This window comes from Spinacia oleracea, chromosome 5, assembly GCF_020520425.1.
Source record: "Spinacia oleracea cultivar Varoflay chromosome 5, BTI_SOV_V1, whole genome shotgun sequence".
Lineage (NCBI taxonomy): Eukaryota > Viridiplantae > Streptophyta > Magnoliopsida > Caryophyllales > Amaranthaceae > Spinacia > Spinacia oleracea.
In genome coordinates, this window is record NC_079491.1 from 111,306,357 (window position 1) to 111,378,445 (window position 72,089).

At 35.7% G+C, this 72,089-nt stretch overlaps 3 protein-coding genes and 1 long non-coding RNA gene across 15 annotated transcripts; 2 read left to right on the forward strand and 2 right to left on the reverse strand.

The window, feature by feature from the left end:
- Positions 1–14,681: 14,681 nt before the first annotated feature.
- On the forward strand, positions 14,682–17,126 carry LOC130462049 (vacuolar protein sorting-associated protein 35B-like). Of its 6 annotated transcripts, none has more exons than XR_008922164.1 (7): positions 14,682–14,796; positions 14,894–15,116; positions 15,762–15,851; positions 16,047–16,106; positions 16,216–16,296; positions 16,405–16,606; positions 16,704–17,126. XR_008922164.1 is itself a non-coding variant. In XM_056830388.1 (6 exons), the coding sequence occupies exons 3-6, from the start codon at positions 15,798–15,800 to the stop codon at positions 16,718–16,720; spliced, it is 333 nt and encodes a 110-aa protein (XP_056686366.1). In that variant the 5' UTR covers positions 14,682–14,796; positions 14,894–15,116; positions 15,762–15,797; the 3' UTR covers positions 16,721–17,126. The 6 variants fall into 6 exon arrangements, 2 of the variants coding, with proteins under 2 accessions (XP_056686366.1, XP_056686367.1); XR_008922165.1 differs by having other exon boundaries at positions 16,427–16,606; XR_008922166.1 differs by having other exon boundaries at positions 16,485–16,606.
- A 2,800-nt stretch (positions 17,127–19,926) lies between these two features.
- LOC110785191 (vacuolar protein sorting-associated protein 35B-like) lies at positions 19,927–22,422 on the forward strand. 6 transcript variants are annotated; one of them, XR_008921925.1, is made up of 7 exons: positions 19,927–20,091; positions 20,189–20,411; positions 21,057–21,146; positions 21,343–21,402; positions 21,512–21,592; positions 21,701–21,902; positions 22,000–22,422. XR_008921925.1 is itself a non-coding variant. In XM_056830211.1 (6 exons), exons 3-6 carry the CDS (start codon positions 21,093–21,095, stop codon positions 22,014–22,016), a joined length of 333 nt encoding a protein of 110 aa, XP_056686189.1. In that variant the 5' UTR covers positions 19,927–20,091; positions 20,189–20,411; positions 21,057–21,092; the 3' UTR covers positions 22,017–22,422. The 6 variants fall into 6 exon arrangements, 2 of the variants coding, with proteins under 2 accessions (XP_056686189.1, XP_056686190.1); XR_008921926.1 differs by having other exon boundaries at positions 21,723–21,902; XR_008921927.1 differs by having other exon boundaries at positions 21,781–21,902.
- LOC110785192 (uncharacterized) lies at positions 21,926–29,594 on the reverse strand. The gene is made up of 3 exons (XR_002532525.2): positions 29,189–29,594; positions 23,009–23,093; positions 21,926–22,281 (listed from the first exon to the last, which is right to left on the reverse strand). It is a non-coding gene; the product is annotated as an uncharacterized lncRNA (long non-coding RNA).
- A 1,129-nt stretch (positions 29,595–30,723) lies between these two features.
- Positions 30,724–37,454, reverse strand: LOC110785190 (1,4-alpha-glucan-branching enzyme 1, chloroplastic/amyloplastic). 2 transcript variants are annotated; one of them, XM_021989630.2, is made up of 15 exons: positions 37,247–37,454; positions 36,890–37,020; positions 35,248–35,364; positions 34,768–34,978; positions 34,570–34,639; positions 34,201–34,470; positions 33,206–34,112; positions 32,781–32,897; positions 32,586–32,648; positions 32,248–32,355; positions 31,929–32,030; positions 31,745–31,812; positions 31,520–31,601; positions 31,242–31,358; positions 30,724–31,150 (listed from the first exon to the last, which is right to left on the reverse strand). In XM_021989630.2, the coding sequence occupies exons 2-15, from the start codon at positions 36,953–36,955 to the stop codon at positions 30,842–30,844; spliced, it is 2,607 nt and encodes an 868-aa protein (XP_021845322.1). In that variant the 5' UTR covers positions 36,956–37,020; positions 37,247–37,454; the 3' UTR covers positions 30,724–30,841. The 2 variants fall into 2 exon arrangements, with proteins under 2 accessions (XP_021845322.1, XP_021845321.1); XM_021989629.2 differs by having other exon boundaries at positions 37,118–37,402.
- Between the last annotated feature and the right edge of the window lie 34,635 nt (positions 37,455–72,089).

Sequence of the window (72,089 nt, forward strand, 5' to 3'; positions counted from 1 at the left end):
AAACAAGGAACAAATGAAAGGAATTTACGATTCCGTTTCTACCTATAAGTTTATGTTTAAAGAGAAGTGACCTAGCAATCAAACTTCCTTGGTATCATATACCGCTTGAGGTTTTTACTTCGATAAATAACTCAAAAAAAGGAAGCTAGGCTACACTATTGACCTACAAGTGGGAAATGAAGCATGGCAATGCTACATTAGTTGTAGGGTCATCTAGTTTGTTTTAAGTCCTTTCAAAGGCTGGAACTTAATGGCTATTTTGTTCCACAATCAGCATACCTAAATTTTTGTTTTCAAACACAGAAAGACTCACATTCAGCAGAACAAAAACAATGTTTGTTTGTTTATTTGAATGAAATTGTCATTTACGGGTTGAGTCAATATGCTTGATTAAAACAAACAACTCTTTAACAATAAAAACTTTACTAGGTTCAAATCAAACCCTTGATTTGAGTTCCACTAATCTTTGGCATTGTTGCTTAGACCATATCAACAAGTTAACATTCATAAGCTCTATTTTGATGGACTTTTGAAAGTTGATTGATTTCTAGATCAATTCAAGACAAGCTAGTCTTACTTGTTGAAAGTAACAAAAGATATGAACTATTGTTAGAACACCTAGACAATAGAGTTCAAAGCTAAAGAAAGATTTTATGACTTTATTATTTCACATGGATTTGAGTGAATATAGGTTTATTAAATCAATGTGATATAAATTTGAATCTGTTTGGCTAGTTCAAAGATTCAGAAGTATAAAATCCACTTGGCAAGAAATCATAAAGATCTAGGTTAGATCATGTTGTTGATTACTTATACCAAGAATGATCATCAATGATTGTGTGTTGTAATTTCACGATCTAGCTCCATAAGATATGGCATATCTACGTTGGAATGATCGAAGTCAATTAGTACTTGATTCGATCAATGATGAATCATAAAGACGTTTCCTAAAATTTCAAAACAAAATGCTCAACTACCACAAAACTTAACCAAATTCGTCAAAGCTATTGAAAAGTAATTTCAGAATATCTTTTCATAATATATATATCTAAAGAATTCCTAAACTCAGTGGGAGCTTAGTGTTTGTTATTCAAAAAACTAAGGCCCAAGTATAGATATATGTTTCATTGTGATTCATTCAAATAAAACACAAGGGTATTCTTTCTACCACGAATTTTTTTGAGAACATAATGTTTGTTTGCTCGAAATAATGTCCTTTTGGAGATTCGTTTCCAAAATGACAAGTGGGAGAAAATAGACCTCGAAAGTATTCGAGGCGAACAACAAACATAAAACGGAGTTTCCGGAGGCTTTTCAAAGTTCTTCAGAAAATCCGAACACTTATTCTTTAAGGACTTTAGAAGTGGCTTCAAAGAATAGACATCTCTTAGAAGACCTTACAAGTACTTCAAGGAGAACAGAATATTCAAAGGACTTTCAAGTGGTTGTTGTTATTCTATTGTTTGATCGATGTTCTATACCCGAGTAGGCATAGAGTTCAAGTCACTGAAACTATGAGATTCTTCCATTAGATAGTGAAGAAACATGGAGTTCAGATCACTGAAACTATGCGATTCTTCTATTAGATAGCGAAGAAACCTACAACTTGCAGTCAAACTATTATCATGTAGATTAATGAGTTTGTACTTGTAAGAAAGCTATGACGAAACCCAGATTCCCTAAAATGGTTAGAGGCCATATATAGACTCAATGTTTTAGACGGTTAAAGGCCATAAAACATACCTAAAGTTTTGATGACAAAATTGAAATTTTGTTGATTTGCAAGAATAGATTAAACACCTATTGGTTGCAAATTGGTTTTAAGGATAAAAACCATCAAACATGGAATTGTGTTCACACACAAATCTAGATTAGTTGCTAAAGGTTACAAGCAAATTCACGGCGTGGATTGTGTTGAAACCTCATCCATAATCATAATGCTCAAGTCTATAATTAAAGCAATGATTGCATATTGATACATATGGAAATTGGATGACAAAGCATATTCCTCAATCAAATGTTGGAAGAAACTATGTACATGACATGTCATAGGATTTGTGGATCCAAATAAATACTTGAAAAGGAAAAGCTAGCTTATGAAATCTAAGTACAGATTTAAGCAAGCAATTGGGAATTGGAAATGTATTTTAGTGAAGCTAATAAGTATTTTAGTTTCATAAAATGTACATAAATCTTATAGATATATAAGAAGTTTAGTGGGAGTACATAAAACTTAATGGTCCTATGTGTATCACACATATCTCTCTATTATGAAATAACATTCAAATGCTAATGACTTATATTTGAAATTATTCATCAATAATGGACCATGGCGAAACTTAGTACATACTGGGTATTAAGATCTATTCACAAAGATCTTATAATATTGTTTTGGATTAAGTAATGGCATTTACTAAATCAAACACGAAAGACTCCATTGGAGACATTCAACCCATATGAATAAATCTAAGTAAAGAATGTTTGAACTATGTATAAGAATTTACTAAGTTAAACATCAAAGGATCTAAGTAAGATTCTTAACCTATATTATATGTCAAAGAATATAGCTGGATTTAGTATCTACTGAAACTAGATGAGCTAAAGCTACATGAATAGAATTCAATTGGGAATTATTCTGCAAAAAAATTTATCATGTATGATATAATATGAGGATCGCTAAAAACGTATCGTATGACTCTAGGCATGACGAACATATACCAATCTCTATTGATCTAAGTAAAGATCAACTAGATTGAGATCAAGAAAAACTTATGGTACTTGAAAAGGTACATACGAGTAGTTCTTGATTCAAGGAAATAAAGATATGCTAAATATTGATGCTACACGCATAAACACTGGCAAAGGATCAAGCAAGATTCCTTTGGAGTTAACCATTGACAAAGACGAGCTAAAGAGCATCGTGTTTTGAAATGGCAACATGGATTGGAGACCATGAGTTGCTGCGTTGGAAATTAAAATAATAATTTCTATGTTCTAAGATATAGTTGGAAAGTCTTCCACATATCTATGAACTGCTTGGATAGGTAAATCCAAACAAAGCATCACTAGCAACCTATACAGTTGAAGTAAAAGTACTTATTGCCTAAGAAGCAATAAAACAGGGTTGTTTATGTTAAAGAGTTCTTCATTTCTGTTGACTTAATAGTTCTTCATTGCAAAATGCGTAGAACCACTATTTAAGTAAGAAAGACTAGATCACATAATAAACAAACTCAAAAGATCTTATCATCCTATCTCGAAAAACATTCGATGAAGGGGATATTAAGATTGGCAAAGCATGATAACTAAACCTATGCAACAAGTGAGAAACAAGACTCACATTGTGGAACTGGAAATCAAGCATAGTTTTGAATTCCACTAATTGTTTTAAAGATGGGTTCGAGGCCCATGGTTGTAAAACATTGGGGTTGAACATTTATCATATATGAAATGTATTTTCATATTCCATTTAATCTTGGTATAGTATTAAATGATGAGTCCCTTCAATTTGATGATATATTCAAGATAGACTGTCAGGACCAGTCCTCTGACTAAGAAATGTCTATCAACTGAACTTGAATGTCAAAACTTAAAAATGGTTCCTGGTCGGAGTTTTCTATAAAGATGGACGCATAGAAAACGCTAGACGACTAGAATGCAAGATGACTAGTAGTTATGTTTCTTGAACTATGTGGACATGGCAATGTCATAATCATTTGCATAGATACTTACTTTGGGAAGACTAGTATCGGACAGACCTATGAAACTTTACTGTAAGAGATGAAAATCTGTCATAAGTAAATTTCATTAAAATTATTAGACACTAATCCTCAATACCTGAGTGATTTGAGATTACTTGTTTGAGAACTGCTTACTTTGACGTTGACCAACCGTCGCACCGTGAAAGGAGGCTATAAAGGCAACGCTCAGGTAATCACCTATCAAACGAAGTCTAATCTCAAGATCGCAAGATTGGGATTGTCCTCCCATAAATCGGAATGAGATGCTGAAAGTTGTACAAGGCCACTCGGAGAGCTAGAAACTGTAAAATGCATGGCCGTGCTCAGATGAATCATAGGCTATGATTATCTGTTTATTTGATAAGTTGAACTCTGAAACCGAGAAACACCCCTGGAAATAATAAGGATGACAAATCTTACCTTATGTTCAAGAGCAAGCATCAAGCGACAAAGGAATTAGGAAATGCACACTTGTCCTTAGGGACAAGTGGGAGACTGAGGAAAATAATGCCCTTGGTCCAAGTATGCATTTAATGTTAAGTCTAATAAATGCGGTTCAGTATTAATTAACAAGTTAAGAATTCAGTGAGATCAAGTGAGCTGAATGCCTAGCTAGAGGCCGCTTCAGTTCAAGTGGAATTAATGATATTAATCCACAACTTACTCTTGACTGAACCCGTAGGGTCACACAAATAGTACGTAAACAGATCAAGTATTTAATGGCATTAAATACTCCATCTATGAATATTCGGAATCGACGGATCTTGGTTTCAGTGGGAGCTGAGATCGTCAAAAGCAAGAAATGAATACTCCGGAAACGATGATATTGCCGGAAACGGAAATATGGATCGTATCGGAAATATAAATATTATCCAAGTCGTAGATGTTGCCGGAAACGGAAACATGGTACGTATCGGAAAATATTATCGGAAATGGAAATATTACCGTAATCGGAAATATTCCCGGAAACGGAAATATTGTTAGAATCGGAAATATTATCGAAATCGGAAAATAATTCCGGAAACGTAAATATTAAATATTTGTTCGAAACGGAAATTAATTCCGGAATCGGAAATATTAAATATTGTTCGTATCGGAAATGAATTCCAGAATCGGGAATTTAATCGGAAATCGTATCGTACGAATTAGCATCGGACGAGGCTTGCTAGACGAAGGCCCAGCACGAAGCCAGGCCGTCGCCCAGCAAGCCAACGCATCCAATAACACGCCAAGCCTCGACCAGGCCCAGCGCAAGGCCAGGCCCAGCCAAGCCTTGGCGCGCGCGAGCTCAGCGATGGGATGCAAGCAAGTGGGCCTCAGCGCTGTGCGTTGGCCGCAAGGCTTGCGCATGGGCGTGCTGTGCTTGTGCGCTGCGCGTGTTACACGAATCCTAAAGCTATCGGGATTCGTCATATGATTAAATCCTAATCCTAATAGATAAAGTTTATTTAATAGAGTCCTAGTAAGATTCTAATTAAACTAAATTAGTATTCTAATAGGATTATAAGTTCTTTTCCATAACTCTATAAATAGGTGCCTAGGGTCACAAATTTATAAAAACATTGAAGCATTCAAAGGTAAGATTTTGAAGCAAAAATCAGCCAAACACTTGCAACCATTTTAGCCGAAAATCCTAGGAACCTTAAGGGCGATTCTAGTTAGTCAAGCTTAAGGCGGATCCGGACGTGCTGTGGACTGTCTACGGAGGGACGACACTTGGAGTCCTAAAGACTTGTTCTTGTTCGGTTCGAGCGCAGCTCGGGAGGGCACGCTACAAAGTGTATGCATCTAAATTATGTTATATGATTATGTGCAAATAATATGTTTCCTGGCATTAAGGTTTTCCGCATGATTTATGTTTTGTCATATGTATCATAACCTAACAGGTCACTCCGGCAGCCCTCAATCGTTGGATTGATGCCAACAAGGATGTAAACTGTCTAATTCTTGCAACCATGAGTTCAGATCTACATAAAACGTTCATCAACTCAGATGCTTTCACGATCATTAGTGAGTTGAAGAACATGTTCCAAGATCTAGCTCGAGTCGAAAGATTCGAGACTCATAGGAAATTCTTGACACCAAGCTCAAGAAGGGCGAGCCCGTAAGTTCACATGTTCTCAAGATGATTGGATTAATTGAGAAGAATATGAGTCGGCTGGATCAGCAGTTCTCTCAAGAAATGGCTGTAGACACCATCCTCCACTCTCTTCATAGCGGGTATGATCAGTTCAAGCTGAACTACAGCATGAATAGTCTGGACAAAACGCTCACTGAGATTCACGGTTTGCTAAAGACCGCTGAAAAGACGCTCAAAAGTTATAATCAAGATGTGCTTATGGTGCGTGGGGACAAGTTCAAGAAATCTGGCAAGAAGAGGAATGCTAAGAAAGGTGGCAAGAAAGCCAGCCCAACTAAGCAAGCTGGCGGCACCAAGTCTGAAATGAAGAAGGTGAGCTAACCCACTTCTGAGTCTGAATGCTTCTACTGTAAAAAGAAGGGGCATTGGAAGAGAGATTGCTTGAAGCTAAAGGAAGATCAAAAGAACGGAACTGTCGTTCCATCTTTGTGTATTTTCGTTATAGACTGTATATTTGCAAATTTAACTTCTTGGGTATTAGATACAGGTTGTGGCTCACACTTATGTTCCAATTCACGGGGACTGAGAAGAAGTAGAAGGTTAAGCAAGGGTGTAGTCGACCTACGAGTGGGAAATGGAGCAAGGATTGCTGCATTAGCTGTAGGAACTTATCATTTGTCGTTGCCCTCTGGGCTAGTTTTGGAACTGGAAGAGTGTTTTCATGTTCCAAGTCTTACAAAAAACATCATTTCTGTTTCTTGCTTAGATGCTAAGGGATTTAGCTTTTTAATAAAAGACAATAGTTGCTCATTTTATTTTAAAGAGATGTTTTATGGATCTGCTAAATTAGTCAATGGACTTTATGTGCTAGATCACGACAAAGAAGTTTATAACATATATACCAAAAAGGCCAAAAAGAATGATTCAGATCTCACCTATCTGTGGCATTGTCGATTAGGCCATATTAACATGAAACGCATAAAAAAAACTTCGAAAGAAAGGAATTTTAGAACCATTTGACTTAGAGGATTATGGTAAATGTGAATCATGCTTACATGGCAAAATGACAAAGCAACTTTTCTCTAAAGTTGGAGAAAGAGCAACCGATCTATTGGGTTTAATCCATACAGATGTATGTGGACCAATGAGTTCAAATACTAGATGTGGTTTCAGCTACTTTATCACTTTCACTGATGACTTCAGTAGATATGGTTATGTCTACCTAATGAAGCATAAGTCTGAGTCCTTTGACAAATTCAAGGAATTTCAGAGTGAAGTAGAGAATAAACTAGGCAAGAAGATTAAGGCACTGCGGTCTGATAGAGGCGGTGAATATCTGAGCTATGAATTTGATGACCATCTGAAAGATTGTGGAATCTTGTCAAAATTGACTCCTCCCGGAACACCTCAATGGAACGGTGTGTCAGAACGGAGAAACAGGACCTTGCTAGACATGGTTCGATCAATGATGGGTCAGGCCGAACTTCCAATAGAATTTTGGGGACATGCACTAAACACAGCTGCACTCACACTAAATAGAGCTCCGTCTAAAGCTGTTGAAAAGACTCCATATGAGTTATGGTTTGGAAAGCCTCCAAATATGTCTTTTCTTAAGATTTGGGGTTGTGAAGTATACGTCAAACGATTAATTTCAGATAAACTTCAACCAAAATCTGACAAATATATCCTTGTGGGCTACCCAAAGGAAACAAAGGGGCATTACTTCTACAATACATCTGAGAACAAGGTGTTTGTTGATCGAGATGGTATCTTTTTGGAAAGAGATCACATTTCCAAAATGACAAGTGGGAGAAAAGTAGACCTTGAAGAAATTCGAGTCGAACAACAAACTCTAGAGAATGCTCAAGTTGACATTCAGGTTGAAACTCATATATCTTTAGAAGTATCTGGTGAGAATCAAGAACCAACTAGAAATGTAACCTCGCGTAGATCCAACTCATGTCGCAGATATACATGTCTCAACCAGAAAGATAAATAGGTATTTTGATGAATGAGAGCCATGAAATTCTATTCCTGGAAAGCGATGAACCTGCGACTTACAAACAAGCTATGACGAGCCCTAGCTCCAAGCAGTGGCAAGAAGCCATGCAATCTGAATTAGACTCCATGTCTGAAAACCAAGTTTGGGATTTGGTCGATTTTCCAGATGGCTACCAAGCCATAGGAAGCAAATCGGTTTTCAAACTGAAAAAGGACAAGGATGGGAAACTAGAAGTTTTCAAAGCTAGATTGGTTGCAAAAGGATACAGGCAAGTCCACGGTGTGGATTATGATGAAACCTTTTCACCAGTTGCAATGCTAAAGTCTATTTGGATAATGTTAGCAATCGCTGCATATTACGATTACAAAATATGGCAGATGGATGTCAAAACCGCTTTCTTAAACGGCGTTTTAACAGAAACTGTGTTTATGACACAACTTGAGGGTTTTGAGGATCCAAAGAATGCTAAAAAGGTATGCAAGCTTAAGAAATCCATTTATGGATTAAAGCAAGCATCAAGGAGATGGAATATACGTTTTGATGAAGCAGTCAGTGACTTTGGCTTCGTCAAGAACGCAGACGAATCTTGTGTATACAAGAAAGTCAGTGGGAGCAAAATTGCTTTCCTAGTATTGTATGTCGATGAAATATTACTTATTGGAAATGACATTCCTATGTTGAACTCTGTCAAGATTTGGCTTGGGAAATGTTTTTCGATGAAGGATCTAGGAGAAGCACAGTACATACTGGGCATCAAGATCTACAGAGATAGATCTAAAAGGATGATTGGACTTAGTCAAAGCACTTATCTCAATAAGTTGCTTGAAAGGTTCAATATGGCTGACTCCAAGCGAGGCTACCTACCTATGTCTCATGGAATGACTTTAAGCAAGACTCGGTGCCCAAAAACACTGGATGAGCGGAGACGAATGAGTAGGATTCCAGATGCATCATTGATTGGTTCAATAATGTATGCTATGATATGTACACGCCCGGATGTTGTTTACGCACTTAGTGCTACTAGCAGATACCAGTCAGACCCTAGGAGAGGCACATTGGACTGCTGCCAAGAATATTCAGAAGTACTTGAAAAGGCACAAAGATGATTTCCTGGTCTATGGTGGAGATGATGAATTAGTTGTTAAAGGCTATACGGACGCAAGTTTCCAAACCAACGAAGATGATTTCAGATCACAGTCTGGGTTTGTCTTCTGCCTCAACGGAGGTGCAGTAAGCTGGAAAAGTGCTAAACAGAGCACCATTGCGGATTCTACAACTGAAGAGGAGTACATAGGTGAACTTGGTGTAGTCCCCTCCGTTATAGAACCAATAGCTCTATATTGTGACAATAACGGAGCTATTGCACAAGCAAAGGAGCCTAGACACCACCAGAGAGTCAAGCATGTAATTCGTAGATTTCACCTTCTATGAGAGTTCGTGGAAAGAAAAGAAGTCGAGATAAGCAAGATTGGAACTGACGACAACATCTCAGATCCATTGACTAAACCTCTGCCGCAAGCGAAGCACAACTCGCACACTGCAGCTATGGGAATCAAGCATGTTGTAGAATGGCTTTGATGTCCTTAATAAATGTTTTAAAGTTTTAGAGTTTAAATACTTTGTAAAACGTTTTGGTTAACCATTCATATAAATGAATAGAAATTCAATTTTCCATTTAATTTTGTGGTTTATTAAATGATGAGTCCTTTCAATTTGAAAATATATTCAAGATAGACTGTCAGGACCAGTCCTGTGACTAAGAAATGTCTATCAAGTGAACTTGAATGTCAAAAGTTGAAAATGGTCCCTGGTCGGAAGTTTTCTATAAAGGTGGACGCATAGAAAACGCTAGACGACTAGAGTGCAAGATGACTAGTAGTTCTGTTTCTTGAACTATGTGGACATGGTAATGTCGCAATCATTTGCATAGATACTTACTTGAGAAGACTAGTATCGGACATACCTATGAAAATTTACTGTAACAGATGAAAATTTGTCATAAGTAAATTTCATTACGTTATTAGACACTAATCCTCGATACCTGAGTGATTTGAGATTACTTGTTTGAGAACTGGTTACTTTGACATTGTCAAGCGTCGCACTGTAAAAGGAGATTATAACGGCAACACTCAGGTAATCACCTATCAAATGAAGTCTAACCTCAAGATTACAAGATTTGGATTGTCCTCCCTTAAATCGGGATGAGATGCCGAAAGTTGTACAAGGCCACTCGGAGAGCTAGAAACTGAAAAATGCATGGCCATGCTCAGATGAATCGTAATCTATGATTATCTTTTTATTTGATCAGTTGAACTCTGAAACCGAGAAATAGCTTTGGACATAATAAGGATGACTACTCTTACCTTATGTTCATGAGCAGGCATCAAGCGACAAAGAAATTAGGAAATGCACACTTGTCCCTAAGGACAAGTGGGAGACTAAAGGAAATAATGCCCTTGGTCCAAGTATGCATTTAATGCTAAATCTAATAAATGCGGTTCAGTATTAATTAACAAGTTAATAATTCAGTGAGATCAAGTGAACTGAATGCCTAGCTAGAGGCCGCTTCAGTTCAAGTGGAATTAATAATATTAATCCACAACTTACTCTTGACTGAACCCGTAGGGTCACACAAATAGTACGTGAACGGATCAAGTATTTAAGTGAATATGTTATTCATTAAGTAATCCATTTATGATCATTCGGAAATGACGGATCTCGGTTCCAGTGGGAGCTGAAATCGTCAAAAGGCAAAGTAAAGAATATTCCGAAAATGAAGAAATTCCCGGAAACGGAAATATGGTTCATAACGAAAATATAAATATTATCCAAGTCGTAGATGTTGCCGAAAACGGAAACATGGTTCGTATCGGAAAATATTATCGAAAATAGAAATATTGTCGGAATCGGAAATATTGACGGAAACGAAATTATTACAAAATCGGAAATATTGCCGGAAAAGGAAATTATTTCCGGAATCGGAAATATTAACAGAAACGTAAATATTTGTTCGAAACGGAAATGGATTCCGGAATCGGAAAACGAATCGGAAGTTCGACGAGCGACAAGTCGGCAAGCGAGCCGACCCATCGCTCGATAAGCAAAGGCCGAGCGCATACCGCTGAGCATGAAGCCCAGCGCCAATGCCCAGCCAATGGGTCAGGAAGCACAGTGGGTCGCGCCAAGCAAGCAAGGCAGCAGCAGCATTGCAGCCCGCCAAGCAAGCAAGGCAGCGGCAACGATGCAGCCCGCCAAGCAAGAAAGCCCGCCAAGGCAAAGCTGCAGCTCGCTGGGCCTTTGGCCAGCTGCGGCTGCGGCTGGGCCTAGGCAGGCACGTGCACCAGTGTGGCCCATTGTGGCTGCGTTGGTTGCTTCGTCTTGGGCTCCAAGAAAATTCCAATTACTTAGTTTTCAAGTAACATTGGGATTAAGTATTCCTAGTCCTACTAGAATTGGTTTGATTAAGAGTTTAATTAATATTAGAATTCTAATTGGATAAGAATTTCAATCCTAGTAGGGTTGGTAATTCTTTTCCTAGTAAGACTCAAGCTTCTTATTTCCTACCCTATAAATATGAGGCTAGGCCCTCATAATTATACACATCAAAGATTGAAAATCATATTCTTTACTTACTTTGATTTCAAGGGAGAAAATAAAATAGCCTAGCCCGTATACATAAAATCTTAAGTAAAATCCCACTTGGTTGAACCTAAGGCGGATCCGAACGTGCTGTGGACTTTCTATGGAGAGGCAACGTTTGGGGCTCTAAAGACTTGTTCTTGTTCGGTTCGGGAGCAGCTAGGGAAGGAACGCATCACATTGTATGTAACCTCAATTATGTTAATGGACTATGTGGCAATTAATTTGGATTATGACTTTATGGTTTTTCTGCATGAATTTTATTATTGTATTATTCATAACCTAACATAATGTAGTCCTTTCCTATTTTGGAGTCTGGAGTTAGATTTTAGGAGAACTGATTTGGAGGACTTATTCACCTTCGAAATTGGCCTTGGTAAAAGGTTTTGGGGTAGTTTGGCAAGGAAAGGAGAAGTTAGTGATAGGAAGGTTTGGTGTTCTTGGGTTTTCATTGTTAGTTGGTGTTTGGGATTAACTTTTGTTAATTTCCAATTTAGGTTAGCCTTTGGTTTTGATCTCAACGCTTCAAAATCATTTACATGAGTGTTGGTCCTCGTTATGTGGGGATACATTGCATGCTACTCGAGTCACACTTGGTGACTCATGATGCTTGTGATTGTCTCACAAGATCATTCCAACTAGCTCGAGACGTTATTACACTTCCACTTCTTTCTTTGTCTTCCAAAGTTCACAAGTTAACAAAAGAGTTTCGCAATGATTACAATCATGACTCATGATTTATCTCCTATGAGGAAATCACAGCCAATAACTATCTCGACAAACAAGGGTTGACACAAAGGAATGCTACTATATGTTCGGGTTACACCAACTTGTATTTTGGTTATTATATGTGTTATTTAATGGTCTGTAAAAACCATAGTAGTGTAGTTACTTAGGTTGTAACATGTGAACTTTGTTTTCTTAATGCAAATTTAGTCTATCTCGAAAAAAAAAACCTTTTGTATCTTTGGAACTTTTTGCGGCTTTTGTGATGCTCTCAACATCAAAATACAATGCTATTTGCACAGAACTATCAAGCACCTGCATCAAATTTCAATGCTATCAGCAAGGCATGTGAACACACAAACAAAAAAAGATTACTCCATGCATTTCTAAATAAGTGTCCACTTTGAGAAAATTCACGGTAATTAAGAAAACTGAAAAGTGTGTAAGAAAAAACAATGGAACTATTTTTCTAGGGAAGGGATAAAGTAGATAATTATTTATTTATAAAGTATAAATAAAAGGAAATTTGGAGAAATACTACCTTTAAGTTTGGTGGTTTTGTGGAATCAGGATCCGGTGAGAACCACCCCTTAAGATGAGAACTGAGAACTAATCTCAGCCATCGATCAAACCAATCCAACGGCCAAAGATCTACCCGACCAACCGAAATTAGTAAGGGTAGTTTAGTAATTTTTCCGCCTTGAATGACCTCTCCCACTCCCCCCAATTTTCAGAATATCTTTCTCTCTCTTCCTTCCCTCCTTTCCTGCGAATTGAACGTTCTCTCTCTCTCAACATCCTCCGCCATTTTCAATCGTTCTCCTCTGTTCTTTATGTCTTATCTGCCAAAATTTGTAGATCCAATTCCTTCATCGTTCTTAAAAATCAGTAATTTGGTAAGTTAATTTTAATTGGTTAATATTGTATATTTTCTTCGATTAATCTTTTGATTGAATATGCATTTGATTCAACCTTTCGAGTTCATTTTTCTCGAATTTTTTATTTTCTTTTGATTTTGTGGAATTAGGTTGATTCATTCGCATTCATTTGATTTCTTTGAATTATTAGTTTTGTTGAATTGAGTTCCTTTGATTCATTCATTCGAATTAGGGTTTTTTTTGGGAATTAGCTAGGTGTTTGCTGATTATGGAAATTTGATGATGTTGGAATCGTTGTCACTTTCCCTAGACTCATTGTTGATGTAGGCGTGGAATATTAATTGCTTCTAGACTGAGGTATGAGAAAGTAGTGAAATAGATGCCTTTGGTTTCTGGAATTAGCTAGGTGGTTTAGTCGAATTGAGTTGATGCTAGTGGAAGAGATTTTTATTGGTTAAGTTGCTTGACAATGTTATTAGGGTGGTGTTATAGCTTGGTTGGTGAGTTCTTTGGGTGGGAGTGCTTAATTACAGCCCTTTTTCTGGATCTAATTGACAAGGTTAGGTCTTGGGTTTCTTTTGGTAAAATCAGTTCTTTATCCTGCTCCTCTGAATTGTACATGTTTGAGAGCTTTTGATGTCAGTGTGAACTCAAGTTTTCAGAGTCGTGCCACAAGTATAGCTGCCTAGGCTGTAGAAGATTGTTGTGAGCCTCTTGTGTTCGTGGAAGTGGTGCTCGTATTATTGTTGCTACATTTAGTGGTAACAGAACTAATGATCACTTGGAGAAAGTTATTAAGGCCTGCAAATTTTTCTTTAAACCCTTTAAGAGGCTTACTGAGGAAATTTATCCCTCTGAATCTCCACGGGCAAGCCCGGAGCCACTATCACCAGGTTGACTGGCTAGCCAGGTTCGACCCTGGGTCTGTGATCTTTTGTTGTCTTGGTAGTCACCCTGTCTTAGACGCAGCCCAACTGCAGGAGATGGTTGTGATCTTTTGCTGTCTTGGTAGTCACCCTGTCTTAGACGCAGCCCAACTGCAGGAGATGGCCCTGGGCCATGAAATCACATGACAACCCTTCTTGATGGCCTTAAAGCCTCATGTGGGTTGTGCCACCTTGGAGGAGCTGCTGCCAGAAGGGTATAATCATCTGGTTGGCGGGAGAAGAGTGGCTCACGGTGGGTGGGTGCAGCATCAGAAGATACTGGCACACCCATCGTTAGGATCACTAGTGGAAAAACAATCATTTGCATCACCACATTTGCCTCGCACATTTAAACATGTGACGCAATTGACAGTTTTAAGCATTAAAATTAGTCATTTGCGTCGCAGAATTACTAATCTGCGACGCAGATGACTCTAAGATGATCTTAGAGTCATTTGCGTCGCAGATTAGTAATAATGCGACGCAAAATATTACCTCATTTGCGTCGCAGATTTACTAATCTGCGACGCAGATGACTCTAAGAGTCATCTGCGTCGCAGATTAGTAATTCTGCGACGCAAATGAGGTAAAAAAAATTCTGACGTGTCAATGGGTTTCTACCTCTCTCCTCAAACACACTCTCTCCTAATTCTACCTCTCTCCTCAAATACTCTCTCTCTCCTAAACTCTCTGCTTCTTCCTCTCTCCTCAAACCCGATCCAGTTTCTGCCTCTCTCTCCTCAACCTCACCGCTCAAATTTTCCTCCGGCAAGGTTCTTGCAAAAAAATTCGGTTTGTAAATGAGGTAAGTCTTCCATCTCTTTCCTCCTTTCTTCAATTCTTTTAGGTTTTAGAACTTTCACTTTTGTTTAAGTTTTTGATTCTTCAATTCTTTATGATAGGTTTCGACAACGGAAGAGGGAGAATCGGGGTCGTAGAAGAGGTGGAGGAGGGTGTCGGAGGTGGAAGCGTCATTGAAACCGCCGGCGTCGCACCCTTGCTACTGTCGCAATCGAAGCATCTATTTCGAAATCCTTGGAAAGGGAAGCTTGACGGCGGAGGTTTCTGGAGAAACTAAATTGACGGCGGCGAGGTGGAGGAAGGAGGCGGGACTGTTAGTCGGAGGTGAGAATTTTGTAATGCTTCCATCTGTCTCCTTCATTCTTCATTTAGTTAGGGTTTTGAACTTCAGTTTATGTAATTTTGGATTTTCGATTGAATTCTATTGAGTTTGCTCATTTTACTTTTTGATTAATGTTCTTGATTCTGTTTTATTGTGATTGAACTTGACTTTGAGTGGAAATTGAACTGGATTTATGATGAATGGTTGACGATTGTGTCTCCATTTTCGTTCTTAAGACTAAATAGCTTGATTTATGTAAACATGGTGGAAGTTTGATTGGTGTTCCTGTTTCTGTGGAAAAATTGATTTTTCTAGGGGTTATTTTGAGCTGAGGTCCAACCTTATGAGATATGAGATACCAGACATCCAATTTATGTTATTTCTTTAATAATCGTCTGCCATGGCATGTATATCCTGATGATTGTAGTTTCTTAGTTGGAATGATTTGCTTGCTTTATATGGAAATTTCCATACAAGCACTTTGTCTTGCTGAATTGCAGTTTGTCTTGCTGCTTTATACTTCAGCACCCATGTAACTTGATGATCATTAGATTTTGACTTGCGTTTATGTAAAATTCCCAACAACATATATCAGATGATTGATTGTTTTTCCATTTAACTTGTGATTGTATTGATGGAGGTGGCAGTTCTCCTTGTTTGGATCATTGGCTAATGTGGGAGCAATGGTTGGTGCAATTGCTAGTGGTCAGATTTCTAAATACATTGGGCGCAAAGGGGTATGAAATTTTATCCCTTTCCTGCAATTTATTGATGGTTTTTAACATATAGAATTTGTGTCATTGTCACCCATTGTTGTCTCTTAAAAAGGGTCCTACTTGATATGAACATTAACAGATGTTCATAAGTCATAACAATGTCTGTTGTACTGTATTTTTTTTTAATTATGATTTCCTGTTTTTAATTAATTGCAGTCACTGATGATTGCTTCAATCCCAAATATCATTGGATGGTTGGTCGTATCATTTTCGAGAGTAAGTGAGCTATATAAACGAGCATTGTGCTATTTGTTTATCTTCAATCCCAAATATTATTGATTGGTTGGCTGGTCGTATCATTTCTGTATTGTTGAACCATCTATAGGATACCTCATTTCTGTACATGGGGCGATTGGTTGGTTGGTTTTGGTGGTTTAGTTATGCTGTTCATTGAAATCATCAATAAGTAAGCTCTCTACTTGCTAGAAAAGTTTGTTTTCTGACCGTGTTGGATGTTTGAATTTCCATGATAATTCACAGCATATTTAAGTTTGGAGTTTGCCATCATATTTAGGTATCTCTATTTTTTTGAGAAGGGAAACAACCAAATCACCGTCAATACAATCCAGGATCTAATGGAATTAATTACTACAGAGATGCAAAGTGATAATGCGGCAACAGATTCTGCTGCTGAAGCTTTCTTTGCAAGCACATTGCGGTACATCCAATTCCAGAAACAAAAAGGTGGCGCAGTTAGTGAGAAATATGAACCTAATGTTAGTTTTTTTGTTGATCTGGGTAGGTTTGAATCATTTCTTGAGACTGAAAACAAGCTGTTCAGATAATTAATGAATTTCTAAATTTTTATTGTAGGAGAACTGAAAAGTTAAAACTTGAGAAAGGGAAACAAACTCGGTAACAATTGCTCTTCAATCCGCTAAACTTGTGAGAATTGTCGCCTTTGATCTTGCTCTTGGGACTCTTGAATGGTTCCCTCATTTGTCTTTGAATACGCTGACGCTGACGCTGCGTGCTACGTGTGTCATGGGAAGTTGCTTATCCAAGCATGATCTCAACTCTCAAATTGATTTGGTAATTGAAATTTTGAAGCGTCCAGGAGAAGTCCTCCCTGTTTGTCTTAGTGTCGCACGAACGCTGTAAATTCATAATTTAGTGTGCTTCAATTTTAATTTCTCGGCTTTTTTTTTCTCGGTTCAAATTTTTATTTTTATTTCATATTGTAATTTGTTTGATTTTGGTCTGACAATGGAGTTTTTTTCATCTGCTTGAATGATATCTTGGGCCTCATTCGTTTATGGTTCACTTAAACTTTTATGTTAAAAGTGTAGTTAGGTTATCAACATGTTGGGTGATCTATGGTGAATTTGCCTTTTATTGGGTTGTAACTAAAATATTAAAAAACGAATTTTTTTTTAAAAAAAAAAGTCATTTGCAACGCACATTTAGCTAATGTGCGTGGCAAATGACTTTTTTTTTTCGCCTAAAAGTCATTTGCGTCGCACATTTAGCTAATGTGCGTTGCAAATGACTTTTTAGGCATGGTGCTGAAAAGTCATTTGCGTCGCACATTTAGCTAATGTGCGTTGCAAATAACTTTTCAGGCATGGTGCTGAAAAGTCATTTGCAACGCACATTTGCTAAATGTGCGACGCAAATAAGGTTCATTTGCGTCGCACAAATGTGCGACGCAAATGACTTTTAGTCATTTGCGTCGAGAGCTTTTGCCACGCACGATGTGCGACGCAAATGTGCTTAAAAGTGCGATGCAAATGACCCTTTTTCCACTAGTGTAGTTACTTAGGTTGTAACATGTGAACTTTGTTTTCTTAATGCAAATTTAGTCTATCTCGAAAAAAAAAACCTTTTGTATCTTTGGAACTTTTTGCGGCTTTTGTGATGCTCTCAACATCAAAATACAATGCTATTTGCACAGAACTATCAAGCACCTGCATCAAATTTCAATGCTATCAGCAAGGCATGTGAACACACAAACAAAAAAAGATTACTCCATGCATTTCTAAATAAGTGTCCACTTTGAGAAAATTCACGGTAATTAAGAAAACTGAAAAGTGTGTAAGAAAAAACAATGGAACTATTTTTCTAGGGAAGGGATAAAGTAGATAATTATTTATTTATAAAGTATAAATAAAAGGAAATTTGGAGAAATACTACCTTTAAGTTTGGTGGTTTTGTGGAATCAGGATCCGGTGAGAACCACCCCTTAAGATGAGAACTGAGAACTAATCTCAGCCATCGATCAAACCAATCCAACGGCCAAAGATCTACCCGACCAACCGAAATTAGTAAGGGTAGTTTAGTAATTTTTCCGCCTTGAATGACCTCTCCCACTCCCCCCAATTTTCAGAATATCTTTCTCTCTCTTCCTTCCCTCCTTTCCTGCGAATTGAACGTTCTCTCTCTCTCAACATCCTCCGCCATTTTCAATCGTTCTCCTCTGTTCTTTATGTCTTATCTGCCAAAATTTGTAGATCCAATTCCTTCATCGTTCTTAAAAATCAGTAATTTGGTAAGTTAATTTTAATTGGTTAATATTGTATATTTTCTTCGATTAATCTTTTGATTGAATATGCATTTGATTCAACCTTTCGAGTTCATTTTTCTCGAATTTTTTATTTTCTTTTGATTTTGTGGAATTAGGTTGATTCATTCGCATTCATTTGATTTCTTTGAATTATTAGTTTTGTTGAATTGAGTTCCTTTGATTCATTCATTCGAATTAGGGTTTTTTTTGGGAATTAGCTAGGTGTTTGCTGATTATGGAAATTTGATGATGTTGGAATCGTTGTCACTTTCCCTAGACTCATTGTTGATGTAGGCGTGGAATATTAATTGCTTCTAGACTGAGGTATGAGAAAGTAGTGAAATAGATGCCTTTGGTTTCTGGAATTAGCTAGGTGGTTTAGTCGAATTGAGTTGATGCTAGTGGAAGAGATTTTTATTGGTTAAGTTGCTTGACAATGTTATTAGGGTGGTGTTATAGCTTGGTTGGTGAGTTCTTTGGGTGGGAGTGCTTAATTACAGCCCTTTTTCTGGATCTAATTGACAAGGTTAGGTCTTGGGTTTCTTTTGGTAAAATCAGTTCTTTATCCTGCTCCTCTGAATTGTACATGTTTGAGAGCTTTTGATGTCAGTGTGAACTCAAGTTTTCAGAGTCGTGCCACAAGTATAGCTGCCTAGGCTGTAGAAGATTGTTGTGAGCCTCTTGTGTTCGTGGAAGTGGTGCTCGTATTATTGTTGCTACATTTAGTGGTAACAGAACTAATGATCACTTGGAGAAAGTTATTAAGGCCTGCAAATTTTTCTTTAAACCCTTTAAGAGGCTTACTGAGGAAATTTATCCCTCTGAATCTCCACGGGCAAGCCCGGAGCCACTATCACCAGGTTGACTGGCTAGCCAGGTTCGACCCTGGGTCTGTGATCTTTTGTTGTCTTGGTAGTCACCCTGTCTTAGACGCAGCCCAACTGCAGGAGATGGTTGTGATCTTTTGCTGTCTTGGTAGTCACCCTGTCTTAGACGCAGCCCAACTGCAGGAGATGGCCCTGGGCCATGAAATCACATGACAACCCTTCTTGATGGCCTTAAAGCCTCATGTGGGTTGTGCCACCTTGGAGGAGCTGCTGCCAGAAGGGTATAATCATCTGGTTGGCGGGAGAAGAGTGGCTCACGGTGGGTGGGTGCAGCATCAGAAGATACTGGCACACCCATCGTTAGGATCACTAGTGGAAAAACAATCATTTGCATCACCACATTTGCCTCGCACATTTAAACATGTGACGCAATTGACAGTTTTAAGCATTAAAATTAGTCATTTGCGTCGCAGAATTACTAATCTGCGACGCAGATGACTCTAAGATGATCTTAGAGTCATTTGCGTCGCAGATTAGTAATAATGCGACGCAAAATATTACCTCATTTGCGTCGCAGATTTACTAATCTGCGACGCAGATGACTCTAAGAGTCATCTGCGTCGCAGATTAGTAATTCTGCGACGCAAATGAGGTAAAAAAAATTCTGACGTGTCAATGGGTTTCTACCTCTCTCCTCAAACACACTCTCTCCTAATTCTACCTCTCTCCTCAAATACTCTCTCTCTCCTAAACTCCCTGCTTCTTCCTCTCTCCTCAAACCCGATCCAGTTTCTGCCTCTCTCTCCTCAACCTCACCGCTCAAATTTTCCTCCGGCAAGGTTCTTGCAAAAAAATTCGGTTTGTAAATGAGGTAAGTCTTCCATCTCTTTCCTCCTTTCTTCAATTCTTTTAGGTTTTAGAACTTTCACTTTTGTTTAAGTTTTTGATTCTTCAATTCTTTATGATAGGTTTCGACAACGGAAGAGGGAGAATCGGGGTCGTAGAAGAGGTGGAGGAGGGTGTCGGAGGTGGAAGCGTCATTGAAACCGCCGGCGTCGCACCCTTGCTACTGTCGCAATCGAAGCATCTATTTCGAAATCCTTGGAAAGGGAAGCTTGACGGCGGAGGTTTCTGGAGAAACTAAATTGACGGCGGCGAGGTGGAGGAAGGAGGCGGGACTGTTAGTCGGAGGTGAGAATTTTGTAATGCTTCCATCTGTCTCCTTCATTCTTCATTTAGTTAGGGTTTTGAACTTCAGTTTATGTAATTTTGGATTTTCGATTGAATTCTATTGAGTTTGCTCATTTTACTTTTTGATTAATGTTCTTGATTCTGTTTTATTGTGATTGAACTTGACTTTGAGTGGAAATTGAACTGGATTTATGATGAATGGTTGACGATTGTGTCTCCATTTTCGTTCTTAAGACTAAATAGCTTGATTTATGTAAACATGGTGGAAGTTTGATTGGTGTTCCTGTTTCTGTGGAAAAATTGATTTTTCTAGGGGTTATTTTGAGCTGAGGTCCAACCTTATGAGATATGAGATACCAGACATCCAATTTATGTTATTTCTTTAATAATCGTCTGCCATGGCATGTATATCCTGATGATTGTAGTTTCTTAGTTGGAATGATTTGCTTGCTTTATATGGAAATTTCCATACAAGCACTTTGTCTTGCTGAATTGCAGTTTGTCTTGCTGCTTTATACTTCAGCACCCATGTAACTTGATGATCATTAGATTTTGACTTGCGTTTATGTAAAATTCCCAACAACATATATCAGATGATTGATTGTTTTTCCATTTAACTTGTGATTGTATTGATGGAGGTGGCAGTTCTCCTTGTTTGGATCATTGGCTAATGTGGGAGCAATGGTTGGTGCAATTGCTAGTGGTCAGATTTCTAAATACATTGGGCGCAAAGGGGTATGAAATTTTATCCCTTTCCTGCAATTTATTGATGGTTTTTAACATATAGAATTTGTGTCATTGTCACCCATTGTTGTCTCTTAAAAAGGGTCCTACTTGATATGAACATTAACAGATGTTCATAAGTCATAACAATGTCTGTTGTACTGTATTTTTTTTTTAATTATGATTTCCTGTTTTTAATTAATTGCAGTCACTGATGATTGCTTCAATCCCAAATATCATTGGATGGTTGGTCGTATCATTTTCGAGAGTAAGTGAGCTATATAAACGAGCATTGTGCTATTTGTTTATCTTCAATCCCAAATATTATTGATTGGTTGGCTGGTCGTATCATTTCTGTATTGTTGAACCATCTATAGGATACCTCATTTCTGTACATGGGGCGATTGGTTGGTTGGTTTTGGTGGTTTAGTTATGCTGTTCATTGAAATCATCAATAAGTAAGCTCTCTACTTGCTAGAAAAGTTTGTTTTCTGACCGTGTTGGATGTTTGAATTTCCATGATAATTCACAGCATATTTAAGTTTGGAGTTTGCCATCATATTTAGGTATCTCTATTTTTTTGAGAAGGGAAACAACCAAATCACCGTCAATACAATCCAGGATCTAATGGAATTAATTACTACAGAGATGCAAAGTGATAATGCGGCAACAGATTCTGCTGCTGAAGCTTTCTTTGCAAGCACATTGCGGTACATCCAATTCCAGAAACAAAAAGGTGGCGCAGTTAGTGAGAAATATGAACCTAATGTTAGTTTTTTTGTTGATCTGGGTAGGTTTGAATCATTTCTTGAGACTGAAAACAAGCTGTTCAGATAATTAATGAATTTCTAAATTTTTATTGTAGGAGAACTGAAAAGTTAAAACTTGAGAAAGGGAAACAAACTCGGTAACAATTGCTCTTCAATCCGCTAAACTTGTGAGAATTGTCGCCTTTGATCTTGCTCTTGGGACTCTTGAATGGTTCCCTCATTTGTCTTTGAATACGCTGACGCTGACGCTGCGTGCTACGTGTGTCATGGGAAGTTGCTTATCCAAGCATGATCTCAACTCTCAAATTGATTTGGTAATTGAAATTTTGAAGCGTCCAGGAGAAGTCCTCCCTGTTTGTCTTAGTGTCGCACGAACGCTGTAAATTCATAATTTAGTGTGCTTCAATTTTAATTTCTCGGCTTTTTTTTTCTCGGTTCAAATTTTTATTTTTATTTCATATTGTAATTTGTTTGATTTTGGTCTGACAATGGAGTTTTTTTCATCTGCTTGAATGATATCTTGGGCCTCATTCGTTTATGGTTCACTTCAACTTTTATGTTAAAAGTGTAGTTAGGTTATCAACATGTTGGGTGATCTATGGTGAATTTGCCTTTTATTGGGTTGTAACTAAAATATTAAAAAACGAATTTTTTTTTAAAAAAAAAAGTCATTTGCAACGCACATTTAGCTAATGTGCGTGGCAAATGACTTTTTTTTTTCGCCTAAAAGTCATTTGCGTCGCACATTTAGCTAATGTGCGTTGCAAATGACTTTTTAGGCATGGTGCTGAAAAGTCATTTGCGTCGCACATTTAGCTAATGTGCGTTGCAAATAACTTTTCAGGCATGGTGCTGAAAAGTCATTTGCAACGCACATTTGCTAAATGTGCGACGCAAATAAGGTTCATTTGCGTCGCACAAATGTGCGACGCAAATGACTTTTAGTCATTTGCGTCGAGAGCTTTTGCCACGCACGATGTGCGACGCAAATGTGCTTAAAAGTGCGATGCAAATGACCCTTTTTCCACTAGTGTAGTTACTTAGGTTGTAACATGTGAACTTTGTTTTCTTAATGCAAATTTAGTCTATCTCGAAAAAAAAAACCTTTTGTATCTTTGGAACTTTTTGCGGCTTTTGTGATGCTCTCAACATCAAAATACAATGCTATTTGCACAGAACTATCAAGCACCTGCATCAAATTTCAATGCTATCAGCAAGGCATGTGAACACACAAACAAAAAAAGATTACTCCATGCATTTCTAAATAAGTGTCCACTTTGAGAAAATTCACGGTAATTAAGAAAACTGAAAAGTGTGTAAGAAAAAACAATGGAACTATTTTTCTAGGGAAGGGATAAAGTAGATAATTATTTATTTATAAAGTATAAATAAAAGGAAATTTGGAGAAATACTACCTTTAAGTTTGGTGGTTTTGTGGAATCAGGATCCGGTGAGAACCACCCCTTAAGATGAGAACTGAGAACTAATCTCAGCCATCGATCAAACCAATCCAACGGCCAAAGATCTACCCGACCAACCGAAATTAGTAAGGGTAGTTTAGTAATTTTTCCGCCTTGAATGACCTCTCCCACTCCCCCCAATTTTCAGAATATCTTTCTCTCTCTTCCTTCCCTCCTTTCCTGCGAATTGAACGTTCTCTCTCTCTCAACATCCTCCGCCATTTTCAATCGTTCTCCTCTGTTCTTTATGTCTTATCTGCCAAAATTTGTAGATCCAATTCCTTCATCGTTCTTAAAAATCAGTAATTTGGTAAGTTAATTTTAATTGGTTAATATTGTATATTTTCTTCGATTAATCTTTTGATTGAATATGCATTTGATTCAACCTTTCGAGTTCATTTTTCTCGAATTTTTTATTTTCTTTTGATTTTGTGGAATTAGGTTGATTCATTCGCATTCATTTGATTTCTTTGAATTATTAGTTTTGTTGAATTGAGTTCCTTTGATTCATTCATTCGAATTAGGGTTTTTTTTGGGAATTAGCTAGGTGTTTGCTGATTATGGAAATTTGATGATGTTGGAATCGTTGTCACTTTCCCTAGACTCATTGTTGATGTAGGCGTGGAATATTAATTGCTTCTAGACTGAGGTATGAGAAAGTAGTGGAATAGATGCCTTTGGTTTCTGGAATTAGCTAGGTGGTTTAGTCGAATTGAGTTGATGCTAGTGGAAGAGATTTTTATTGGTTAAGTTGCTTGACAATGTTATTAGGGTGGTGTTATAGCTTGGTTGGTGAGTTCTTTGGGTGGGAGTGCTTAATTACAGCCCTTTTTCTGGATCTAATTGACAAGGTTAGGTCTTGGGTTTCTTTTGGTAAAATCAGTTCTTTATCCTGCTCCTCTGAATTGTACATGTTTGAGAGCTTTTGATGTCAGTGTGAACTCAAGTTTTCAGAGTCGTGCCACAAGTATAGCTGCCTAGGCTGTAGAAGATTGTTGTGAGCCTCTTGTGTTCGTGGAAGTGGTGCTCGTATTATTGTTGCTACATTTAGTGGTAACAGAACTAATGATCACTTGGAGAAAGTTATTAAGGCCTGCAAATTTTTCTTTAAACCCTTTAAGAGGCTTACTGAGGAAATTTATCCCTCTGAATCTCCACGGGCAAGCCCGGAGCCACTATCACCAGGTTGACTGGCTAGCCAGGTTCGACCCTGGGTCTGTGATCTTTTGTTGTCTTGGTAGTCACCCTGTCTTAGACGCAGCCCAACTGCAGGAGATGGTTGTGATCTTTTGCTGTCTTGGTAGTCACCCTGTCTTAGACGCAGCCCAACTGCAGGAGATGGCCCTGGGCCATGAAATCACATGACAACCCTTCTTGATGGCCTTAAAGCCTCATGTGGGTTGTGCCACCTTGGAGGAGCTGCTGCCAGAAGGGTATAATCATCTGGTTGGCGGGAGAAGAGTGGCTCACGGTGGGTGGGTGCAGCATCAGAAGATACTGGCACACCCATCGTTAGGATGCTTTGCGGCCCATTGTGGGTCTTCGTCAATGTGGTAGGGGTTAGTGAGTGAAATTCAGCTGGTACTACATTCTCTCCTTTGTTGAGCTTGACGAGCCAACAAAAAATTGATTCATCCCAACTTCTAACTCGGTTTTGCAGATTTGTAGCAACTTCTTGTCGACGGAATCTGGTGCTTGTTCACACATTTACAATCGAAGCCTCTACTTTTGAACTGTTTTTATTTACTTTTTTTGGTATTTTCTTTACTTTTATTTATTCTATTTAAAAACATTAGCCTACTAGCTCAATTGGTAGAGCATTGTGCATTTAAAAGATGTGGGTTCGAATCCCACGTAGGTTCGTCTTTACTTTTTGTATTATTTTATTTACTTTTAATTGGAAAACCTTTACTTTGACCTTATATACTATCCTTGAAAACCTCAATACCGTGAACAAACTTCAAACTAAGGCGTCATGTTATGTCCCCAAATGATGTTATTCTTATGATAATATAGATAGGATATAACGTCTCATGTTTATAGAGTTAGTAATATTTTACTTTTGAGTTTTTCAAATTTACCTTTTAGTTTACTTTATTTACTTTTGAGTTTATAGCGTTTACTTTTTTTGTTTTGTTTTGCCTGTTGGTGCAGATCAGCAGCACCAATAGAAAAACAACATTGTGCATATCAACGTTGAACATAACAGACATCCGCACCAACTGACTGTCATATTATTTACTTCTGAATTTTTTTATGTTCTTCTCTATGTTGTAGCAGTCTTGTTTGCAAACGCGATTTTAGTTCTAGTAGAGGCAGCGTTTGTTCTGACCAGCTAGGCACCCACGTTCAGTTCTGCTGGTTGTGCAGGTCTGTTGGCAGTAGCTAGTTGTTGCAGACCTGATGCATGATGTTCGAAGCTGAAGTCAACTTTTCAAGTTTGAATTTTGTAGCAGGTCGGTACATGTTTGTATTTTCTGCTTACTGTTGTCTGCTTTTGAGCAGTTCATGGTCAATTTGAGCTATTAGTTTTTAAGAAAATATTTAAGAAAAAAATTATAATAGTTTCATTATTATTTTGTTTACATTAGAGGGATTTAGTCTACTTTTGGAGATATTTAGTTTACTTTCGCTCAATTCAGTTACTTTATCTGTTTGTGTCAAATCACCACATAATTTCCTTATTGTAGCCTATTAGCTAAATTGGTAGAGCTTTGTGCATTGCACAATGATGTAGGTTCGAATCCTACATAGGCAATATTTAGTACTCCGCATATGATGTGAGCTCTCCTATTTGATAATTATTTTACTTTTGAATCAGTTATAACTACTTCTACGAGTAGTTTATTTACTCCTATACTGAACAAAAGTAACCGTCAAAAAAAAATTGAACAAAAGTAATAATTATACGTGTACTTTATATATATATTTTGATTTAGTTTTTAGTTATTATGATTTACTTTTGAGGTATTTCAATTTACTTTTTAGTTTCTTGTATTTACTTTTAATCTTTTTTATTTTTTTATTTTAAAGTTTACTCTAAGAAACAACCTATGTAGGAATCGAACCTACATCCCCTATGCATATGCATAGTGCTCTACCAGTTGAGTTAATAGGTTTAAGCACATTTACTAACCAAATACTCAACTCCAAATGACATCACGCCATACATGCTCCAAACCCTAGCATGTCAATATTCATTAGGGATCAAGAGCTTATACCTGATAGATACAGGGGTAAATCTTGCACCAAAGTCAGTGAGTCAACTTTGGTCTACTAAGACAACAAAAAAAGACAACTTCAGCCAGAACCTGCCTTTTCTATCATCTAATCATATTATCAATAACCTGAGCACAGAAGTGCAACGAACCTTATAACGAAAGCCCAATGCCAAGATTCTACGTAGAATGCATTTGATCTGAAGTATACCATGTTCATACTAAGGATCTATACCAAGAACTAGGTGCTCATCTGAGCCACACCAATCCCCAACTTACAACAGCCTATATCAACATAATTATATAAAAAAAAAAGTATACAATGAACTCTAAAAAGTAAATGGAACTAATTTTAAAGTAAATGGAACTGATTTAAAGTAATTCACATAAACAAAATCTCAAGTTGCATCACATTTTTAAAGTAGATAAATAATTAAAAAAGTAAATCCCATAGGCTACACCTGAACTGCTTTTTTTGGTGTCTTAGTAGATAAGGGGGAAAGCCGGAAAGATACAAAAATAGGGTAATCGATCTACACAGCACAGTTGCACCGACACTTTGATATGCACTTCTTGCAGTCAGATAGCTTTGTATCTGATCTGACAGAAGTAAGTTGGAGTAACATTGCAATAAGTGAAGCACAAAATATAGGAGAGGGGACAAGTGTTTAGGTGGGTGCTTCAATTGGATAGAGACCATGACAAGAAACAGGAACATCATACTGATTTATCATAATTTGTTTGAACATACTGGTGTGGGGAGTATTTTGTTTACTTTGGATCATTTCTATTTACCTTTTTCAGTTTTTGCTTTACTTTTGAGTTAAATGAATCTTCCATTAGCTTAGTCAAAATTCACGAGACACCTGCCAAACTTGCTTCAACTCTTGTCCAACTCACTGCAACAACTGCCAAACCTGTTTCAATGTCTACTGAACTCGATTTAGCACCAGCAAGGCTGATGACAGCCACACCTATATTCCTCCCACCAAAATGCCCTTTTATGACCCCAGAACATGATTGTAGTAACGATATACCAAATAGATCAGCTAGAATATTTACTTTTCGAATACTTACAGACTCTTATATCCTTTAGAATATTTACTTTTAGGCTAGTTTAATTAATCTACTTTTACAAATTAATTATTTACTTTTCAGGCTAAGTAATTTACTTTTTGAAATAAAATTTGGTAAGGCCTAATATTGTTAGAATCTTGTAAGAATCTTCTAATGTTAGAAACTGTAGATACAAATAATACAACTTCAACAAAATATGTGTACAGAGAAACCACTATTAAAAGGCCTAAAAATCTAGAGATTTAGTTTACTTTTGCAACATTTTTGTTTACTTTAACACATGTAATGTAGCTAACTGATTCACTTCTATAAAACTCAAAACCGATCATAAATTCAATCAGATAATCGTATGAGAACTATACATTGTATTCAAGCAATATGTAAAGCTCAAAGACAAAAGGTACAGAAATTAAAAATCTGGAAATTTACCTATATCGTTGACTGAAATCACGAAATAATTACGGATTTAGTTTTCTTTTAAAGAGAGTAGATATTCAGTTTACTTTTTTACAATTTTCATTTACTTCAAATCTATAATATAGCAACCCCTAACTGACTAACAACCAGCAACAACAACAACCCAAACGCAACACACTAAGACGGACTGCAAGTTTAGAACCCGGAAACCAGGCTCACGAGTTTACTTATGAGCATAATTGATTTACTATTACCAAGTTTCGTTCTAATTTTTAAAATAAGAGAAAAGAATACTCATGAGATATTTTTTGTTTACTTTTAGAGGGGATTGAGTTTACTATTAGAGAGGTTAAGTTTACTTTAAGTCAATTTGGTTACTTTCATTTTGTAACCAACACCAGCATCACCCTCAATTAAGAGCGCAATCAGGTCAACTTCTGTTCAAGCAAGTGCCTCTCCAGCACACCCAGCAGTATTAGATTACATAGTGAAAGGCTGACAATTGCATTTGGGCTCCTAAGAAAAACTGAACTAACCAGTAACAAGTAACGCGGTCTCGCAAAACTAGTTTACTGATAAGTCTAGAGAAACAAAACTACTGAATTGGTGCTACTGTATTTAATAGGTGCTGTCAAGTTGGAAAATCTGTAGGCTGCAACTTAAAAACCCTTGAGTTCTTTTAAGTATTATGTTAACATGGTCCAGAGTTATATTTTGTTTACTTTGGATATCATTTCTAGTTACTTTTTTCAGTTTCAATGTGAAGAGCTCAAGGGCTAAAAATAGAAAACCTAAAATCTAGGATCAATTATTCTCAGCAAAATCATCAATTAAGGTCTAAAAACAAAAATATTCTACCCTAAAAATTAGATCATCTCAGTTTTCAAAAGTAAACAAAGCATTATTTCAAAGGTAAACTTAATATCTTCAAAAGTAAACAAAAATTAGGTTACATTTGATCATTTTTCCTGTTAAAATAAATAAACAGATAAAATTAAACAAAGCAAATTTACACAGCAAATTTTCACAACAAAAAATTACGCAAAAAATTTCAAAAAATTAAGAACAAAACATGAAAAGTTCTGGAAAAAAAGGGAGGAGAGAGAAATAACCTCAGTATTTCAGTCGCCGGAAACATCAAAGCTCTGGCACCAGAAAGTTCAAGCTGCAAATTCTTCAAAACATTAGGATTAAAATGATGTGGTGTAATTTGCAAAAACTCGAGCAAAAACCGCAGAAGTTAAGCAAAAATCGCATAAACTCGAGCAAAAATCAGAGAATTTCGAGCAAATATCGCAAAACATCGAGCAAATTCGACATTATCAAAGGAACAAAATTGAAATAATTAGATAAAAGTATCTCAAAATCTTTGGACCTTCGTGAAATTAGGATATAATTGGCGGTTTTTGAAGAGAGAGACGATTGCATTTGAATTTGTGTGAGGAGAGAGAAACGAACGTGAGTGAGTGAGTGGAATGAGGGTTGTAGAGAGAGAAAATGTCAGCTTGCTCAATCAGGAGATTGAAAAGAACGCGCATTTAATTTGCGACATACGATCTCAACCGTTCGTTTCACCTAAATCTAACGGTTCACAAAGGTTCTCATTATAAGAAGGTTCTCATCTTAAGGGAGGTTCTCACCAGAACCTGGTAATTGTTACCTTTTAAAAAGAAAATTATATTTTACTACCTTATAAGTTTGGTTTGTTTGACTAACACTCCCTCCTATACCCTTGCCTAGTCATCAAATATTATCTTTAAGTTATCATCGATCATTATTGCTCATAAATTTTTTTTGAGTTGCTAGTAAATTATATGTTCTTACGAATTTCTGAATATGTTCTCGTAATCATATCTTGTTTTATTAGAGTCCTATTTTTTTCAAGCTTAGGCCTATGCTCTTTTGGGGGTCGATATATAATGTTGGACCCTTGTTTTGTTTCTTTTTAATATCGTTGTGAACCAAGTGCATGAGAGCATTCCACATACACCTATATGATCCAATTTGCACATCATTATAATTTATTATTCAATTCAGATTACTGGCTGCCCCTGGCCCAGCTAGATGTTACTGGGTTAAGCCAATTTTACTCTAATAAGGGTCGGCCGGTCAAACTTTAAATGGCTCCTAAGAGCACTCCCATCAATGGGGAGAAAATTTGCTCACGAGCAAAAAAGGATGAGGAAAAAAAATAATAACAGACCACATCAATGGGGAAGACAATTATTGCCCACGAGGAAACGAAAAAAAGAATGCGAGGCATGCATTTTTGGCCGAAAATCTCGCCAGAAATTGGGCCCCACCACTGACCAATTTCTCTTGAAATTTGAAGCATTCACGTGATTACCAACATGATGTTACCGTTTACTTAGTTTTCCAACAGCTACATTCCAAAATAAATAAACCACTACATTTCATCACCCATTCCCTGCATGACACGTGTCCCATTATTTGATTAGCCAATCAGAGTTTTATTCCTTTTTCAAAACGGTCATCCCGAACTAGTGAGAGTGGTCTAACAACCATAATAAACCTCAATCTTTTGAGATGCACCATCCCGAACTGCACTTTTCAAACCTCAGGAAGCACCTCGTAGTGTGATCATTTTCATCACCCTTCCAATTCAAGCTTGTAAGCGCCTTGACTCTTGGTCATAATAACCTTGTAATACATTTACATATTGGTAACAAAATTCTTTGATTTGATTTATTCATACATTATCGAACTGCAACTTACGTAGACTTGTAAGCAGCCTAGCTACTTATTTACGCTAACAGATATCCGCGAACAAAAGCGAAGGGCAAGGATGACAGAAAAGGTACATTGACTTTAAAGTCAGTAGCTGTGAAGGGATTTAATTCTGTGTTACTGGGTTGTATACCGACCACGACCTTGTCTGTTGATGGGATAACCTCTATGCTTGGACTACCATTCCCTTCAGCAGGGGCTGGTTCTTTGAGCGTGGGGCTAACACCTTCACCTTCATCCCCCTCTTCTCCTTCTGGAATATCAGCAGCAACAGTAGCATTTTTTGCAACACCTTCTTCTGGATAGTCTTCTACTCTGTAATATGCCTATGGAACCAAAACATATGGTAAACAAATCTATGGTGTCTCATGTTTCTTTTCATCCTATCAAGTGAGAGTATTAAGAGTAGACACGTACCACACATGTACGAGCTGGTGATAGGATTTTGAAGGAATTAGGACGGTTGTTGAAATTTGTCTCAGGAACTCCTGGTATTCCTTCAGGATTTGTGAAATGATCAACGTCATGACCCACCTAACCATACAAACAATATACCATAAGTAGATGCAAAATTGCACATTATTTATTGGTCAACCACAAGTTGAAATTTTATTTTGAATCATAAAGGAATATGAATTCTTGTTTGAGAAAGTCTACAAAATTAAGGCTTCTAAGACTAAATCCTTAGTCCTTACCCTTCCTCTTCCACCGAATTCCAAAGCATCACTATCAAGTGCAACACGATACTTCCCAGGCAGATCACACCCAATTTTGTAACTGCGTGTGGAGAATAGTACATGTGAAAATTATTGAAAAGGAAATTTATGGGAAAATCAAACTAAGTTATCGAAGAGTAATGCCACATATGATAAAAAGGATCAATATGCTCAAGACATGAAGGTCACGAAAAACTTGTTTACCCTTCGTATGTATTTTCTGGATGGAAGTTGAAGACAAACACCAAATCGCCTCTTTCAAACACAATAACCTGTAACAAAGATGTGAGTACTCTCACTGTGATTTACACTAAACTGATGATTGGCATAGACTTCAACTAAAAAGTTGCATGGGATCTCCAAAAACAATGCTTGAAATTACCCATACCTTGTCTTCTTCATTTGTACTGCTAACAATCTGCTTTGATGAGGAGAGAAATGAAAATTTCTCATCTAACAAGTTCATGGCACAATTGAAGGCATTCAGGAACTGGACAGAAGAAAACCAGATATTGAGATTAAGAACTTGTTCTAATTAATAAGAAGATTTGATGCCAGCGAAATCAGAAACTCAGAAAGTAAACCACCAGCCACATCTCATGTCATATGTCTAAACTCTAAAGCACTAAAGAGCACTGATCAGAGTTGTGTGCTTGACTGGATCAAAATGGCAAAATGATTTTTTTTTTTTATGAGTGTGTTTTTACCTTGTATCTCAGGTGATCTGTATCAATCAGGTTCCATTGACGTCTGCACATATCGTAACTCCAACCATTGCCTTCTCTAGGGAAATCAATCCATTCGGGATGTCCAAACTAGTCATCAATAGAAAGAGCATTACAACCAATGAAGACTAATGTAACCACCAAATAGATTACTTGTGCAAAAATATTACACATGTTAATTGAAGCAACTTAAATATGTGTTTGGTACATTGTAGAAGGTGTGTAGGTTTTATCTCTCCAGACATCCCAATACCTTGTAGAAAAAACCTAGGATCCCTAAGAATCAACAATCTAAAAAGAACTTAGAAACAAATGTTTACCTCATTACCCATGAAGTTCAGGTAACCTTCCCCTCCAAGGGCCATTGTTATAAAATGAATCATCTGTAGAACAGTTAAATGATAATTAGCATCAAAATAATATATAGATTCTAACTTTCCACATAAGCAATTCAAGTAAAAAATTGCTTGATAAAAAAATAAAGTAAAACAAAGTAACAAGGAAAGAAAACTAACCTTATGCATTGCAATCCCTCTTTCAACTACTGGAGAAGCTTCTGTCAGGCAAGACATTCCAGTATACATTTCTTGGTCCATTAGCAAAAAAGCCATCGTTTTATCACCAACAATGCCCTGCAGCAAGAGACATTAGAATAATGGGACATATTAATTAAAGGATACTCCATTCTTTTGTTTTTGTTCTTCCTCATGTTATGAATATAAGGAAACAAAAGGAAAAAGTAAATTAATCTTTTACAACAAACACATACTAGGTATTATGCCCTCTTCTCCCATATTTGGTGATTCAAAATTTAAGAGGAAGTACTTTTCTCTTTAATTCTTGAATCATGAAAAGACGTGAAGAATATTTTCAAGACAATAATATTTGAACAGAACAAACTGTAAAGAGGAAGACATTCTACAAAAGGAAGAACTTGGACCTGATCATGACTTTCTGCATATGCTACACACTTCTCAGTGTATCTTCTATTGGTCAAGCTTAGCATGATTTCATTCATGGACCATTCATCATCCTTCTTATTTTTCAAGTAGTCAATCCACTTGTCAGGAATAGCCATTGCAAGTCGATAGTCAAACCCAACACCCCCTTCAGAAACAGGGCGACATAATCCAGGCATACCAGATACATCCTCTGCGATCACTGAAGCATCAGGAAAAATGTTGTATATCAAACGATTGGCTAGCATCAGATAAACCACAGCGTCAACATCGGTTGCCTCACTGAAATACTCGTTATAGTTTCCTGAAAACCCCATGTTAATTCCATGATGGTGATATAGCATGGAGGTTACTCCATCGAAACGAAAACCATCAAATCTGTACTCTTCGAGCCACCACCTTACGTTAGATAGGAGGAATCGAAGAACTTCCCAGTTTGCATAATTGAACAGCCTACTATCCCATAGCTTATGATAACCACGGTCTCCATTATGGAAGTAGGAATCCTGTGAACTTTGGCCAACATCGAAACCATTCAAACCATCAGTGACATTATTGCTAGCATGGCTGTGAACAACATCCATCAGTACTCTTAAACCTAAGCTGTGAGCCTTGTCAATCAGATACTTGAGATCCTCAGGGTTTCCAGATCTACTGCTCACTGCAAAGAAGTTTGTCACATGATATCCAAAAGAAGCATAGTAGGAATGCTCCATCACGGCCATCAGCTGCACTGTATTGTAATTGTTTGCTTTAATGCGAGGCAAAACATCATCTGCAAATTCCCTATATGAATTTATTCGAGGCTCTGAGCTACTCATTCCAACATGAGCCTCATAAATCCGGGGAGCCTTTGGCTTCGGAGGACGAGGATACTGAAATTGGTAGCTTGCATCGTCAAAAATAAACTGAGTTAGCAAATTCAAAATCCAATAAGAAAAAGCAGTTCTGCGTGGATATTATCATTCATCAGTACCTTTCTTCAGGAGGAGGCTCCCAGTATACGCCATCATATGGTGCTGCAAACCTCGTGGGATCCACTGTGGCATATTTGATCCATGCTGGAATTCGGTCAACCCAAATTCCATTTCCATGCTTAAACCTAATTTTGACTCTTGAATTGTGAGAAATAGCGGATTTTCCACCAGAATCCGGTATTCTAATGCTCCAAACACCAAACTGGTTCTTTTCCATTTTGTAGTTGGAACCATCCCACCCATTGAAGTCTCCAATAAGCTGGGCCTCCCTAGATCAGTGGGAAAAATGATGACAGCTCAGTGATTTAAAAACAACAGAAATCTCTGCATGAATCATATGAAAATTGTTTAAGCCCAATAAAACTTACTGAGCAGCAGGAGCCCATTCCCGATAGAGAATGCTCCCTTCTTCTCGATTGAATCCAAATTTTAAGTATCCTATACAAACAACCATTTAGCATAAACAATTTGGAAAAAGTAATAATCTCTCATGCCAAGCTACAGTGTGCCAATGGTGGCACAAAAGGTTTTAGTGGGATAGTGTCAGTGCCGATACAAAATATCACCTTGGGAAAATTGCTCGAGGCCGCCTTCGTATTTCTCAATGAGCTGAGCTTGATCCAAAAATTTCTGAACTCTATATCTGAAATGATCTGTGTAGGGTTCCAGAGATGAATCCACACCCAGGATTCCCAGATTCTCTGTACCTACTTCAGCATTTTCCATTGTTTGACTGCTTTCAGTCGAAGTGGCCGAAATAGTAGAACAGTGCTTCACCTGTTAAAGAGAACAGATTACGGCTATTACCATCTAGATAGATTTCCAGTGCAGTGAGGGTTTACAGGAAATATTCGGGCATTTAATTTAGAAAAACCATCAAGTTTTCAACACTACTCAGTTGAGCAAAATATTAATGAGCATTTCGACAATGTAAATGCAAAGTTGTTTCAGTAACCTCTTCAACCACCTAAGTACATATATTATTCCTAGCATCATAAATCATTCATAGGATCACAACATACTGCATTTCAGATATGAACACGTACTCTCTGTACTATGTAGACTTTTGACTTAGAATGCAGGGAATTGCGTCTTGGCAAATTTGTTGAGCTGCCGTTCAGTGCTGATGGCTGTGTCAAAATAAATTCTTTGCTTGTTGAGCCCTGTAAAATCAGCTAGCAGGTGTTAGTAAAACAACCAACAACAACATCCCAGTAGTTATGAATTGCAGTTATAAGAAAATAAGAACGACAGTATGAAAAAAAGAATACCATGAACTTTTACAATTGTAATTATCAGGTTAAAACAAGGACAAGAATTTCACTCAAATCAGTGCAAGAGCATTAAGTTTTTAGTCAGGAAAATGAAAAGAAATAAAACGAACGGAGAAACAATATACTCAAATGTAACATCAGATTCATGGTGAAGTGTTTCTAAGTCATCAAGGTTCATCTCCACAAGGAATTGAAGTCTAAGAGAGTTTGGCATCTGTGAATGACGATCTGCACAAATAAGTGCAAATAAAATAACGAAAGGAGGGATATTTCAATCCAGGCTGCTAATTTGATGGTCATTGGGGAAGGGGAGGGGGGGGGGGGGGGTGTAGAGGGGTAATAATATTTTTGATGATTGCAATATAATAAAGCGTTTCTTCAATCATCTCACTTTTCTATTTGCTCTGCAATTTCTCATACAAAAATGCCGACCATATTATCTATGCACCAACAGCTAGAGTGCATGTCAAACAACTTGATCCAAGATATCGAAACTGATTTCAAGTTCACACTTTCAGCCAGATCCAATTCTTTCTATTACTTGTTAGTTAGTGCTGTAGACACCCAGCAGCAATGCAAATAACATAGAAGCTTAAAATGCTAAACAAAAGGGCAATATCTGTCATCCCCTTGCATAAAATTCCAACTAAAAAACCATTCATTACGGCGATATACCAATTCAATTGAGAACAAGTAATTGGAAAGGATAAAAACCCATTTTTGTTTTGTCAAACAAGATCTCACTTGTCATTCTTTCAACTGAAAGACTGGTACCAAAATTAAATTAAAAAATTGATGTTTGAAGCTATCATCTGTGTATCCCCATTTCCCAGCCATCAATGCATTAACAACCGACCATTCGAAGGCCATTCAAGTCCCGAAATATCAAGAGAAACCAGTTATTTATTCGATTTCATTCTCAATTACATACAGTAAACAAAGAATGCAAAACAATTCACTGCCCAAGTCTGCATGAATTTAGCATTTTCATTGGCAACCAATTTAATTCAAACCCTTTTTAGACGAAAATTGTGAGTACTGATTGACTTTAAACCCACAATTCAAATTTCTAACTATATCATTCATCAATCATCATACCCGCCTTTTCCCCAGCAAATTATATCAACATTTACCAGTACATTGCAATTTCTAACCATCACATTCCCCCAAAAGAAAAATATTATCCAATAAAACTCCATCAAAAGTTCAACAATACTACCCAGTTTCCATCCAAACACAAACACAATGCCAAATAAAATGAAATAAACAACAATTTTAAAGAATTCGAAAAGTACCCATTTGAAATTACTGTCAGAAACTACAGAATCATTCATTCATTCAACAAAATTTGTCATTTTCCATCAAATTTAAACAAGAAATTAAACCCGTTAAGGAATAATATTGAATTAATTACCCTTTTGGCTGAAACGAGGGGTGACCCAACTGGAATTGCTGCCCGAACACCCACTGCAACGTTCATCTTCGTGTTGTCCTCCCAAAATTTCCACCAATTGTTACAATATCATTCATTCACGTTTCAATTTTCTGGGAAATTTGATCATACAAAATAAAAACAAAATTAGTATGATTAATCAGAATGAAACAACAATAATTAGAGTTTAAATCACACTCATTCACTCACTTAGACAGGGAGTGTTGTTGGGTTGTAAATGAAGAAATTTGGGAAGAATTATATTCGTGTATTAGTTTCCAGAAACAGAATAAAAAAAGTGTAAAGATTTCTTGTGACGAGGTTGTAGGATCATCCCACCTGACTCATTAATCCATGACGATGCTTCATTAATGAATGAGTGCCGTCTACGTCGTAATCTCGCTTTTATTTCTTGTTTTTTTTCATCTAAAAACAAGGATACAACAAAGACTAAGCAATGTTTAGATCTTAAACTCGAGAGTTTTAGGCTCCTCGATATTTGAGCGCACGATGCCGCATCATATTTCCAAATTTGGAAAATAAAATAAACTTATTCCGTATCATTTAAAATTTGAGCTTTAAATGAATAAAATCTAATACTTCCTCCATTTTTTTTTTTAATTGCACCATCTGTGATTTTACGCTTGCCAATGCATTATTTTAACCACTAATATCTCTCATTATACATTTTTACAAATTATAAAAATTTGATAATTTGAAAGTACATTTCGAGACGAATTTAACAAGATCTCACATGAATATATTTTTCCTTATATATAAATCAGAAAAAAACAATTATATAAGAATGCGTGAATAGTAACAAAATCAAGATGGTGCAATTATTAAAAAATGGAGGAAGTATATCTATTACCCCCTCTGTTTCTTTTCGTTTTTTACGTTTGGTATTTTACACGCGTTTTAACGACTAATTAATGTGCATTGAGATTCTTATAAGTTTTTCATGTAAACGAGGAAAATTACGTTTAATTATAATGTTTTCAGTCTTATCAAAATTTTGATATTGGAAAAATGAGAAAAAGTTAATGTCCCTATGGAAAAGTGTAAGGAACTAAATGGCTTAAGAGCATCCACAATGGTAAGCTAATTTGACAATTAGCTTATTATACCACATAAGATTTCAAGCTATTTTATTGTCTAGCTAATTTGTGCCCCAATGGCTAGCAACTAGCTTGTTATTTAAATTTATTCCACTTGTCCACTTGTCAATTAATTATTTGGCAATTTTGAGAGCTAGTTGTCAAGCAAATTAGCTTGTTTAAGCTAATTTGCTTGGCAAAGCTAATTTGTTATTTTCACTCCAATGGTTTAGCTATTAGCTTTAAACTTTTATAAATTTCAAGCTAGTCCCTAGCTACAACCATTGGAGATGCTCTAATGGATTTAATTGATTAATATAATGGATTTAATTGATTAATATAATGGATTTAATTGGTTAATATAATGAGTGGACACAAATTTTAATAGAATATTAAATCATTTATGTGATAATATAAAAGGAAATGTAAAGAACATTTTGAGACCACCCAAAAGGAAAATGTAAAGAACAAAAAGAGACGGAGGTAGTATACTATATACTATATACTAAAAGAGACACCAGGAATGACATGTGTCAATTCCTGATGCGATTTTTTCCCGCCAAAAACCACTTCCCTAAAAAAGTGTATCTGTTTTATTTTATTTTTATTCTCTATCTTTTTTTATAAACTATTTATGTATGGAAACAAAATTTAGTTTATAAATTATAGCAATAATGAATACGACGTAATAATAATTATTCTAAATTGATAATATCTTACTCAAATCGCTATATTAATAATGGAAATATATCATTCAATATTTTGGTCAAATTATCACATTAACATTTTACAAATTTTTGTATAAGGCGGTCTTACGAAAAAGACCGCCTTGATGGCAGCCAATATGCCACGTAACATCTGATGTGGCGTGACTCATCAACCATTTTTTTAATCAAAATATAAATACACATTTTCTTCCCATTTTCATTTGAAAACCCTGATTGCTTTCTCTCTCCTCCAAAGCTCTCTGTCTCTCTCTCCTTCAACGCCATCACCTTCTCATCAAAATTGACGAAGGCGGTGGCGGAGCTCCTTCCCGTTCCTCCGAGTAGCGCGAGATGCAGGAGGAGCAACGGTGATTCTCTTCCTTTTCGACGCCACGGAGGAGCAACGGTGCACGCAATTGGTTCATCGTCGACGCCATCCGTACCTCGCTGCCCCCTTTCTCCACCTCCTAATCGTTGTCTCATTTGGTAAATATTCCATCTCTCTCTTCCATTCTTCTACAATTCTTTTAGGATTTTTCAAGATCGGGTTGATTTGTTGTTCAGATCGGTGGATCGAAGGAAGGAGAAGAACAGCGTTGTCGCCGTCAACGTCGAAGCTCTGCCGTTTTCCGTGACGGCTTTGTCGACGGCTTGTTGCTGAGGAAACACCAATGATATTCGTACCAAAATTGCTCTTGATAATCGGATTCCTGCTACTATTTTTCCCGAATTCTTAGGCTCTGGAAAGGTAATTGGTTATTTTGCTATTGAATTGATGAAGTTCATATTCATTTGTTAGAGTGAGTAAGGGCTTAATTTGGCGATTTCAATTGAATCGCAATATCTAGGGTTTTTCGTTGATGTTGTAGTTCCTGTTCATCGTGGCTTTCTGATTTAGATTTTTAATTTTAATTTTCAGCAAAGATACATGACGCCGGAGTTGGTGTTGTTGGACTTGCGGTGGCGACGGTCTGCCTAATGGTTGTGCAGTGTTGGTGCTGCGGTGTGATGCCGATTGTTGTGATAGAATCGCTGCAGAATGAGGATTCGTAGCTAGAAGTACTGTGACCGTTGTTGATGTTGGTCGAATATACTGGTGTTTTAGTTTCGTTTTAGTTTTAGTTAAGAATTGTAATGTTTTAGTTACACTTTTTTTGTATTTAGTTAAGAATAATTATGTTTTAGTTTTAGTTATAATTCTGAGACAATGGTCTTCCTAGTGGAATTGTTTGATTTATTTTCTATGTTTTAGTTATGAATTTTTAAGTTTTAGTCACGATTTTTTTGGTTTTAGTTAAGGTTTTTTGAGTTTTAGTTATGTATTTTTGAGTTTTCATTCAGGGCTTTTAGTTATGATTTTTCGAGTTTTAGTTATAATTTTACCAGTTTAAGTTATGATTTTCTTGGTTTTAGTTAAGTTTTTTTGAGTTTTAGTTATGTACTTTTGAGTTTCAGATAATGAATTTCAGAGTTTTAGTTAAGATACAAAATTTTAAGCATTGAAAATAATTAGTTAAGAAATTGAATCAATTAGTTAAAAATGAAACTAATAAGTTAAGCTTCAGAACCAATTAGTTAAGCAATGTAATAAATTAGTTAAGTAATGTAACATATTAGTTAAACCATGCAACTAATTAGTGAAGCACTGAAACCAAAAAAATAATGTAACATTTTAGTTTCGTTTTAGTTTTAGTTAAGAATTGTAATGTTTTAGTTACACTTTTTTTTATATTTAGTTAAGAATAATTATGTTTTAGTTTTAGTTATAATTCTGAGACGATGGTCTTCCTAGTGGAATTGTTAATTGGATTTATTTTCTATGTTTTAGTTATGAATTTTTAAGTTTTAGTCACGATTTTTTTGGTTTTAGTTAAGGTTTTTTGAGTTTTAGTTATGTATTTTTGAGTTTTCATTCAGGGCTTTTTAGTTATGATTTTTCGAGTTTTAGTTATGATTTTACAGTTTAAGTTACGATTTTCTTGGTTTTAGTTAAGTTTTTTTGAGTTTTAGTTATGTATTTTTGAGTTTCAGATAATGAATTTCAGAGTTTTAGTTAAGATACAAAATTTGAAGCATTGAAAATAATTAGTTAAGAAATTGAATCAATTAGTTAAAAATGAAACTAATAAGTTAAGCTTCAGAACCAATTAGTTATGCAATGTATTAAATTAGTTAAGTAATGTAACATATTTGTTAAACCATGAAACTAATTAGTGAAGCACTGGAAGAAATTAGTTATGCATTAGATTATTAAGTTAACCACTAGAACTAATTAGTTAAGTTTGAGATTCAATTAGTTAAGCAACGACACTAATTAGTTATGCAGCGAAACCAATTAGTTAAGCTATGCACCAATTAGTTAAGCACTGAAATCAATTAGTTAAGCATTGAAATCAATTAGTTAAGTATTGCAACTAATTAGTTAAGATTTTATGAGTTTTAGTTAACAATAAGTTTGTTTAAAATTAATAACTATCCGACTCATAAGTTTAATTATTTGTTTTTATAATTCAATTAGTTATGATTTTATTACTTTTAGTTATGTTTTACACTAGTTTAGTTAGTACCCAAAAAAAAATTAAAAATTTTAATTTTGAAAAAAAATCGAATCGAAAAAAAAATTAAGCCTGAAATCCAATTAGTTAAGCTTGAAGTGCAATTAGTTAAGCCTGAAGTCCAATTAGTTAAGCCTGAAAAAAAAAATCAAAAAATAAAAATTTGAATTTTTTTTTTTGAAAAAATACATGATGACGTCAGCACATGCGCCACCATGGCTGCCAGCAAGACTGCCAACAACGCGGTCTTTCCTGTGAGGCGGTCACACACAAAAGTTTCTCTTAACATTTTACATATGCACATAAGATGAATAAATTTAAACGAGTATGTTAAAAATGTTATAACTATGCATTAGTTTGGGAGATATTCAGTTAAATATTTTGTGAAAAAAATGATCAAAATCCGTGCGTGCACGGGACCTAATCTAATTATATATATAAAGGGGAGTTTTTTTTAGAGCATTTAGAGGGTCCACGTAGGATTTTCACGTCATCACATATAATTAAATAATATTTTAGGTTTATTTAAAAAAAATATTAGAGTCTTGCCATGATTAAATTGGTAGATAAGATAAAGATAAGTCAATTCAAATGTCTTAAACTCCACACCGATCAAACCGGTGCGAGTATTAAGGGACGGAAGGAGTATATATATATATATATATATATATATATATATATATATATATATATATATATATATATATATATATATATATATATATATATATATGGAGTTTTTTTGGAGAGAATTTAGAGCGTCCACGTAGGATTTCCACGTCATCACATATAATTAAATAATATTTTAGGTTTAATTAAAAAAAAATATTAGAGTCTTTCCATGATTAAATTGGTAGATATGATAAAGATAGATTCCAATAAAAATTTATCCTATTTCTCTTCTACCTTTTTGTATATATACACGTATATGAGCGAAACGTTTTTGGATGAATCATGCTTAACATTTAAAGGATGTTTAACGATAATTGCTTATGCAAGTTTGAATAATCGTATGTGAGAGGTATATAACATTTAAAGGATATTTAACGATAATTGCTTATGCAGGTTAGGTCCTTTGCGACAGAAGCTGAGCTATGGTGTTCAAACTAATCCCACGGCAGTAGAGAGGACATGAAAGTATGAAGATCCTACCTTTAAATTTCAGATTCCACATTGGATTGCTACAGAACGAGAGATTGTCAGGTTTCTTACAAGCAAGCCAATTGTACTTATTGATAATATGTAATACCCCGAATTTTTAAAACTCGATTAATTATGCTTAATTATTTTTATTTAGCTAAAATCGTTTTAAAATCCTAATTTCGAACTTTATTTTAATTAACGAAGTTTTATGTCGCTTGAATTTTTAATATTTTTGCACGATTTATTATCTTTCAAATTTTATAATTTAATTCCAAATTTACGAGCTTAAGCTACTTTAAAATCTTAATTATTTCATAAATTATTTCGAATTTTTAATAATTTCGAAGTGTACTTATTTTATTCGAAAATTTAATTTATTTTCCGTTAACGATATTTTTATAGGAAATTATTTTAATTAAACATTTGTATTTTTAGTAGTTCCCTAAAATAGCAATTAAAATTCAGAAATTTGCCTAACTAGTGAAAATTACTAAAATGCCCCTAAGGAGCCAAAATTCCAATTGTCTTCTTCCCTTTGCTCTCCACGTAGAAAAGAATGGAGGAATTCCATCCTTCCTCTCCTTCCCTCAAATCAGTCCACATTCATTTGCTTGAGCCCCAAGGTCTTCCCCTTCTAGAATCCAACCTAAATTACAAACTCCATTCAATTTCTGATGAATTTCAATACCAAAATCAAATCTATATATTATACTAAAAGAGAGGAAATCAATGTGGTGATGACAAATGTCACTCATTGATTGGCCTCTCTTAAAATAACAATTAATATTGTTATTCAAAATTAGTTTGTCTTATTTAAGGAAAATATGCACGACAAATAATATTGATTTCAATTATAAATCTTAAAGATTCCGTGAATAATAATTATCCTAGAAATATTCATGTATTATGTACGGAGTAAATATCTAACAATATTCATGTATTATGTAAATATCTAACCATATTCATATATTTACTCATAAAATATTCATAAGAAAATATGTATAATTGAAAGACCAATGAGTTGTGTTCTATATATGATACATTCCGGATGGGTTGATCCGTGCGGGGTTTCAACCTGATAGGGTAATTCATCTTACCTTCAAAAAAAAAATGTACGATACATTCCAAAATCTACTTCCAACCTGTAAAGTACAAGGAGCTTCACAAATCCTAATTGCAAATCGAAGTTCAGTTATACATAAAATAATTTTCAAAAAAGATACAGATTTCTAAATCCCATAGACAGTAACTCGCATGTAAAACCACTAAATCAGAATTCATTATAAATTAGAATCAACCAATAAGATCTCGAAACCAATTTTAAAAATCAAGTCCCAAAGTTCTGATATTTCATTAATTATCACAAGCAGGACCTCAACAATTAACCACATATAATCGATGATTACTTAATTAATTACACATTTGCATCTATATTTACATCTATATATTATACTAAAAAGAGGAAATTAATGTGGAGCACACAAAATGTCACTCTCTGATTTACCTTTGTTATAGATATAAAAAAACTATAAAAATTAAATACTATGGTGATAAGGAAGATTCTTTTTATTACCCCTATATATTGTCTCTTTTCAAACAAAATTATAGCATGTTTGGTATATTATTTCTAACGGATGAAAATAAAAACATTTAACTATTTCCATTACCTAATGTTTGGTATGAGACTATGAGAGGTATGATAATACAATACCTTTATTAATGGTATCCACTACCACTATTTGTTACCTCTCTTAACCCTATGGTAACAAAATTGTTACCTCCTCAATCACTATTTGTTAAAGTGACTCTTTTTCCAAGGTATATCAAACAACTTATCTACCATTCTGTATCTATATATGATATATCTATACACTCTAATAAAACACAGAGCACTCATTCTGAGGTTGAAAAGTGTCAATTTGTTTAAATTTTATAATTATTTTTTATTCTAATAATTAATGTATTAAGTGATAGCCAATTCAGAAAAATTGTCCTGTCATATCGAATATCCCATATCTTTTTCTTACGCTAACAATCCGATTGAAAAATTGTCCTATCATATCGAATATCACATATCTTTTTCTTACACTCATAATCCGGTTGAAAATCATCTATATTATATATGTAGAATAGTCTCAAAATCTTAATTATAGAAAATAAAATGATATTGTACCCTAATTAGTAATAACAATTTGCAATATAATATTTCTATCAAATATTTCTTGGCATATTAACGAAACTAATATTGTATCCTAATTACAATACTTCGTATGCAATATAATTTTTTTATCGACTATTTCTTGGCAAATTTGTAGACTTTAATATACTTGGCCAATGGGAATATTCCTTTTATTTAATACTCCCTCCATTCCTTTTTGTTGTTCCCCTAAGGAATGTTGGGTGGTTTTAAAGAAATTTGAATCTTGGATTGTATTGGGATATGAGTAATGATTGGGTGTAAGAGATTATATGTTTAAAATAAAGTAAGGAAAGAGAAAATATTAAAGAAATAAGATAAATGGGAGAAATTTTATTCGGCAAATCAACCCAGAATTTAACCCAAATTCAACCAAAATCAAACCAAATTAAACCCAGAAATGCGAACAAGTTCAACCCAAATTAAACCCAGAAAATCGAGCAAATTTAACACAGAAAATCGAACAACAAATTCAACCAAATTCAAACAAGTTCAACCCAGAAAATCGAATAAATTCAACCAAAAATCGGGGAAAATTCAACCCAAATCCAACCCAGAAATGCGAACAATTTCAACCCAAATTCAATCCATAAATACTAACAAATTCAACCCAAAATCAACCACCAAATTCGACCAAATTTAACCCAAAAATCGACCAAAATCAACCCAATAATTCAGCCAAAAATCGACGAAAATCAACCGAAAATTCTACAAAAACCACCCAGAAAATTCGACAAAAAATAAAAAAATAATTAATAACCACTTGATCCTCACTATCACTCATGATTTTAAGGATATAGAGGTCAAATTCGACCATGAAAACTCTAGATCTAGAGTTTTTATGGTCGAATTTCACCATCTAAAGCCATATTTCCGTATTCTACAACTTTAACGGAAGGTGGTGGCGGCGGCGGAGGTTTAGTTGTGGTGGTGGCGGCGATCTCACTCCCAAATATGAAAGAACAGAGAGATATTTTGGAGGAGAGAGACTGAAAAATGTGAGAGGAAGTGAGAAACGGAGCAAGAAAATGAAGAGAGAGAGGGAGAGTAAGAAAATGAAGAGAGAGAAAATGAAGAGAGAGAGAGAGAGAGAGAGAGAGAGAGAGAGAAATCAGAGAAGTGAGAGGAGTGAAAGAGACGGGTAGTGGGGTGGGGTTATGGGGGATGGGAAAATAATTAAATAAGGGTGGTGGGGAAAAAGAGGATGGAAAAAGGGTAGAATCTTAGGATTTTTTGGTAAATAATGGGGAATCTTAGGGTAATTTGGTAAAAAAACTATGGCTAAAAATAGTAAAGATTTAGTATGGGTACAACAAATAGGAATGCCAAAAAAGAAAATGGGAACAACAAAAAGGAATGGAGGGAGTAGTTCCTTAATCTAAACAATTTAAGAGATTTTTAGTTTCATTTTATATTTTTAGTTTCTTTGTCTTTGATCATTTGACGTGTAATATATTTGCCTTTATTTTACATTACAATCTAATGAAAAATCTTTGCGAACAACTTTGGATAAGGGAAATCGATGTGGAGCTATGTCGCTCTTTGATTTTCCTCTCTTATACTTGATTCGATCTATATAAAAAAAATCTCACTATCACTTAGCATACCTATTTTTATATTATATTAAAATATATAAGCTTACAATAACTTATCGCATAAAACTCCATGAAAAGAATATTAAAATGATTAAATTTTAACAGAGAGAGTACATATATTATAATGTTTTGTTTACTTACTCAATTATTTCTAATAAGATAATGGAATAGTAAAAGACTCTATAGTAGAATTTTAAAATTCAAAGCTCTCTTACCAAAAAAAATGTTGAGTCTAGGAGTGGATTTTAGAAGAGTGTGGATACGCGGGTGGGTGATAGATCGGGGATGTGTTTTATCTTTTACCCGATAAGATAGAGATTGTGAGGGATGAGTACCTTTTCTATCGTGGGAGACGGGGATAGGGATGTGATTTTAGACAAGTACGAGTGTGGTGACCCCGACCAACCTCAAAGTCATGACTAGCTGAATAAAGTGAATAGTGGAGTAGGTGATAAGTGATCGGATAATGATGTAAATATAAAATATATGATTAAGTAGGTATGACTATTGAAGGGAATGGTGGATGAAAATAACACTATGATTGACACATGATGAATGGAGATGAAAATAATTTGTTTGTGAACTCTTATTTGTGAATTTTTAATAAATAAGCCACAAAATGAGGAAACAAAAAAAATTTATCCCTCATTAATTTTAATTAGGAGAATATCTATAAGGTATATATGTCCAAAGTATAGTGTAATCAGACAACCAAATTGTGAATAGCGTTCTAAAATTCAGAACTCTTTTTACAAGAAATAATGTCAGGTCAAGCCGTCTAGGACTAGGTTTGACACATGTGATAAGTGAGAATGAAAATAATTTTGCCCAGGTACCCGTATTTGTTTATTTTTTAATAAATAAGACGCCGTAATGGGGCAATAACAAATTTATCCATCATTAGGTTTAATTAGGAGAATATCTATAAGCTATATGTGTCCAAAGTACAATGTAATTAGACAACCAAATTGTCAAATACTCTTAGAGTTTTAAAATTCAAGACCCTCTTATCAAAAATTGATGTCGGGTCCAGCCGTCTAGAACTTGGTTTAAGGCGGGTGTTAATTTTATTTTCCGCCCTCGAAACGGGGAATATGATGAGGATGAGTACCGTACCTATCGTGGTGGCGGCCATGTGGACGAGAATTTTAGGCAGGTATAGGTGTTCAGGGACCAACCCCACCCCGCTTCGAAGTTATCTCTTGCTAAATAAAGTATATGGTGGGGTAGGTGTTGAATGATCGGGTAATGATGTAAATGATAGGGGAGTATTATGTAGGTATGATGGGAAGTGATAAATCCAAGGAAAATTTTACTTCTTCCAAGAAAATCCACATTTTTTAAAAATTGTTTTCCTTGGAAGAAGTGAAATTCTTTCTTGGATTTATCATTTCCCATGTATGATTATCGAAGTGAAAAGCTGATGATAATAAATTCATGTTCGACATGGGTTGTGAAAAGAAAGAACGTAAACTTATTTATGTTTATTTTTATTTATTGAATTTGTTAAATGAATGAGACACGGAATGAGGCAGTAACAAATTTATTAATCATTAGTCTTAATAAGAAGATTATTTATAAACTCTATTTTGATGATAATTGTCTATAACTATAGTTTATATATGCAAATTTAATATTCATATCATAAATCGTGCATCGCACGGGTACTATACTAGTTACAAAACTGAAAATAAACTCCCCTTGTTCTTCCTTAAATTCGAACCACCACCACCACCACTGGCATCCACTGCTACCACCGTCCACCATCACCACCATCACCACCTTATCCCTCCGATAATCACCAGCAACCACGTCCACCCAACCACCGCCCAGAACCACCCCTTTCATACTCGTTCTCCCTCATATTCCCCTTCCCCTGATTTGCACTCTTACCCCCCTCCCCTCGCTGAACCACCGCGCAGACCACCCCTCCTAGACCCATCTCCGCCTCCATATTTCCCGGAGAACCGCCCCTACCTCCTCCCGGAACCGCCCAGCTCACCCAAACGCCCCTGCTTTTCCGCCCCTTTTTCATCCTCCCTCTCCTTCGCGACGCACCGCCCTACGGCCACCACCATCTCTGTCTCCCTACCGTCACGCTCCGGCGCGGTCTCGCGCTGCTGCGACACCCAGGCCGCCGCCCCGCCGAGCCCAGCCACCCCTGCCTCTCTTCCTCTCCTCCCCTGTTTCGCACCCCTTTCCCTCTTTGGTCGACTTTCCAGAAACCAAAAACCTAATCATGACTCTTGCTTCCATGCTCTAATAAACCCAACACAAAGGCTGACCCAATACTATTATTTGGGCTTTGGTAAAGTCTTTTAACTCCCTAATTTCTATTTCAGATTTTCTAATCTATTATTTTTATGTTTTAATAATTCTTATTATATATAATTATTTACTAATAAAATGGTTTATTATTTTCAGGTTTAATGATCGATTTTACTGAAATAAAATTACTAGCTTGAATTTAGAAAAAACGGAACTTAAGAATATTTTCATTAAAATCGGTTTATGAATATAAAATATATTTTGATTGAAATTTCGATTAATAATACTTTCATTAAATTTCGAAATTATATTTTTTTTATTAAAATTCGTTAATTATAAAATTTGTTATTTATAAAATATGAATTTTAGATTATTTACCGTTTTAGTACTAATTCAATAATTTAATATTCTGGAAGAAATTGGACTCGGGGCTCAGGAAGGACGATCCATCAAACAGGGAGTATAAAAACTACGGTTGAGGTAACGGTTATTGCTAGTACCCGCAATCCCTTCGAAATGTATTTATGATTGATGTTATGAATGATTGATGTTTTATAATGATGTTTTATGATTTGCGGGATTACAAGTATGTTTTGATTGAATTGATTTATGATAATGCAGCTTTATGCAAAGTATTGATTTAATGAATTATTATTCCTGAAAGAAATGATTTTATGAAATAACGAGATTTAATGGTTTTATTGAACTATCGTGATTGAATGAGATTTTTCCTGATGAATGTCCCGTTAAAAGAAATGTAAACATGATAAATGAAAGTGTAAGAACTGGTCAAGTTCCCCTGATATGGAGCCCAGGCTCCCCCTGATAAGAAGCACTGGCTTCCCCTGATATGGAACCAAGGTTCCCCCTGATAAGAAGCACTGGCTTCCCCTGATATGGAACCAAGGATCCCCATGATAAGAAGCACTGGCTTCCCCTGATATGGAACCAAGGTTCCCCCTGAAATGAAGCACTGGCTTCCCCTGTTATGGAGCACTGGCTCCCCCTGTTATGAAGCATTGGCTTCCCCTGTTCGTAGGAGACGTCCTACCATGTTTCCTGTAAAGTCCTGACGACCTGAATAATACTGTTAAAAGGAAAAAGATTAATGAAATAATGTTCCTGAAATAATGTTCCTGAAATGATGTTCCTGAAATGATGTTTCTGAAATGACGTTTCTAACATTATGTTTCTGAAATGATGATGCTTCTGAAATGATGATTTATTAAATGTTTTACTATATTCTATTCTCCCTGTTTATTAAATAAAATGAATTGAAACGATGTTACGATGCTAGGGTAACTCGTTACTGAGTCTTCGGCTCACCGTTTTGTTTTCCGTTTTAGGTACTGCTGGGGACCACGGAAACGAGTAGTGGCGAGGATTTCACTATTACAAAGTTCACCTAAGTTAATGTTAAGTTGTAACAAGTTTAAGTAAAGATTCTTGATTAAGTTACGTACTTTTATTAAGGAATTAAAAAGGATTATTATGTTAATTCTGGAGTTTAATAGTAATTATTATGATGGTTGCCTTGTAATTCCCAAGAGGGAGTTACAGCAGGTAATGTCCCGACCGAATTAGGATGTTTCCGCTGCTAAATATGCTTAATAAGTGATTTAGAGGTCGGGGTGTTACAGTTTGGTATTCAGAGCAAAGGTTCTGGACCATAAGTGCTAAATCTTACGGGTTTTGCGCATAGTAGAATTCAATAGGCTTTAAGCAAAGAGTTTTAAGGAATAAGTTAAAAAGAATATGTTAAAATCAAGTCAAGTTAAAATGAAATGAGTGTGAGCGTAGGAACGCACGGGATAAAAGGGATTCATTTCTTATGTTATTGATGTTTTTTTGATTGAATATGTTATGCGAAATATCGATTATCGAACTTACCAACGATGCCACGAACGAAGCTCACATCAAAGCGCAACATTCACGATGACGTCTCCCACAATGATGTTTCCTATGATGATTTCTATGACGACCAATCTATTGAAGACCCCAAAGAGATGATGGAACGATTAGGAGCTGCAAGTACGTTGTCAACTAAAGTGGTCAAAGATTCTCGGAAAACGAAAGTCACTAATGCGAACGGAAAAGCGTCACTATTTAAGAAGTTTTCGTCTTCGAATCCACCAATCTATGATCGCAAGCCAATTCGATGGAATTTAAAAGACTAGATCAATCATATGGATCAACTACTCGAGACTTTCGAAATTCTCTAACGAATGGAAGCGAATATCGTGCTAAAACGAAAATTTGTTATCGATGTCGATGAAAAGATCATTTCGTTAAAGATTGTCCTAAACCACCCCCAACGAATACCGGAACATCAACCTCGACCAATCATGAACGAAACAACAACAATTCTTAATACATCACGCCCGTCAACGTAAGTAAGAGATTACATGATAAAGCACAAAGATGACGCCAACGCTGATATTATTTTGATTTTCTCTCTCTCGCTTTAGAATCGAACTTCCCCTAACTTTATGTTTATCGTCACATGTCATGTTATGAGTTTTCTACCCTAGATAGACTAGGCAAAGTTTAAGCATTTCCTTGGAAGAAGTTAAGTTAAGCACGGTTCGAACTCAAAGATTTTGTGGATATGAATTGTTTTGAGGAATTTTTATGGTTAGGAAATCTTAAGGATAGAATAAATATTATAGTACCAAACGAGACTAAGGATGTATTTCATGAGTGATGGATCACTAATTAAGTTGAGGTTATTTTAGGTTTAAAGTGTTCAAGTTATGAATGATATTGATTCTAGGGTTACCTCTCCGTGTTAGTCATGACGAATATATTGATGTTTATAAGTACTAAAGTCTATTATCGAGGAAATGATTTATATGCCTATATTAAGGAAGCTAAGAAGTTATACAGAAAAGTCATGAACCCAACATGAGTTATGATAACAGACCCAGTTGAGTTGACCCATGAATAAGATCTTGAGGATTTTACCAAAATAAGCTATCAAGAATTAGTCTGTCAATAAGGTTAAATGATAGAGTACCGAAAGAGCATGAGTTTGTATCTTTATAAGTGGCGAATCACCAATTAAATTAAGGTTATTCAAGGTTTAAAGCGTTCAAGTTATGATTGATTTATGAGTTACTTTCCCGCACCCTTCATAATGAATGTTTTGTGATTGTAGGTACCTAAGTGTGTATTCAGATATGTTAAGGAAGCTAAGCTAGAACTTTAAAAAGTTATGCAAGAATATGATTTATGGTGAAAAGATAAAATTGAATTTATGCATGGAGTTCTGAGAATTATAAAAGAAGTTATCAAGAATTAGTCTTTCAGTAAGGTTGATGGTATTCTTGGTTTACCTTTCCGCATCATTTATAAGGATTGTTTTGTGTAGTTATCTGAAAGGACGCTTGATTATCTCCATAAAAGAAAAGCTGAACTAGAGAATGTAAGATCTTGCAAAAATGTTGTGAGGAAAAGTATGATTTATAGTGAGGACATGAAATTAAGTTTGCGTATAAAGCATTGAAATAAGTTATCAAGAATTCTGTCTATCAGGTTGATGATGTCAATGAATGTTATGAAACCCGAAGTGAATTGTGAATGATTGAGGAATGCAATGGAGTTCAGAATAGAAAATCGACAAAATGACATAGAACCAGGTAGTCTGAACTGAGTTTTCTAGGAGCTAGATTGTTTCTGTTAAAGGCACACTTGATGGTTTAGCGTTATCCACAAAACACGAGATTTACATGACTTAAAATATTAAGGATAAATAACGAAGTCGCATGTCTAACAATGTAATTCCTGTAACGTGATTGGAATCGAACCCCTGCAACGAACATAGTCAACGAAGTTACTCAACGTAGAAGAAAAGATCGGAGGATGAAATCAAAACGAATCGAATAAAGAAAGTCAACGACAAGATTACTGCAGCAAAGAAGCTTAAGAGCGAACGAAAACGCAATATCTCCAAATAGTCACCTACGAATGATATAATGTATGAATCACAATGTTTTATGTAAACGTGTTATGAATCAACCATACTCGTGTGTTAGATCAAATGATTATGATATGAATGTTATGCTTATGTTGAATGTGAGACTTTCAATCAAAGAATTGTGTCTCTATGATATGCTTTATGGTTATGTTTATGCTGACATGATTGTATTGGTAATAACTAATCGTTATACATGGAAGTCGTCTCCAATGGAAGTTCTCCTGAGCTCAGAGTACGAGATTGTGATAATAAATAACTTTTACAATTATTCGAGTATTGCAATTGATAGATAAATATTTATTTTCATTATATATACATATATTTTCAGAATTATAATTTTGCATTAAATGTTACTATTTTTGGTAGAAAATATTTTCAAACAAGATATCACAAGTAAAATGGGAGCCTAGTCTATGCTAGCAAGTTTGCCCCTTTATGTTCTTTGCTCCTCGATCCTATTTTATGAAGTAAAATGGAGATACGAAAGACGATGGCGGAATGTAATTGACCTTAATGACGATTAAGGATCAATATATAATTTTGCCCCTTTTGTATTCTTTACTCTTCGATTCTAGTTTTCTCGAGTTGAAGCGAAGTCCTAAAAGATGATGGCGGAATGAAGGCTAGACATTGTAAAAATTGAAATTGTGAGATCTTGGTTTTAAAATAAAACACCATACTTTTACTCGAGCGTTTTCAATTTTCAACAATCATTTTATAAATCAAATTTTCAAGTTTCGAGGACGAAACTTTTTCTAAGGGGGTAAGCATGTAATACCCCGAATTTTTAAAACTCGACTAATTATGCTTAATTATTTTTATTTAGCTAAAATCGTTTTAAAATCCTAATTTCGAACTTTATTTTAATTAACGAAGTTTTATGTCGCTTGAATTTTTAATATTTTTGCACGATTTATTATCTTTCAGATTTTATAATTTAATTCCAAATTTACGAGCTTAAGCTACTTTTTAAATCTTAATTATTTCATAAATTATTTCGAATTTTTAATAATTTCGAAGTGTACTTATTTTATTCGAAAATTTAATTTATTTTCCGTTAACGATATTTTTATAGGAAATTATTTTAATTAAACATTTGTATTTTTAGTAGTTCCCTAAAATAGCAATTAAAATTCAGAAATTTGCCTAACTAGTGAAAATTACTAAAATGCCCCTAAGGAGCCAAAATTCCAATTCTCTACTTCCCTTTGCTCTCCACGTAGAAAAGGATGGAGGAATTCCATCCTTCCTCTCCTTCCCTCAAATCAGTCCACATTCATTTGCTTGAGCCCCAAGGCCTTCCCCTTCTAGAATCCAACCTAAATTACAAATTCCATTCAATTTCTGATGAATTTCAATACCAAAATCAAATTACAAAACTGAAAATAAATTCCCCTTGTTCTTCCTTAAATTCGAACCACCACCACTACCACCGGCATCCACTGCTACCACCGTCCACCATCACCACCATCACCACCTTATCCCTCCGATAATCACCAGCAACCACGTCCACCCAACCACCGCCCAGAACCACCCCTTTCGTACTCGTTCTCCCTCATATTCCCCTTCCCCTGATTTGCACTCTCACCCCCCTCCCCTCGCTGAACCACCGCGCAGACCACCCCTCCTAGACCCATCTCCGCCTCCACATTTCCCGGAGAACCGCCCCTACCTCCTCCCGGAGCCGCCCAGCTCACCCAAACTCCCCTGCTTTTCCGCCCCTTTTTCGTCCTCCCTCTCCTTCGCGACGCGCCGCCCTTCGGCCACCACCACCTCTGTGTCCCTACCGTCACGCTCCGGCCCGGTCTCGCGTTGCTGCGACACCCAGGCCGCCGCCCCGCCGAGCCCAGCCACCCCTGCCTCTCTTCCTCTCCTCCCCTGTTTCGCACCCCTTTCCCTCTTTGGTCGACTTTCCAGAAACCAAAAACCCAATTCATGACTCTTGCTTCCTTGCTCTAATAAACCCAACACAAAGGCTGGCCTAATACTATTATTTGGGCTTTGGTAAAGTCTTTTAACTCCCTAATTTCTATTTCAGATTTTCTAATCTATTATTTTTATGTTTTAATAATCGGATTTTTCATGAAATGACCCCGAGGTTTGCTTTAATGCACCAAATACCCCTAATGTTTCCCGAATGCACCAAATATCCCTGACGTTTTAAAAAATAACACAAAATGCCATTAACGAGCATTTTCCGTCCATCCCGTTAACTTTTCCGTTAACTCTTTAACTTTAATTAATTATTTTTATTTTTTTCCTTTTCTTTTAAGTCTTTCTCCTTCCCATAAGCTGTTTCTCTTCCAACCTCCATTTATGCTCCCATCTTAATTGAGAATTTCTACAACCTAATTCCAAAGCCTACCAATTAAAGTAAAAGTTCCTATCATTTATCATTCTAATCATCAAATTCATACCCAAACCCAGAAACAATTATCCCCAGAAATTTAGAAAAAAGGCAAATGAAAAAAAATTCTAAATAAATCCCCCAGAACATCGATTTGAACTCCTTCTCAAAAATCTGAGGGAGAAGCAATTCCAACTTGCAATTAAATTTCCTCCACAATCAATCTCCCTTGATCTTTTCAAATTCACGCCTCCAATTCGCTAGGGTTTCAGAATCTCTCTCCTTTTCTCACAATTTTGCAATTTGATTCTTTTTTATCATTTTCTGTTTGATTTTGGTATGCCGGCTGGGTGGTGTTGCGTGGCTGCGGCCATCGCGGAGGAGAAGGAAGCAGGGAGGGCGGGAGAAGGTGAGCACGATGAGGAAGGAAGAAGAGGACCGCGACTCAGTCCTGGGCGGCGCAGGGTGGTGTTGCGTGGTTGGGGTGCTACTGCGTGGCTGCGGCCAGCGCGGAGGTGGAGGCAGGGAGCCGAGTGAAGGTGGGTTTTTATTTCTCTCTTTCAAATCGAGACCACCATTGTTGTAGCTCGAGGAGAGAGAAAATGGTGGCTTTTTATTTTGGGAGGGATGAAGGAATCGAAGGAAAGTGACGGTGAGGAAGAGATGAAGATTGATGGGATGAATGGGGATTTACAAATTGATTTGGTTGATATGCCATTGTTGGAGGTTGAGTGATGGGTCGAAGAAAGAGGAAAGAGAAAGGAGAAAATTTTTGAGGAAAGTGATGGGTCGAAGAAAGAGGAAAGAGAAAGATGAAGATTGATGGGATGAATTTTTATTTTTTTTAGATTTTACTTAATTATTTTTTTAGGTGTTTAATTAAGTCAATTAAGGGTTAATGTTAAGATTAATTGAGAAAATAGTTGAATAAGGGCAAAAAAGTAAATTCACGCTAACGGAGACTTAACGGAATGGACGGAAAATGCTCATTAAGGGCATTTTATGTTATTTTTTAAAACGTCAGGGTATTTGGTGCATTCGGGAAACATTAGGGGTATTTGGTGCATTAACGCAAACCTCAGGGTCATTTCATGAAAAATCCGTTTAATAATTCTTATTATATATAATTATTTACTAATAAAATGGTTTATTATTTTTCAGGTTTAATGATCGATTTTACTGAAATAAAATTACTAGCTTGAATTTACAAAAAAAGGAACTTAAGAATATTTTCATTAAAATCGGTTTATGAATATAAAATATATTTTGATTGAAATTTCGATTAATAATACTTTCATTAAATTTCGAAATTATATTTTTTTTATTAAAATTCGTTAATTATAAAATTTGTTATTTATAAAATATGAATTTTAGATTATTTATCGTTTTAGTACTAATTCAATAATTTAATATTCTGAAAGAAATTGGACTCGGGGCTCAGGAAAGACGATCCATCAGACAGGGAGTATAAAAACTACGGTTGAGGTAACGGTTATTGCTAGTACCCGCAATCCCTTCGAAATGTATTTATAAATGATGTTATGAATGATTGATGTTTTATAATGATGTTTTATGATTTGCGGGATTACAAGTATGTTTTGATTGAATTGATTTATGATAATGCAGCTTTATGCAAAGTATTGATTTAATGAATTATTATTCCTGAAAGAAATGATTTTATGAAATAACGAGATTTAATGGTTTTATTTAACTATCCTGATTGAATGAGATTTTTCCTGATTAATGTCCCGTTAAAAGAAATGTAAACTTGATAAATGAAAGTGTAAGAACTGGTCAAGTTCCCCTGATATGGAGCCCAGGCTCCCCCTGATAAGAAGCACTGGCTTCCCCTGATATGGAACCAAGGTTCCCCCTGATAAGAAGCGCTGGCTTCCGCTGATATGGAACCAAGGTCCCCCCTGATAAGAAGCACTGGCTTCCCCTGATATGGAACCAAGGTTCCCCCTGAAATGAAGCACTGGCTTCCCCTGTTATGGAGCACTAGCTCCCCCTGTTATGAAGCACTTGCTTCCCCTGTTCGTAGGAGACGTCCTACCATGTTTCCTTTAAAGTCCTGACGACCTGAATAATACTGTTAAAAGGAGAAAGATTTATGAAATGATGTTCCTGAAATAATGTTCCTGAAATGATGTTCCTGAAATGATGTTTCTGAAATGACGTTTCTAACATTATGTTTCTGAAATGATGATGCTTCTGAAATGATGATTTATTAAATGTTTTACTATATTCTATTCTCCCTGTTTATTAAATAAAATGAATTGAAACGGTGTTACGATGCTAGGGTAACTCATTACTGAGTCTTCGGCTCACCGTTTTGTTTTCCGTTTTAGGTACTGATGGGGACCACGGAAACGAGTAGTGGCGAGGATTTCACTATTACAAAGTTCAGCTAAGTTAATGTTAAGTTGTAACAAGTTTAAGTAAAGATTCTTGATTAAGTTACGTACTTTTATTAAGGAATTAAAAAGGATTATTATGTTAATTCTGGAGTTTAATAGTAATTATTATGATGGTTGCCTTGTAATTCCCAAGAGGGAGTTACGGCAGGTAATGTCCCGACCGAATTATGATGTTTCCGCTACTAAGTATGCTTAATAAGTGATTTAGAGGTCGGGGTGTTACATAATAAGTGGTGATTGTAGTTTCAATGACCTTAATAATAAGGATTCCAATCACTTTTTTGAGGTCGAGCAATTACTCAACACATGTTCAAGATTCATCAAGAGAGTAGAAAGATTCTTTATTAACTACTTCGTACTTACTAAGCATATTGAGTTGGGATTTGAGAGGAGTCCTATATAAACATGTCCGTTAGCATTTTAACCGGAAGATTAAAAAACTCATCAATATCCTCGCCTCCTGAGGAGGTCCATTTACTGTTATATGATCAATGTTAATCATATAAAATAAAAACAATTTGTCACAATGAATTCACACTCCCTCGATAAATAAGACCACACTACGCACATATGCTGCAATGTATATCTCCATCGTAAAAACTAAGTAGGTAATATTAAAGATAGCTTATCAAACCCTAAAAGATAAGAAAAAGTTATAGCTTTTGAAAATTACTCAAATATCATCATTTTCCTGTAACCAGGCAAATTTGTTTTTAAAGATACACTTATGAATAATGGGTCGGATGTTGTTAAAGTCTGATAACTACATTGTTTATGATAAATAATGATGAATGAATCAAGAAATTGTGTCCAAAGTAAATACCCGGCCGAAAAATCTAGAAATGTAATTTTAAGTTTGAATCCCTTAACATTGAGTTATCTTTAAATTGGTGAATGATTTAATTAAAAGTTGCCGATTTTCACAATTTCTACTAAGCTAATTTTTTTTTGGTCTAATGAATCCTCATTACTATAAATATTTAACTAATATATATTATTCAAAATTTTAAAATAGAAATAGATTGTAACACCCCGACAATTCCCATTTTCTAAAATACCCCTTTTCAAATATAACTGTAGGGAATTATCAAAGTATTTTCGCCCGTGTGAAAACGTAACGGCTTATTCAGAATTTTGCAGCGGAAAACATAAAACTAACTTTTAGGTTCATAAATAATCTTATTACATATTAGGTCCAAAACCAATTAACTGAAATAAGGAAATACGAATAGTACGACAAATTTCAAATTTAAGTTAACAAACCAATTCACTTAATAAAGCAAATATAACTACAAGCTCTCTAATCCCGATCCCAATGATGCATCATCTTCAAACCTGTAGATGGGCAACGCTTATTGATCCTTAGTGACTGCTCACCAAAGATGGGTCATCACAGGATCAATAAGGCATAGCCATGATCAACACACACAAACAAAGCACGTAATCAGCAAAGCTGAGTACTACATACTAAAACAATAATAATCCTAACATGATACTATTAAACGAACCCTAACATGATACTAATGAACATAAGTAAGGGAAGACAAAACATGATAATTTGACGACCATACTTGACTAGACTAGGCTAGACTTACAACAATAATATTATTTTAGTTGAAATAGACAATGGACCGAGTTTTCTAGCTAGAGGCTTCACTAAGGAAGACGAGGTACGGGCGCGACTCCGTAACCTCAGTGACCTGCGATATCGAGGAACGTTTGAATAAAAATAGGACACGGTGATCAATCTGGTCCGAATTAAAGGCCATGGGCTACCACCATGAACCCCAACTCATGTTTGTCCGTCACTTTAGACGTGCACAGTCTAAAGCTATTGCTACTCAGTTTCACTTTACATGATTTACAAATTGACACCCTGCTATGACTCAACAATCACATAAGGCATACAATCCACATTTATTTACAACTGTTTTTATCTTGGAATTAAGTAAGTGATCACAAAGGCATCAAATAAGACTCATTCCAATTAACTCCAATCTTTCCTTTAATACTGATCAACCCTGTATATGGGTATAAGGTTTCAACTTACTAAATGAGGTCCTCGGCCCTCATAAAGTAGTGAAAAGCTAAAAGGGAACAACAATCCAATGATCTGAATTATATACAAAGTAATCTAGTGTTCCCAATCAAACATGTTTGTATCAATCATCCATACTAACATGCTATAATCCTCAAAATGCAATATAGGTTCAATATGTCTAACCAACAGTATTAAACATGCAATATTCAACCTGACTAAATTCATCAACGATATCAACATAACCAAGTTTATCAACAATTCAACATGGTTTCAACAATTAGCACACATTCCAAGCACACAGGTATGTACGTACCTTGTGTAAACAAACTGATAGGCCACTTTAACACTTTCAAAAGTCGCCTAAAGAGAATTCTCCACCTAAACAATCCAACAAGTAATCTCAATCAATTTCTAATCATTGACAACCACAATAAAGCATTCTAAATACATCCTAAACATATTTAGAATTTTCCTCAATATCAAAACTTGAACATTTGCTTTCCTAGCATCATAATTATTGAACTAGTGATTGAAATTCGTTGAAAACTTTTTGCAAACATCGTACTCTAAATTTTCAGCAATATAAATTCATTTAAAAACTTCACCAAGGTCAATCTACGTTCTTAGTATCTCAAAACAACCAATTCAACAATCCATACTCAACCTATCATGATTAATAATCATAAAAACTTTGAATTTCATACTTTAAACCATCAAAACCAATATTTCGATGTCATTAGATAATCTGAAAATTAATAACTTTATTATAACATTCATATAATCTTAAATTTATAATTTAAATCACAAAACCCATAGCTTTAATTCAAGAAAACATAATTCAAACTAATAAATCATGATTAAGCCCTAACTAAATTTTAATTAATCAAAACTGAAAATTAATTCGTTTTTAATCTCAACCCAAATCTGAAAATCATGTTCAAACCATAAAAATCATAAATTTAATATCAAGAACATAATCTAAATTAACAAACTTTAATTTAAAATAATTAGTTACTTAGGGTTTAAGAAAGTAACCAATTCAAGGAGGAGGAGTGAGTGTTCGCCGGCGGACGGTGGTGGCTCGCGGCAAGGGGCTGGGCACGGTGGTTGCGTGCGGTGGCTGCTGCGCGAACGGGGTTGCTGCGAACACGCAAAGTATTAAGGGAAGCACGCAAAACAAAGGGGAAGGGGAGGAACGAAAGCAGAGGAAGAAGGAGAATCGAAAGAGGAGGGAGAGGGCTGAGATTACCGTGTGTGGTGGTCGGCGGCTGGGACGACGGCGAGTAGTGAAGGCGAAAAAGATGGCTGAGTTGTGCGTGAATTGCAGTAGGAGGGTTTCTCTTTTTTTTTTCTTCTTTTGGTTTCACGTAAGAGTAGAGGAGAGAAAGGAGTATTTGTTGGGTTTATTGGTTTGGGCTTTGCCCAATCGGGCTAGGAGTAGGAATTTAGGTTGATGAATCCAAAATGTTTAGTACTTGTTTTCTAATTTCAATCGAACGTGATTTCAAAATCTGAATTCGTTTTAACGTAAAATTCAAAAATAAATTTTGATTTCATAAATCATTAAAATATTCAAAATGTAATAAAATAATTATATTTTAATTACATATTCATTTCTAAAATTCGTAAATTACATTTAAATATATTAAATATACGTTAAAATATATAAATAAAATATAATAAAATTACGGGGGATTACAATCTACCCCTCTTAAAAGAAGTTTCGTCCCGAAACTTGACATGGAAATTCACATATCTTTCCAAACTTTTCAACTTATTCTTATTGTAGAAGTACTTTGTGCCACTCTTGTGCACTCTTTTGCCAACTAAGCGTTACTTGTAATACTCAAGAACAAATTTTCTTATGCGGAGAATCTATTTACTTGTATCATCATGTAAAGGTTGCTAAAAATAAGCATAAAATGCATAAAAACACCATTAAAATAGGTAAAAAGCGCGAATTTCTATCGCATTCTACCCCTCTTAAAGAAAACGAGTTACGCCCTCGTAACTCACCTCAGAAAATAACTTTGGATACTTGATCTTCATTTCAGCTTCGGCTTCCCACGTTGCCTCTTCGTACTCGTGGTTCGACCAAAGTACTTTCACAATGCTGACGTCTTTATTGCGTGTACTACGCACTTTCCTATCAAGGATTTTCACAGGCCTTTCTTCGTATGTGAGGCTACTATCAATCTGGATTCTCTCAAGCTCTAAGATATGACGCTCATCAGGGATATAGCGCTTCAGTTGGGAAATGCGAAACACGTCGTGCATCTTTTCGAACTCCATTGACAAGGCTAACTTGTATGCTACTTTCCCTATTCGTTGCAGAATCTCATATGGGCCTACATACTTGGCACTTAGCTTGCCCTTTTTCCCAAATCTCATCACACCCTTAGTTGGTGATACTTTCAAGAACACTTTATCACCTATTGCAAATTCATCATCTCTTCCTTTCAAATCAGCATAGCTCTCTATCCTGGGCGGCTTGAATTCTAGCCTGAATCATTTTTACATTCCTGACAGTCTCCTCAATGAATTCTGTTCCCAAAACTATATTTTCACTGAAATCATTCCAGCAAATGGGACTTCTACACTTTCTCCCATATAGTGCCTCAAAAGGTGCCATCTTAATGCTTGCATGGTAACTATTGTTGTATGAAAATTCGATCAAGTCTAGATGGTCTTCCCAACTACCCTTAAAGTCAATCGCACAAGCCCTCAACATATCTTCCATAGTCTGGTTAGTTCTCTCAGTCTGACCATCGGTTGCAGGGTGGAAAGCAGTGCTCATTTTCAAAGTTGTCCCAAGGTTCAACTGAACCTTTTGCCAAAATTTCGAGAGGAATCTTGAATCACGGTATGAGATAATATCGGTTGGGACCCCATGCAACCTCACTACATGCTTAATGTAAGTCTTTGCAAGCTGTTTCTTTTTCCATGTCTCTTTAATCGGAATAAACACGGCTGATTTTGTTAGACGGTCCACAATTACCCAAATGGTATCATTTCCGTTCTTTGATCTAGGCAAGGAAGTAACAAAATCCATAGAAATGGAATCCCACTTCCATCCAGGCACTTCTAAAGGTTGAACTTTCCCCATGGGTCTTTTGTGGTCTATTTTGACTTTCTGACAGGTTAGGCATCTAGACACAAACTCGGCAACTTCCCGTTTCATATTAGGCCACCAATAGATTTGTTTCAGGTCTTTGTACAACTTGTCACCCCCAGGGTGCACATAATATGGAGTATTATGCCCCTCATCCATAAGACGTCTCTTGAGTTCTTCACACTTCTGCGGTACACACCATCTCCCTTTGAACCTCAAACTACCATCCTCATGAATCTTGAAATCCACTTCCTTCCCTTGACCCATCTTTTCTTTGATCTTCCCTAAGTACTCATCCCCAGCTTGACTTTCTCTAATCTCCTCGAATATGGACAACCCCAATGACAATGCACTCAGTTTTGCTTTGGTTTCCCCAGGATTTACTATTTCAAGGCTAAGTTTCTGCATGTCTCGACACAACTCTTCAGGCACTACCAAGACATTCATACTATGGCTAGATTTCCTACTTAATGCATCGACAACTACATTTGCTTTCCCCTCATGGTACTGAATGTTCAAATCATAGTCCTTGATCAACTCTAACCATCTTCTTTGTCTCATGTTGAGGTCTTTCTGGGTGAAAATGTTTTTTAAGGCTTTTGTGGTCTGTGAAGATCTTACACGTTGCCCCATAGAGGTAATGTCTCCAAATTTTCAAAGCGAAAACAATCGCAGCTAGCTCTAGATCGTGGGTAGGGTAATTAGCCTCATATGGTTTCAATTGACGCAACGCATACGCAATCACCTTCCCATTCTGCTGTAACACACACCCCAACCAATTCTTCGACGCATCACTATATACCTCAAACCCTTCATTCCCATCAGGCAAGGTCAAAACAGGTGCTAAGGTTAAACGCTCTTTGAGAATTTGGAAAGCTTCCTCACATTTTTCGCTCCACTCAAATTTTGATTCTTTCTTCATCAAGTTGGTCATGGGTCTTGCTATCTTTGAGAAATCTCTCACAAATCTCCTATAATAGCCAGCTAGGCCTAGAAAACTCCGAATATCAGACACACTCTTTGGAGTAGGCCACTCGCTCACAGCTTGAATCTTGGCATGATCTACAGAGACTCCTTCCTTTGACACATAATGCCCCAAAAATGCTACCTTTTCCAGACGAAACTCACACTTAGAGAACTTTGCATACAACTGGTTCTTCCTAAGCGTCTCCAAGATAACCCTCAGATGCTCATCATGTTCCTTTTCACTCCTTGAATAGACAAGAATATCATCAATGAATACCACCACAAACTTATCTAGGAATTCATGGAAAATCCTATTCATCAAATCCATAAATATGGCGGGTGCATTGGTTAACCCAAAAGGCATTACTGTAAACTCATAATGGCCATAACGAGTTCTAAATGCAGTATTAGGAATGTCTTTTTCAGCTACCCTCAATTGGTGATATCCCGAACGCAAATCAATCTTTGAGAATACACTTGCCTCGTTCAACTGGTCAAACAGGTCATCTATCCTAGGCAAAGGATATTTATTTTTGATTGTTACGTTGTTCAACTCCCTATAATCAATACATAGCCGCATACTCCCATCTTTCTTTTTGACAAACAATACTGGAGCTCTCCACGGTGATGCACTAGGCCTAATGTACCCCTTGTCGAACAAATCCTGCAATTGAGTCTTTAACTCACTCATTTCTGGGGGTGCCATCATATAAGGTGCTTTGGATATAGGTGCGGTTCCGGGATTTAACTCTATGGTAAACTCAAGGGCTCTAGCCGGTGGCATACCCGGAATCTCATCCGGAAATACATCTACGAATTCTCTTACGATTGGGACATCCTCTATCTTCACCCCAACTTCTTTACTTACATCTTGGACACTACAGAAAAATAGTTCACACCCTTTATTGAACAATTTCCTCACTTGCATTGCAGAGATCACCCCAAAGTTCCTAGACTTCCCAAAACGTCTATATGATATTGATTTCCCAGTAGGGTTCTTTAGGCTTACTTTCTGAATCTCGCAATCTATCCTGGCCTTGTATAAGCTTAGCCAATCCATCCCCAGAATCACATCTAGGTCCCCCAAACTAAATTCTATCAAATTAGATGTAAAAGTGCAATCTTTTATCTTCAAAGGCAAGTTCTTAAATAATTTCGTACACCTTATTGTTGCACCATTAGGCATACTAACAGGTAAATCAATTGCCTCAAAATCTACTAACTTCAAACTTTTAACAATAGAGGACGAAATAAAAGAATAAGTTGCCCCTGAATCGAACAACGTTTTAACAGGTAAGGAGTGAACAGAGAAAGTACCCGAAACTACATCTGCAGAACGTTCAGCTTCATTTCTACTCATTACGAACAGCTTTCCGGGAGCCTTGTTGTTATTGTTGTTTCCATTGGCAGGTTTGTTTTGGTTTCCCTGGTTATTTGGTGCCCCAGCAGGCTTCGAACCTTGGTTCCCCGAATGGTTAAACCCTGGTTTCCCTTGGTTACTACTCCCACTACCATTCTGCTCTTTCTTCTTCTTTGTAAAGCACTCATACTCTCTATGCCCCTTCTTACGACAGTAGTTGCAAATTACCAATTCCCCCTTACAGTCCTTCTCAGGGTGATTGTTGTTGCACATCTTACAGTGATGCACTCTGTTAGGCTGGTTTTTGTTGGTGTAGTTATTCCCCTGGTTATTTCTTCCCTGAAAGTTACCATTGCCATTACCATTCCCATTTCCATTTCTATTCCTTTTGAAGTTCCCCTGACTTCCCCCAGCATTAAACTCTTTCCTTTTATCCCCAACAACAACATTCTTCTTGTCTCTCCTAGTCTGCAGGCCATAAATATGAGCAACTCTCCCATACACAATGTCTAAGGACGTAAAGGTTTCCCCGCCTAATCCCAGTTGGATCTCATCGGTTAACCCCTGCTCAAACCTCTGAGCCTTTAGTTCCTCAGTAGCTACCACCTCAGGTGCAAACCTCGACAAAGCTATAAACTTACTGTAGTATTCAGCAATGGTAATATTCCCCATCCTAAGGTTGATAAACTCCTGGGCTTTCTGCTTCCTCATAAAAGGAGGATAAAAATTCCCCCTCAAAGCAACAATAAAAGAATCCCAATTGAATCCCTCAGCAGCACTTAGTCTAGTCCCATTTTCCCTCCACCAAAGGTCGGCCTCATCTTTCAGGTAGAGGACAGCTTGGCCTACTTTCATATGCTCAGGACAGTTTACCGCCCCAAATAGTTTCTCAAACTCCCTGATCCAGTTTTCAAGGAAGGTGGGGTCTGCCTGCCCCTTAAAGTATGGTGGCTTAACTTTCGCAAGCCTTTCAAACATGTCCCCTGCAGAATCGGGGCGCTCAGTTCTTTCCTGGGTTAGTTTTTCCGCCAAGAGGCGAATAGCAGCAGCTAGGTCACTATTATTGGCCATCCTAGAGCGCGACCTGAAATTAATATACTCTAATTCAAGTTCAAAACTTTACTTATATTATCTTCTAGCAATGAAATATCACATCAACATTCAAAATTCACACAAAATGAACAATCATGCAAAACATTCAACTGAGAGACAAGGAATAACTTCAATCATCACAAATAATAAGGTAGAATGAAAGAAGAAAACATTCCCCTTGCGTGCCCGTAATAAACTTTGATCCTTTAGATAGTCAATAATCTAACTTTTATTCCTCAGAAGAATGTCGATAACAATCCTAAATATTAACACACACCTGTTCCCAAAATAAAGTAAAAAGGTTCTACGATATAAACATAAACTATGATTGGGCGAATTGTCCAACATTTTTCTCACACACAACTAAATATGTAAGCAAAGCTAAAGGGAAACATCATCAGACTTGTCCTTTGATTCGCTATAACCTTCTAGGGTGAATAACTCATATTTAAGTTCATCATCATCATCCATATCAAAATAATAAGCTTCCTTTCTTGGCCTTGAGGATCTTCGTAGACCTTGAATTGAAGTTGATGATTATCTTCTTCTGGCTCAGACTCGGGCTCAGGCTCAGGCTCAGGCTCGAATTCAAACTCAAATTCAGGCTCAAACTCAATCTCAGGCTCAGAATCAGATTCCACCCTCAGAAAAGCTTTGTAGATAACCATTTTGGTTTGACCCACGGCACGGTCATACTCACGAATCGCCTCATCATCACTACCATAGGCACTTGTTTTCATTACTTCGCGACGAATGTGCTCTAGACTACGAATTCTACTGTCGTCAGGTTCATAATTCATCACATTTTCATCATCGCTCAGAACAATAGGGTTAGAGTTGCTCCCTACTCTATTTTCTTCTATGCCAGACATGATTAGTAATCTATAACAATTAAACATAGTTTCTATGTTAGTAATTAGTACTCTCACTTACCGTATGATCCCGCAATACACAATAAGTAAGAATATATATCAATCGCAAAGCATAGGAAAGACACAACATTTAGCAGGTAGAGAAAGTACAATCATGTTGACATAATGCAGACACAATGCTTCTATTCTATATGCCCTTTCCTATGCTACCCATCTCTCAAACTAATCATAATATATCAAACATTGAAGCATAAAAGAATAAAACAAGAATGATTTATAAGAATTAATTTGATTAAACGAATAGTTATTTAGACGACAAATAATAATAAGGAAAATAATAAAAAAAAATTCTTTTTTTTTTTTTTTTTTTTTCCGGTACTGTAGCAGCAGTAAAATTTATTTATTTATTTATTTATTTTTTTATAAAATTCGGAAAATATTAATTTAAATTTCAAAAATGAACGAAATTCATTAATTCACATAAACAAGAACGTATTTCAAAGCACGTAATTCAAGAATCATTTTCAAAATAAATTCAAACATTTCTGACTAATAACTTTCAATTCATTCACTAGTTGTAGTTTAATTCAATGAAATTCTTTTTACGTAACTAATTAGTTAGTTAGGCGCCTAAAATTTAAAAGGTAGATACGAAATGTCAGTAAAACCTTAAGCTCAAAAATACCACTTTGTAACACCCCGACAATTCCCATTTTCTAAAATACCCCTTTTCAAATATAATTGTAGGGAATTATCAAAGTATTATCGCCCGTGTGAAAAGGTAACGACTTATTCAGAATTTTGCAGCGGAAAACATAAAACTAACTTTTAGGTTCATAAATAATCTTATTACATATTAGGTCCAAAACCAATTAACTGAAATAAGGAAATACGAATAGTACGACAAATTTCAAATTTAAGTTAACAAACCAAATCACTTAATAAAGCAAATATAACTACAAGCTCTCTAATCCCGATCCCAATGATGCATCATCTTCAAACCTGTAAATGGGCAACGCTTATTGATCCTTAGAGACTGCTCACCAAAGATGGGTCATCACAGGATCAATAAGGCATAGCCATGATCAACACACACAAACAAAGCATGTAATCAGCAAAGCTGAGTACTACATACTAAAACAATAATAATCCTAACATGATACTATTAAACGAACCCTAACATGATACTAATGAACATAAGTAAGAACAGACAAAACATGATAATTTGACGACCATACTTGACTAGACTAGGCTAGACTTACAACAATAATATTATTTTAGTTGAAATAGACAATGGACCGAGTTTTCTAGCTAGAGGCTTCACTAAGGAAGACGAGGTATGGGCGCAACTCCGTAACCTCAGTGACCTGCGATATCGAGTAACGTTTGAATAAAAATAGGACACGGTGATCAATCCGGTCCGAATTAAAGGCCATGGGCTACCACCATGAACCCCAACTCATGTTTGTCCGTCACTTTAGACGTGCACAGTCTAAAGCTATTGCTACTCAGTTTCACTTTACATGATTTACAAATTGACGCCCTGCTATGACTCAACAATCAAATAAGGCATACAATCCACATTTATTTACAACTGTTTTTATCTTGGAATTAAGTAAGTGATCACAAAGGCATCAAACAAGACTCATTCCAATTAACTCCAATCTTTCCTTTAATACTGATCAACCCTGTATATGGGTATAAGGTTTCAACTTACTAAATGAGGTCCTCGGCCCTCATAAAGTAGTGAAAAGCTAAAAGGGAACAACAATCCACTGATCTGAATTATATACAAAGTAATCTAGTGTTCCCAATCAAACATGTTTGTATCAATCATCCATACTAACATGCTATAATCCTCAAAATGCAATATAGGTTCAATATGTCTAACCAACAGTATTAAACATGCAATATTCAACCTGACTAAATTCATCAACGATATGAACATAACCAACTTCATCAACAATTCAACATGGTTTCAACAATTAGCACACATTCCAAGCACACAGGTATGTACGTACCTTGTGTAAACAAACTGATATGCCACTTTAACACTTTCAAAAGTCGCCTAAAGAGAGTTCTCCGCCTAAACAATCCAACAAGTAATCTCAATCAATTTCTAATCATTGACAACCACAATAAAGCATTCTAAATACATCCTAAACATATTTAGAACTTTCCTCAATATCAAAACTTGAACATTTGCTTTCCTAGCATCATAATTATTGAACTAGTGATTGAAATTCGTTGAAAACTTTTTGCAAACATCGTACTCTAAATTTTCAGCAATATAAATTTATTTAAAAACTTCACCAAGGTCAATCTACGTTCCTAGTATCTCAAAACAACCAATTCAACAATCCATACTCAACCTATCATGATTAATAATCATAAAAACTTTGAATTTCATACTTTAAACCATCAAAACCAATATTTCAATGTCATTAGATAATCTGAAAATTAATAACTTTATTATAACATTCATATAATCTTAAATTTATAATTTAAATAAAAAAACCCATAGCTTTAATTCAAGAAAACATAATTCAAACTAATAAATCATGATTAAGCCCTAACTAAATTTTAATTAATCAAAACTGAAAATTAATTCGTTTTTAATCTCAACCCAAATCTGAAAATCATGTTCAAACCATAAAAATCATAAATTTAATATCAAGAACATAATCTAAATTAACAAACTTTAATTTAAAATAATTAGTTACTTAGGGTTTAAGAAAGTAACCAATTCAAGAAGGAGGAGAGAGGGTTGGCCGGCGGACGGTGGTGGCTCGCGGCAAGGGGCTGGGCACGGTGGTTGCGTGCGGTGGCTGCTGCGCGAACGGGGTTGCTGCGAACACGCAAAGTATTAAGGGAAGCACGAAAAACAGAGGGGAAGGGGAGGAACGAAAGCAGAGGAAGAAGGAGAATCGAAAGAGGAGGGAGAGGGATGAGATTACCGTGTGTGGTGGTCGGCGGCTGGGACGACGGCGAGTAGTGAAGGCGGAAGAGATGGCTGAGTTGTGCGTGAATTGCAGTAGGAGGGTTTCTCTCTCTCTTTTTTTTTCTTCTTTTGGTTTCACGTAAGAGTAGAGGAGAGAAATGAGTATTTGTTGGGTTTATTGGTTTGGGCTTTGCCCAATTGGGCTAGGAGTAGGAATTTAGGTTGATGAATCCAAAATGTTTAGTACTTGTTTTCTAATTTCAATCGAACGTGATTTCAAAATCCGAATTCGTTTTAACGTAAAATTCAAAAATAAATTTTGATTTCATTAATCATTAAAATATTCAAAATGTAATAAAATAATTATATTTTAATTACATATTCATTTCTAAAATTAGTAAATTACATTTAAATATATTAAATATACGTTAAAATATATAAATAATATATAATAAAATTACGGGGGATTACATAGATAAATAAGTACCAGATAAGATAAATAACAAGAGATAAATTTTGCTAGGAATAAAAAATATAGATAAGTATACAAATTAAGTAAAAGATAAAAAGATAAAAATATACAATAAGATAGAATTTAAAACAAAAAGAGTTATGTGAGGGATAGATCTTTCTAAGTATTTAATTTTTTAAAAACACTTTGAGTATAAACTTAATAATGAGATATTTGATAAAATTATTGGGAGAAAACTGAACGAGAGTCATAGGGATTAATATATATACTTAATATGAACCAAATACTTATTCTAACATAATATTTCTTAAGATAATTCTAACGTAATATATTCCTAATATTCTACACCATTGATTTTTTTTAATGCTATGTTGAGCACATTATGAAACGAAGAGAGGAGATGATATGATAACAACATTGTTATACACAAGTTCCTAACCTACATTTATACTCCAACTTGAAAAAGGAACTATTTTAACATTTTATTATACATATAATTTATAAAACGCCTATTTGTATACGATGATATAATATATAAGACAAGAAATATACAAAAATTGTCAATATTAGTTTGGGAATAATTGGTTCTAATAATTCAACCTTTGGACCTTTCACTTTTATTAATCTCACATTTGACATATTTTTTAATATTTCAATACTAGTCTATGTCCCGTGTTAATATACGGGATTTTTACAATATTATAAAGTTACGCATTAAATTATATATATATATAAAATTAATTCGTATAGTGGGAATAATAAAAGTAATAAAAATGTAAATTAGCTATGAATAAATCAAGAATCTGTGTATATGTTGACATTTATGAACAATGATATTTTTACGATGTTAGATACTTCGTACTTTGTGCAAAATAATTAAAATGTCATGCTGAAATAAAGTAACTTATTGTTAATCGTATTTTCTTTTTTTATATGATGTTCTAGCCGAGTTTGCATATTCATTGACTAAATGTCTAAACAATAATACCCCGAACGTAGTAATATTCATATTGCAATCATTTTGAGGAGGCTGTTCTTGTTTTCTCAATATGTTTGATCTCATTTAAAATACTCAAAATTAAAGCAAATAGGGTTATCCGGATGTAACATTTAATAAATTCTTCATAATTCTTTAATCTTTATACTCCCGAGTCTTTATAATCACAAAATTATTAAATCTAAAAGTTATACTTCGTTAGTTTTTACTAAATAATCCTTATAGTGTGTATGTTTTTTATTCCATATTACGCGTACTGTTTATCTTCCAAATTTATCAATTCTTAATATTCGATTTATAGTACGATGTTTTAATTGTGTGGTTTTGATTAAGACTGTGATTTGTTGGAGATTGAACCGAAGATTTTGGAAGATAAATTTATTGTGTAATTTAAAAAATTCTAACTAAACAAAATTTAGCATTTAGAAGTTTTGAAACTATATTTTTTTCCCTATTGTATATAGCGTTATCGTGCTTTTTTTTAATATAGTCTGCTACATACTTATTTTAGGTTTATTTCGGATATTATATTATTTCTTCTAATGGTTGATTTTTTTAAGGCTTATTTAGGATACTTTGACTTTAATTAAGTTAGGTGGTAAATATTTAAGATAATTTCTCTTCTTTTTTCTTGCTTGATTGGTGCATAATTGAAGAGTGGATTGATTGCTTGCCCTTTTTTGAGTGGGTATGACGTGGCATGGCAAGGAGGAGAGCATTAGAGGTTTGCTCACATCTCATTTCTCATTACATTGCTTTAATTATATAGATTTTGGATCTATTCTCTTTTAATGGTCTCTTATGACCGTCCACCTGAGAAACCAGTTAAATTTTTTTAATTACTCATTCACCCCACAAGCTCACTCATGAAATATTATGTCTTACCTAGTTTTCGGATCATTAAACGAGAGGGGTATGTGTAGGGGAATACAGTTAAACATAATAACATGTGCGGAAACAATCTCCAAAGACAGGAAACATGTATAAAGCACAGATTAAGCAAACTTACATTTGAAGCGTGTTT

What these genes read in the sequence shown, in the direction of transcription:
- LOC130462049 (XM_056830388.1), top strand. Translation starts at nt 15,798, where the DNA reads ATGGTTGGTGCAATTGCTAGTGGTCAGATTTCTAAATACATTGGGCGC. An exon ending in AATACATTGGGCGCAAAGGG is followed by an intron (nt 15,852 to 16,046) that starts GTATGAAATTTT and finishes AATTAATTGCAG; the next exon opens with TCACTGATGATTGCTTCAAT. An exon ending in TGGTCGTATCATTTTCGAGA is followed by an intron (nt 16,107 to 16,426) that starts GTAAGTGAGCTA and finishes TTTTTTGAGAAG; the next exon opens with GGAAACAACCAAATCACCGT.
- LOC110785190 (XM_021989630.2), bottom strand. Translation starts at nt 36,955, where the DNA reads ATGAACGTTGCAGTGGGTGTTCGGGCAGCAATTCCAGTTGGGTCACCC. An exon ending in AAGTCTACATAGTACAGAGA is followed by an intron (nt 34,979 to 35,247) that starts GTACGTGTTCAT and finishes TCTCTTTAACAG; the next exon opens with GTGAAGCACTGTTCTACTAT. An exon ending in GAATGGGCTCCTGCTGCTCA is followed by an intron (nt 34,471 to 34,569) that starts GTAAGTTTTATT and finishes CCACTGATCTAG; the next exon opens with GGAGGCCCAGCTTATTGGAG.
- LOC110785191 (XM_056830211.1), top strand. Translation starts at nt 21,093, where the DNA reads ATGGTTGGTGCAATTGCTAGTGGTCAGATTTCTAAATACATTGGGCGC. An exon ending in AATACATTGGGCGCAAAGGG is followed by an intron (nt 21,147 to 21,342) that starts GTATGAAATTTT and finishes AATTAATTGCAG; the next exon opens with TCACTGATGATTGCTTCAAT. An exon ending in TGGTCGTATCATTTTCGAGA is followed by an intron (nt 21,403 to 21,722) that starts GTAAGTGAGCTA and finishes TTTTTTGAGAAG; the next exon opens with GGAAACAACCAAATCACCGT.